The 72,089-nt window shown below is 45.7% G+C and overlaps 3 non-coding genes across 3 annotated transcripts; all 3 read left to right on the top strand.

The window, feature by feature from the left end:
• Positions 1 to 38,811: 38,811 nt before the first annotated feature.
• trnar-ucu (transfer RNA arginine (anticodon UCU)) lies at positions 38,812 to 38,902 on the top strand. The gene is given in 2 exon segments: positions 38,812 to 38,848; positions 38,867 to 38,902. It is a non-coding gene; the product is annotated as a tRNA-Arg (tRNA).
• A 23,679-nt stretch (positions 38,903 to 62,581) lies between these two features.
• On the top strand, positions 62,582 to 62,664 carry trnav-uac (transfer RNA valine (anticodon UAC)). The gene has a single exon. It is a non-coding gene; the product is annotated as a tRNA-Val (tRNA).
• Positions 62,665 to 66,757: 4,093 nt separating this feature from the next.
• On the top strand, positions 66,758 to 66,840 carry trnal-cag (transfer RNA leucine (anticodon CAG)). The gene has a single exon. It is a non-coding gene; the product is annotated as a tRNA-Leu (tRNA).
• Positions 66,841 to 72,089: the final 5,249 nt, after the last annotated feature.

Genomic DNA, 72,089 nt, shown 5'->3' with positions numbered 1-72,089 from the left:
AAACCTTCTAATTTTGTGAGTTAATTTCGATGGAATAAACAACATTAACACAAACAAAAGACAAAACCACACACAAGGAGACAAACAGGCGCAGTTAATGTTAAATTCTCAAGGTCAGCTAACCGGCTCATCCCTGTCTCTTCAGGTCAACGGTATTTTCGTTCTCCAACTCTTGTCACCCGCATCTTTCTCTAGGGCCAGATCAGCGGGTGTACTCAGGAGCCCCGAAAACGTGCCTGTTGGGTCAATTTGGTAATTTAGTTACAGCCCCAGTCATCTCTGTCCCATATCTTGTCACCGTATTTTACTCACTTCCCATGTCTGAGAGTTAACTTCGTATACTCAATGGGATCAGGTATTCGGCCCAGCCGACTATGCCAGATTCCTAAATTTACTGGATTTTCCACTTATCTACTTTTCAACTTCCCTTCGCAGAATTACTCACTTCCCATGTGTGAGCTTAACTTACTCAATTTTAGACCTTTTCTGATCAGGTTTCAGCCAATTCTTCCTTGACCCCTTTGTTCCCTTCGCCCATTTAAATCCTGGCCTTCACGTGGCACCCAATTGTCCTCTTAATTCCGGCTCAGGCTGGGTGATTGGGATATCAGGGTCGCAGAAAAGTTGACTTACCCCTGATCCTGTTGATTATTTTTTCACTAGGTTCTTTTGGATCCCGTGAACTCAGGGATCCTGCCAACTATGCCAAACTGTTGGAGAAAATCCAGATTGTGCCCAATTGTTTAACAAATTCTCCGGACTCAGACGTTGAGAACAAACACTTTATTGCATGATATCATGGGGGAACACACCTTACCTAAAGGCGGTCCAGTGCTACACCCAAAAAGCTACAGATCGCCGTGGACTAATATAGCATAAAAGAGGCAGAGCTAACAGTTTCACAATTCGATAAGCACCCACAAGACTGCCTACGTAACGGTGCACCATGCAGGGTCCGAGGTCAGCAAAACATCAGTTTCAACAATAACAAGCTAGTTCCTTAATTCAATGCCCACTCCAGACACCATATCTGGCCTTAACGTCTGATTGTGGTTAGCTGCTCTGTCTACATTTTATGACTGTTGGTTGTGGTTAGATTAGCTGCAAGCTGTCTCCTGCTTTTCTGCTTCTACGAAGTTAAGTAATAATTAGCAAAGCTAAGAAAATTTCTCCAACATGTTACAAACACAAAAAAAACCTCTTGGGCTGTTTACTAGCTCATTTTTGAAGAAAACATCAGATGATATACGTTGCTCCAAAATTGGAATACAGTCTAACTTCTGAGTATACGTAGACAGGTCACTAGGGTATTTTAGAACAGTTCTTTTCAGAAGGCATTGAGAATTAATTTTAGCAGGCCTTCTTCAAAGACATGCGACAAGATGAATTAACTCAGTGGACTTCGCAGGGTCTTTTAAAGATTTTCTGGAAAACAAGCTGGGTTGCGGTCTTTTCTCCTTCCTTGACACTTCTTCAGGCTAACTTTATCAGCTGCTCACTCCAGCAGGTAAAACACACTGACTCTACAACCAAAAGCTTGTGAGTTTTCTGCTGTCTTAGGTGTACGCTGCTGCTGCCGAGCTTGTCCAATCAAGGGGCGCGAATGACTTCCCTAACCACATCTCCATGTTACGATGGTTTCTGTTCTATATTTAACTTGAATTATGTGACAAACAGTACACATAGTTGCCAAATTGGCTCTTGTGGTGCTCTCTTGAAAAAGAACTGGTCCCACATTTATTCAGTTTGATTATGACTTCTTCAAAAAATATTTTAACAGAAGAAACAGAATCACTTCCATAACATCATGTAGTTTCCCTGAGCTACAGGTTATTGCAAGTCTCTCTGGCTGTGTTTATTTTAGGTGATTTTGCACTCAGGTTCTTTTGGAATCCATGTGTTTGCAGATCTTTGTGAGTGATAAATGTGGTAATATGTTTAAAAGATTTCCCTATAAATTATTCATATTTCCGTCTTTCCCCGAACTTTGTGCAAACATATTAATGAGGGAATCACACACATCAAGCCGTCAAACCTGTCCGCTAAACATTGAAAGGTAACAGTGTTTATTGTAACGGGGTTCCATTTATTCAGACACATCTTGATGATTCACACATGTAATGTATTTGTATATTATATTCATGACATAATGACGTAAATAAACACTTCCTTGCACTTGCCACGCTTGGTAAACATTTTCTCTGCTGATGCCCCCTGAATATATTAGAGAACATGGTGTCGAGGTTGAGATAAAAGTCTGTAAATGTAGGCAGCAAACAGCAGCAGGGACTGCAGTGAACAAGATTTACGTGACATATTTGTGCTTCTATTGGTGGGTGAAATAAGATATTAAACACACAAAATCCTACATTTGAGCTCGCGTAAAAGATTGCTCTGTCTATGGAGATAGCATCAAAGAATGCTCAGGAATTTTGTCCTATACCAGTGATAGTAACACACTTCAGGGGAACTTAAAAAAAAATAGTAAAATGGGCTTTCACATAACAGATGAAATTTTACACAGAGAAGTGTGAGGTGATACAATTTGGAAGGAAGAATGCCATATAAATGAAAGGTTACAATTCTAAACTGGGTGCAGGAGCAGAGAGACAATGTACACCAATGTTGAAAAGGTAGCTAAGAGCAAACAGGACACTTGGCTTTATTAATAGAGGCACAGAGTAAAAACATATAAGTTATGCTAAACCTTTATAAAATACTGGGAATGAATAGCCTCCACCTGTACCTCCACAGAAAGCTTCCATTCCAGGTTTACACACACTCGTCAGGATCACTCTCCACAGATTCTGCCCTCCAGGCTCAGACACCCACTTCAGGATCACTCTCCACAGATCCCGCCATTCCAGGTTCGGACACCCACTTCATGATCACTCTCCATAGATCCCAGCACTATGGGCTTGGTGACCCTCTTCAGAGATCCTAAATCTCCAGACACGGACATCCTTTGAGGACCACTCTCCACAGATTCTGCCCTCCAGGCTCAGACATCCTCTTCAGAATCACTCTCCATACATCCCGCCACTCCACGCACGGATATCTCCCTCAGGATCAGATCAAAGAATGTTGCTTGTCACTTATCAGCTCAAGCCTGAATGTTGTTCAGGTCTTGCTGCTTGCAGGCACAGACTGCTTCAGTATCTGAGGAGTTGTGAATCATCAGCGAACATTCCCACTTCTGACTTATGTTGAAGAGAAAGCCATCAATGAAAGAGCTGAGGATGGTTGGGCCTTGGACACTGCCCTGAGAAACTAGGTATCCAGTCATGAAAGGTGGAGGATAATTAAATAACGAACCAGATGAGGAGGCTCCAAAAACATCCCTATCCTCAATGTTGGTGGAGCCGAGCACGTCAGTGCAAAAGATAAAGCTGAAGCATTTGAAACCATCTTCAGTCAGAAATTGCTCAGTGGATGATTCATCTTGGCCTCTTGAGGTCCCCAGCATCACAGCTTCCAGTTTTCAGCCAATTTGCTTCACTCCGCATAATGGCAAGAAACAGCTGAAGGCACTCGAAACAGCAAAGACTATGGGCCCTAACAACATTCCGGCTCTAGTGTAAACCTGAGTTCTTTTTGCCTTCAGTCTGGTTCAGTAAATATGCTGAGTCGGATGTATAGGTAAAATCAATTACTTTATTTGCGCATTTAGCCGGCTGACTTACTCTAATGCAACGACACTGACTCCACCCAGAGTCTGTCTGGTCCACTAGAGTAAGTGAAGTTTTTTGATACAGGTACTACTGTTTATACATTAAGATTCATGCTATACCCCCTTGTTTAACCAATCAGTGCGATACAATTCGACTTCACCCACGTGGTGACATGCAGTACATCTGTTACTGAGGTGACAATACACTCCATTTTCAATACATACTTGTTACTAATAAAATATTGTTTTGTACCAGCAAGATAAAACAAAGCAGACAAGCAAGCTAATTAGCAAGAGCATAGGAATCATCAATAATCATTCTAGTCTCACTCCCTGCATGGATCATGAGTCTGTCTCTACCTTGTGACAAGTAATTGCGGCGCATCCTGCTATCTCTGTTAGGTGTACATTCCTGAGTGTTTCATGCAGTCTGCAGCGACATCAAGTAGTGGCAGTTCACGAAGATAAGAGGGGCCGAGCACTCCTTATCACTCACACAGGGATGGACATCATTTGATTCACAGGAGTCCATTTGTTCCAAACCACAGGGAGTCACACAATCAGGCCATAAAGAACAGATGTCTTTGCAATTACCAGTGTCGGCTAGTCTTTACAGTCTCACACGCTCTGCCTTTACTTTTAACTATTTCATTGTGGTTTCTGCCACTTAAAATCAAAGCTCAGCAAAGCTACTATTCCTAACTTGGCTATATTTCCCATTAAGCATAGTGCCATGCCTTTCTGCTCACTTCCACACTAGTACTGAAGACTTGTGCTCCAGAACTAGCTGCGCCCTCAGCCAAGCTGTTCCAGTAGAGCTACAACACGGGCATCGACTTGACAATGTGGAAAGTTGCCCAAGTGTGCCCTCTCCACAAAAAAAATGCAGGACAAATCCAATCTGACCAATTGCCGCCCCATCAGTCTACTATCAATCATCAGCAAAGTGATGGAAGATGTCATCAACAGTGCTATCAAGCACCACACACTTAGCAATAATCTGATCATCGATGCTCAATTTAGGTTCTGCCAGGGTCTCTCAACTCCAGGAAATAATTTGGCAGATAGAGTATAATGTGGGAAAATGTGAGGTTATCCACTTTGGTAGGAAGAATAAAAAAGGAAAATATTATTTAAATTGTGAGAGATTACAGAATGCTGCGGTGTAGAAGGATCTGGGTGTCCTCGTACATGAATCACAAAAAGTTACCATGCAAGTGCAGCAAATAATTAGGAAGGCAAATGGAATGTTACCCTTTATTGCAAGGGGGATGGAGTATAAAAGTAGAGAAGTCTTGCTACAAATGTACATGGTGCTGGTGAAACCACACCCAGAGTACTGTGTACAGTTTTGGTCTCCTTATTTAAGGAGGGATATACTTGCATTGGAGGCAGTTCAGAGAAGGTTCATTGGATTAATTCCTGTGATGAAGGTGTTGTCTTATGAGGAAAGTTGAGCAGGTTGGACCGATACTCATTGGAGTTGAGAAAAATGAAAGGAGAACGTATTGAGACATATAAGATTCTGAGGGGGCTTGACAGGGTAGATGCTGAGAGGATGGTTCCTCTCGTGGTGGGATCTAGAACTAGGAGACACAGTTTCAGATTTAGGGCTTTTTCATTTAAGAAGGTATTTCTTCTCTCAGAGGGTCATTAATCTTTGGAATTCTTTACCGCAGAGAGCAGTGGAGGCTGGGTCATTGAATGTCTTCAAGATTTTTATCTACAAGAGAGCCAAGGGGTATGTGGGGAGGCAAGAAAGTGGGGTTGAGGTCATGATCAGGTCAGCCATGATCCTATTGAATGGCGGAGCAAGCTCGAGTGGCCTAATGGCCTACTCCTGCTATGAGTTCTTCCGATCTTCTGTTCTTATGATCTCATTGCAGCTTGGTCCAAACAGAGACGAAAGACTGGAATTCCAGAGGAGAGGTGAGAGTGATTGCCCTTGAGTGAGTGTGGCATCAAGGATCCCTCGCAAAATTGAAGTCAATGGGAATCAGGGGGAAAACCCTCCACTTGTTGAAGTCATACCTAGCACAAAACAAGATGTTGTGGTTAGTGGAGGCCAATCATCTCAGCCCAGGACATTGCCTCAGGAGTTTCTCAGGGTAGTGTCGTAGACCCTAACATCCCAGCTGTTTCATTGACGACTTTCTCTTCAACATAAGTCAGAAGTGGGAATGTTAGATGATGATTCACAACTCTTCAGATACTGAAGCAGTCTGTGCCTGCAAGCAGCAAGACCTGAGCAACATTCAGGCTTGAGCTGATAAGTGACAAGCAACCTTCTGGCCACACAAGTGCCAAGCAGTGAACATCTCCAATTAGAGAGAAAAAAAATCTACCTTTTGATATTCAGAAGCATTATCATCGTTAAATCCCCCACCATCAACATCTTGACCAGAAACGTAACTGGACCAGTCACATCTATGCTGTGGCTATAAGCGCAGGTCAGAGATTACGAATTCTGCAGCAAGTATCTCACCTCCTGACACCCCAAATCCTGTCCACCATCTACAAGGCACAAGTCAGGAGTGTGATGGAATACATCCCACTCAACAACACTCAAGAAGCTCAACACCATCCAGGACAAAGCAGCGCACTTGATCGGCACCTCACCCGCCACCTTAAACATTCAATCCCTCCACAACCAGTAAACAGTGGCTGCAGTGTGTACCATCTCCATATGCACTGCAGCAACACGCCAAGTATTCTTCAACAGCACCTTCCAAACTCGTAACCACTACCACCTCGAAGGACAAGGGCAGCAGATGCATGGGAACTCACTACCTTAAGGTTCCCCTCCAAGTCACTCACCATCCTGACTTGGAACGATATCGCCATTTCTTCACTGTTGTTGGGTCACAATCCTGGAACTCCCTCCCCAATAGCACTGTGGGTGTTCCTGCACCATATGGACTGCATAAGTTCAAGAAGGCAGCTCTCCACCACCTTCTCAACGGCAATAGGAATGGGTAATTAATGCTAGCCTGAACAGCGATACTCACACCCAAGAATGAATAAAAACCAAATCACTCTCCACAGATTCCCCACAATCTGGGCTTGGACATTTACTTCAGGAGCACAGAGCTTTATATCACTGCAACATGAGTTCCAATCTTCAGATTCTGTTCACTTTTCACATTATTTTCTACCAGTCCACTAGCTTTTATTAATTCAGTATTCGGGTCTCTGCTCCTCCGCCGTTTCTAACATCTCACCTCTTACAAAAAAACACTCTGATCTATCGTAGGTAGTAGATGACCCCTCATTTTAAACTCCATCTGCCAAAGCATTGCTCACTCACTTAATCTATCAAGAAGATTTGAAAATAAATTTCTTGCCAAAGGATAATTTTCGGCATCTGCTCCCTCGCCATTTGCTTTTCCCATTTGTCTTTCACTTGGTGCAAATCCAGAGAAAGTAAAGATGGAAGGAAGGAGGGGAGGAAAAATCCTGCTCCGTTTCGTGATCCCTATTTGATCTTCATTCCAGTGCAGTTTGGGTGAAGAATTCCAATTGTCTGTCTCAATTTTAATAAAGTATAACCAATTCTGGAATCACTGTCTGGACATTGACAAGAACAGGTTTCGAGGCTGACTTTGCACATAAACTCCACCAACACAAACAATACACTGAACAGTTCATAAACTAACAACAAGGATGGGATTCGAACCCACGTGTGCAAAGTACAATGGATTAGCAGTCCATGGTCTTAACCTCTCTGCCACCTTGTCAGTTGCAGAGGTATAGTTGTCACCTTCAGCACAGTTTCTGGCTGTGCAGCCAGCTGTGTAATGATGGAAATATATCTTCTGTCAGTTAATGAAGTTGGGAATGGAGCGGTGTGAAACATTTCCAGACCATGTCCAACCCGTTTCTACTCAGTGTGAAAACCCACCACGGAAAGACTGGAACATACAATCATTTCATCACATCATGATTAACATCACTCAGACACCTGAACCATTAGGTCACTGACGAAGTCATGATGACCGAATTTCTCATGAAATGACAACTGAACCAACTGACTGGAAGAATTGCTTTAACTCCACATGAACGGCGAGGCACAGCCTCAGGCCGACTTGTCGGGTGGTGTAAACAGATATCACTGCTTCTGATCTTCACCAGAACAGAGAGTGAGATGTAACATTGATCATCAAACAGACTGTGAGAGAATACAACAGAATAAAACACATGGAGAGACACTGTGGAATAACGAATAGATTTGATTGGAATGTTGCAATTTTGATTGGAATGGATAAAACACCAGAAACAGCAGATTAAATTGGGATTCTCATCATTTTATTGATCTGGGACAGAAAAGAGAAACTGATGGAAAGAAGAGAAGAAGGAAGAAAAGAAAGGATGGAACTGTTCAATTTTTTCTGTCTTTTCACTCGCCCAACAAAGCTGATAAAAAAGTTGCAAATAACAGAGAATTTCACCAAAAATGGAGATTAAATGTTGCTGAAACCTTGGATCGAAGGATGCCCCAACAGATAACCTGTTTAACTGTCTCTTCACTGGGAGATTTCAATCAGTGAGCAATATTATTCTCTACTTTTTTTGTTAATTGGTCCCAGAACTGTCACTTGGAATTAATATCTGTGTTCCGACTCCTGAATAATAAAATTGTGAGTTTCTCGATATTTTCTGGACACAGTTCCTGCTGAAAGAACTAAGAACTCTTTTCTAATTTACACAATGTCCTTGGTGCTGCTCTCTCTTCTCCCAAACTTCATCTCATGTGACTGTTACATCATCACTCTGACAGTGGGAGGGGTTGATCACACTATCTTCAGCATTAACCCTTTACATCCTTATACCACACTGTCTGTCCAAAAAAAATGGGTGGAGGGAACTTCCTTCATTAATCAAAACACCAACAGCAGCACAGTGACGCAATGGTTAGCACCGCAGCCTCACAGCTCCAGCGACCAGGATTCAGTTCTCGGTACTGCCTGTGTGGACTTTGCAAGTTCTCCCTGTGTCTGTGTGGGTTTCCGCCGGGTGCTCTGGTTTCTTTCCACCTCCAAAAGACTTGCACGTTGATAGATAAATTGGCCATTGGAAATTGTCCCTTGTGTAGGTACGTGGTAGGAGAATGGTGGGGATGTGGCAGAGAATATGGGATTAATGTAGGATTAGTATAAATGGGTGGTTGCTGGTTGGCACAGACTCGGTGGGCCGAAGGGCCTGTTTCAGTGCTGTATCTCTAAATAAGAAAAGTAAAATAAAAGCTACCAGTCGGAAATCAACTCAAACCCATTAGAGAGATAGAGGGAGACTGTCAGAGAACTTCCTGCATCCAGTCCTGACCCTGTCACGCTCAGCAGCTTCTCACCCAGACCCCACTCTCATCAACACTGAACATTGTTACCAAGACCCTTCAAATGCTGTTTATAAAAGGTAGAAAAATTCAAACTTCATCACAGCTGGATTGAATAGAACAAAGTTTAATATCTTCTCGTCGTCACTCGGTAACCACATGAGACAGTCCTTAAATCAGTAGCATAAATTATCAGCTGCAAGAATGTTTGTCATTGGGTTGAATCATTTCTGTGTGAGGAATGTTCCAGCATCATAAACCAGGGGAACGTGTTGACTGAGCCGTGTCTTCATCTCTTCTGGGCAGTTGGACTGTTCACCCTTCATTCTGCTCTGATTCACTTTCCCAAAGCGGATCTACAGATTCTCAAATCTGGAGACTGGGTTTTCTTATTTGGTTCCTGTTGATTTTTCTTCCTCCTGAATGATCATATATTCCAAACTCGGATGAACCTTTCCCTGTGTCCCGGTCTCGGTTAAAAGCGACAAATAACGGCACCAACATTCTGAAACATACAACACGGTCACATTCTGCTTCAGTGAGATTAATGCTGAGGCAGTTTCCGTGTCGAATGCGATTGTGAACAAATTTCTCTCAAGGAAATTGTGAGTGATCAAGTATTTGCACTGAATTTCTGTGCAAGAAGGGACAGTTTCAAACAGCCATTCCCAAATCAATTCCTTCACAAAGACAAAGACTGTGCTGTCTTAACGTGTGACTCAACTTCACAAACAAATTTGAACTCGAAGTTCAGGAGAAGACAGAGATGTGAATGATTGACAGTGTAATCTTTAAATCATAACTTTCCGTTTCTTCTTTGAAGTGAGGCTCAACCCTAAGCCACCAGAGATCGCGGAAAGCTACAAACTTGGATCCAGAAATCAGAAAAGTAGTGAAACAGTTGGTGAGTACATTGTGACACTGACGAATTTATCACCACATTGCAACATTGGCACATTCTTAGACCGCACATTATGAGACAGATTTGTGCTTATATTGGTGGATGAGGAAAGATACCAAACACACAAAATACCACATTTGAGCTAGTGTGCAAGATTGCTCTTTCCACGGAGAAAGCATCAAAGAATGCTCGTGAATTTCGTCCTATGCCAGTGACAGTAACACACTTCAGAGGAACTTAAACACACTGGTAAAATGGGCTTTCACACAACAGATAAAATTTTACACAGAGAATTGTGAAGTGATACAGTTTGGGAGGAAGAATGAGACAATGTACACCAATCTTTTTTGATCAAGGTTGGAAAAGATTGCTCAGAGCAAACAGGACACTTGGCTTTATTGATAGAGGCATAGAGTAAAAGCAAATAAGTTATGCTAAACCTTTATAAAACAGTGGGGCTGAATGGCCTCCTCCTGTACCTCCACAGAAAGCTTCCACTCCAGGCTCGGACACCCTCTTCAGGATCACTCTCCATACATCCCGCCACTCCACGCACGGATATCTCCCTCAGGATCAGATCACAGCTCCACAGTCCTGCCACATCCAGTCGTGAACGGTGGTGGATAATTAAATAACTAACAAGATGAGGAGGCTCCAAAAACATTCACATCCTCAATGATGGTGGTGGTGAGCACGTCAGTGCAAAAGATGAAGCTGAAGCATTTGCAACCATCTTCAGTCAGAAATATTAAGTGGATTTGATCTGTGCTAATTTCAGCTCCTCATGCTCGCTGGTGCCTTGGTTCTCTGGTGCTAATTTCAGAGTAAATCATGCAGCTTGACAATTGGAGCCAAAGAAAAAGACACAGCAGAGGTTGAAAGTGCCAAAACCTTGGATTGAACCAAGAACTGTTTAACTGTTAGGACAACACGAACTCATAAAAGCTATTTCAACAACACACTAAAGCCACCATTCTGTCACTGCTTTGGAAGACAATATATACATTAAAGAGTTTGTAAAAAGTTACAGAACACAACATGTGAGTAATATTCCCCATTGTTTTCTCAGTACTGATGGATTGTGAAGTGGGAGACAACCAGAAGTCCCACTGTGCCACACTGACCCTGAGCTGTGAGTGAAATGAGATAAAATTCAATCTTTAGCAGAGAGATTCTGGAGAGAGGTCAGAGTACTGAATCAAGGAAAGACTTTCTGACACAATAAAAGCAAAATACTGCAGATGCTGGAAATTTGAAATGAAAACAAAAAGTGCGGGAAATACTCAATAGCTCTGGCAGCATCTGTGGTGAGAGAAACAGAGTTAATGTTTCTGGTCTGTGACCTTTCATCAGAACTGACACAGGTTAGAAAAGAATTCGGTTTTAAACAAGTGAAAGGGAGGGGCATGTGGGAGAGATCAAAGGGGAAGGTGTTTGATAGGGCAGAGGGCAGGAGAGATTAAATAACAAAGCTGTCCTGGGACAAAGGCAAAGAGTGTGTTAATGCTTGTGGTTGCCTGACACCAGTCATGCTCTGATGTTATTGAACACAATGTTCAATCCAAAAGGCTGTCGAGTGCCGAATCAAAAGGTCAGGTGCTGCTCCTCGAGCTTGGGTTGATTTTCACTGGAACACTGGAACAGGCCAAAGACAGAAATGTTGACATGAGAGCAGGGGGGAGTGTTGAAATGGCAAGCAACCAGAAGCTCAGGATCATGCTTTCGGCCTGAGCAGAGGTGTTCCATCTAATCAGCGTTTGGTCTCCCCAGTTTAGAGGAGACCGCATTGTGAGCAGTGAATACAGTATACATAATTGAAAGAAGTACAAGGAAATCGCTGCTTCACCTAAAAGGAGTGTTTGGGGCTTTAGATAATGAGCAGAGAGGAGGGAAAAGGGCAGGTATTATATCTCCTGCGATTGCATGGGAATGTGCCTTGGGAAGTGGACGAGGTATTGGGGGTAATGGAGGAGTGGACCAGGGTGTCGCGGAGGGAACAAGCCCTTCGGAATGCTGACAGGGGAGGGGAGGATGCGTTTGGTGGTGGCATTACGCTGGTGGTGGCGAAAATGGTGGAGGATGATCCTTTGGATGTGGAGGCAGGTGGGGTGGAAAATGAGGACAAGGGGAACCCTGTCGCAGTTCTGGGAGGGAGGGGAAGGGGGAAGGCGGAGGTTGAGAGTCCTGTCAATTACACTGGGAGGGGGCGGGGTGGGAGTAGTTGAAATCTGGTGATGTTGTTGAATTTAATTTCAAACACTCCTTGAACTCTCTGCTGATGAAGACTGAAAAAGGGAAGAACAACCACACAACAAGGCTCTCAAATCCAAGACCCTGAGATTAAAAGTCTCATGCTGTACCAACTGAGTTAACAAGGCCTGATACAGTACTTCGACTCTGTCTGTTATTGGACGGATGCAGCTGTTGTCTCCACCCCAAGGGCGGGAATTTGTTCCACCAACTATGAAGCAGTTTCCTATCAATTCCCCAGATTATCAGTAAATCCACTTCCAGAAGCCCCAAAGTGTGATATATTCCTCTCACTCATCAATAATAAAACTGAAATCTTTTTACCTTCCAAATGCTGCCATCTATTTTGTCAGTATTTATTTCTCTCTCCTTTTTATTTAGTTCATGCATTTCTTCAGAATTTTTTTTTTCAATTATATCTGAGGGAAGAAATGAACAGATCTGGCAGCTCATAACTGGGCATCCATGAGGCACTGTGGGCCATCAGCAGCAGCAGAATTGTATTTAAACACAATATGTTACCTCATGGCCTGACATATCCCTCACTCTACCATTACCATCAAGCCAAGGGAGCAATAGTGGTTCAATGAAGTGTGCAGGAGGGCATGTCAGGAGCAGCACCAAGCAGACCTAAAAATGAGTGAAGCTACAACATAGGATTACTTGCATGTCAAATAGCGGAAGCAGCATGCAATAGACAAAGCTGAGTGATCTCACAACCAACAGATCAGATCAAAGCTCTGCAGTCCTGCCAGATCCAGTCCTGAATGGTGGTGGATAATTAAACAATTAACAGGAGGACGAGGCTCCACAAATATCCCCATCCTTAATGATAAGGGAGACCAGTATATCAGTGCAAAATACATGGTTGAATCATTTGCAACCATCTTCAGCCAGAACTGCCAAGTAGATGATCAATCTCGGCCTCCTCCTGAGGTCCCCAGCATCACAGGTGCCAATCTTCAGCTAAATCCACTTCACTCCACATGATATCAAGAAATGGCTGAAGGCTCTGGATACTGACAACATCCTGGCTGCAGTGCTGAAGACTTGTGCTCCAGAACTAGCCACACCGCCCGCCAAGCTACAACACTGGCATCTACCCAGCAATGTGGAAAATTGCCCAGGTATGTTCTGTATACAAAAGGCAGGACAAATCCAACCCGGTCAATTCCTGCCCGATCAGCCTCCTCTTGATCATCAGTAAAGTGATGGAAGGTGTCGCTGACAGTGCTATCAAGCAGCACTTACACAGCAATAACCTACTCACCAATGCTCATTTTGGGTTCCACCAGGGCCACTTAGTTCCTGACCTCTTTATGGCCTTGGCCCAAATATGGACAGAAGAGCTGAATTCAGGAGGTGAGGTGAGGTGACAGTGACTGCTCTTGCCAAGGGCATCAAGGAGCCCTTGCAAAATTGAAGTCAATGGCAATCAAGGAGAAAAATCTCCACTGGTTGGAGTCATACCTTGCGCAAAGGAATATGGTGCTGGTTGTTGGTGGCCAATCATCTCAGTACCAGACATCGCTCAGGAGTTCCTCAGGGTAGTGTCCTAGGCCCCAACCGTCTTCAGTTGCTTCATCAATAAACTTCCTTCCATCATAAGGTCAGAAGTGGAAATGTTCACTGATGATTGCAAAATGTTCAGTTGCATTAGTAACTCCTCAGATACTGAAGCAGTCCGTGTCCACATGTAGAGAGACCTGGGCAAGATTGGGCTTGGACTGATAAGTGGCAAGTAACATGCACGCCACAAAAATGCCAGGCAATGACCATTTCCAACAAGAGTGAATCTAACCATCTCCCCTTGACAGTCAATGACATTACCATTGCTGCATCCTTCACAATCAACATCCGGGGGGTTACCAATGAGCAGAAACTGAATTGGATCAGTCATAAAAATACCGTAGCTACAAGAGCAGGTCAGAGGCTGGGAATTCTGCTGCAAGTAACTCACCTCCTGTCCACCATCGACAAGGCACAAGTCAGGAGTGTGATGTAATACTCCCCACTTGCCTGGATGAGTGGAGCTCCAACAACACCAAAGAAACTCAACACCATCCAGGACAAAGCAGATCACTTGATCAGCACTCCATCCACTACTTTAAATATTCACTTCCTGCACCACCAGTGAACAGTGGCAGCAGTGTGTACCATCTACAAGATGCACTGCAGCAACTCACCAAGCCTCCTTCGACAGCACCTTCCAAACCCCCAACCTCGACCACCTAGAAGGACATTGGATGAATGGGAACACCACCATCTGTAAGCTCCCCTCCAAGTTACACACTGTTCTTACTGGGAACTATATCACCATTCCTTCACTGTCACTGGATCAAAATCTTGGAACTCCCTTCCTAACAGCACTGTGGGCTTACTTACATCACATGGACTGCAGCAGCTCCAAAAAGGCAGCTCACCACCACCTTCTCAAGGGCAATTAAGGATGGACAATAAAGGCTGCGTTTGCTGACAACGCAACCACTAAGTGGCACAACTCGCTTTCTCCCCCTGATTTGCACCGGCCGCTTCCACCCTCCACAGTCGCTCGCTCCAGACCTCGCTGCTCCCCCCCCCCCACTTCCCTGGCCGATTGTCTCCCGATCATGTCACCCCATTCTCCAGTCGTTCGCTCACTCCCCACCCCCCCTCCCCTCCAGCCGCTTGCTCTAGGCTGCGCTGCTTCCCTTCTCTCGGCTACTTGCTCCCACGTTTGTCCAGTCTCCACGTGCCGCCCGAAGAAGCAAGGTGGGCTGCAAAGTATGACGTAGGAGTGAGTAGTGAGTGGCCTAGAGGAGGGAAGTGGCACGGCCTAGAGCTAGCGGCTGGAGCGGGGGTTGGGGGGCAGAGAGCAAGCGGCCATAGAGCAGGATGACGCGAGTGGGGAACAATTGTCCAGGGGAGCATCGAGGTGTAGAGCGAGCGACTGAGGGGAGGAAACGTCGAGGCCTGGAGCGAGTTGCCGAGGGGGGAGAGCTCCAGCCTCAAAGTCTCCTATTCAGCCGCTTCCTCCAGCTGAGTGAGGGGCTGGATACCCGATGACTCTTTAGCGCACATGTGCGAAGATGGACCAGGCGCAGATATGCGATGATGTTGGCGCTGCGCAATGACATCATCCTACGCATGTGCCACTTAATCCTGGCAAGATGTAGCTGTGCCTATGCACAGCTTGGCACAGTTCGATGATGTCAGCGGGCCGCTGCGTTGACAGGAATCACATTGTGTCAGCAGTGCCCACAGCCCACGAAAGAATAAAAAAGAGATTTACCACAATGGTAACAGGGTGAGGGATTTCAGTTATGTGAAGAGATTGAAGAAGCTGGGGTTGTTCTCCTTGCAGCAGAGAAAATCCAGAAGAGATTTGACACATTTGTTCAAAATCATGGACGTTTTCAATAGTTTAAATCAGGAGAAACTGTTTCCTGTGGTAAAAGGGTCAATAAGCAGAGGACACAGACATCAGGTGATTGGCAGAAGAACCAGAGGTGACATGAAGAACCATTTTTTACACAGCAATGTGTTGTGATAAAGAAAGAAAATACTTGCATTTCTATAGCACCTTTCAAGACCACTGGATATATCAAAGCACTTTGTAGACAATGAAATACTTTTGAAGTGTAATCACTGTTGTAATGTCAGAAATGCAGCAGCTGATATTCACAAACAGCAATGTGATAATGACCAACTGATCTGATTGAGGGGCAAATATTGATCACAACACCAGGGAGAATTGCTCTTCACTTGTTTGAAATTGCAGCATGGGATCTTTTACATTCACCCAAACATGCAGACCAGGTCTTGGTTTAACATCACACCTGAAAGGCAGCACCTTCAGCACCCTCAGTGCTGTACTGGAGTGTCAGCTGTGAAATCTGAACCCAGAAGCTTGTGATTTCGAGGTGAGTGTGATCAACTGAGCCACAGCTTTTACCTGAGTCTCAATCCTTCTACCAACAGTTTCTCTCTATAGGGTCTGTCACGACCCCTCATGATTGTGAACACCTCTATCAAATCTCCTCTCTAAAGAGAACAACCCCAGCTTCTCCAATCTATCCACGTAACTGAAATCCTAACCACATGTCGCAGAAAGGAATTTTTCCTCAAGTTCCTTCTGGTTTTGTGAGTCACCTTAAATCAATAACCTTCGGTTATTGACCTTTCAGCAGTTAGAAACTGTTCCTCAGTATTTACTCTACCTCAAACCTTCAAGGAAGCTCTGCAAAATAACTGAAAATCAAGTTGTCAGAAGTGGGATTTAAACACATGCCTCCAGTGAAAGCTGCAACCTGAACAGAGAAGCTGAAACCACTCAGTCACCTCAACTGTTCAGACCTTTTTGACCTCGTCCTCACTTCTGTACTTTGAAAGGTTCACTCAGTTCAGGAACTTGTTCAATGTTACTGGAATGCTCAGTGACTGGGATATTAACTCCCCCGGGTTTTCCTGAGCTTGTTCTCGGTGTATGGGGATGTTTGTCCTGGGCCGTGGAATCTTGCATCCCTGTAATGGACATTAACCCACTGATTGAATCTGTATTCGCTGCTTTCCGCTGGTGCTGGGTAATTGCAGAATGTGGGGCCGGAATGTTGCTGCTTGTCCCGGCCTCGCTCACTCTGGGAAAGAGTGAATAATTGATGCGTCTGTTTCTGTACCTGAAATGTGACTTCGATCTGCTGTTATTAACCGAGGCAGCGCTGCAGAAGGATACGTTAATAAGCTCTCACTAATCAACTACAAACAGTCAGAATGTGTAACTTTGAGCAGCGCTTTCTGCACCGTCAGGGCTGGAAAATGGAGGGAGGGAGAGACAGTGTCAGTATCTGAGTATGTACAGCACTGTACAGAGAAAGAGTCAATATACCGGGGCTGAGACACAGTGCATCTTTTCACATTTAATCACAATAATATCCACAGTCAGGAGCTGAAAATGATGAAAATCCGAATAGCAAGAGCAAAAGTAAGAAAAGTAAGTAATTATAGATTAGCTGATCAGCTTTCACTGTGTTACCTGGTAGTCTACTGTTTTATATTCAATGCTCTCTCAACTGTGGCCAGGGAATGATTTCTTCTCAAAGGCTGAACATTAACAAAACTGCTTGTAATTTAAAATCTTTTAAAAGTAATTCCATGGAGCGAATGGGGCAAAAGTCAAATAACTGCATCAATCATAGGAGAGCTGGTTGGTGATGACGTGGATGTGTCTGCAGTGTGCAGGACCAGACTGTTTCTATAGATTCACAATGAATGTTCCATCTTTATTTATAACAGTAAAACTGATAGTGGACAATGGCTATTCTGGTTGCAGCAACCTGAAGATTTAACTCATTAACACCCGACTGTAGGGTAATTTTGAAAGAACAACATGCAGCTCTGTCAGTTAGTGTGTTTGTTTGTTCACCTACAATTTGATGGTTCAAGCACATAATTGGATGAGGCTTTATTAAATTAAACTCTTCCACATCTGCTATATTACTCTTGCTGTTGATTTTTCAAAGATAAGGTTAATCAAGTCTTTCTTTGTGAAATCCATGCTGACTGTGTTTTATTATTTTTCATTTCCATCTGTATTTTCTACTTTGGAGGATTACAGGATATTATCATTTTTTTTATTCAGTCATGGGAGGTGGGTGTCGCTGGCTGGGCCAGCATTTATTATCCATCCCTAATTGCCTTGAGAAGGTGGTGCTGAGCTGCCTTCTTGAACCACTGCAGTCCATGTGCTGCTGTTATGAAGAGAGTTCCAGGATTTTGACCCAGCAACAGTGAAGGAACGGTGATACAGTTACAATTCAGGATGGTGTGTGGCTTGGAGGGGAACTTGCAGGTTGTGGTGTTCCCATGCATCTGCTGCCCTTGTCCTTCTAGGTGATAAAGGTCGCGGGTTTGGAAGGTGCTGTCTCAGGAGCCTTGGCGCATTGCTGCAGTGCATCTTGTGGATGGTACACACTGTTGCCACTGTGTGCCAGTGATGGAGGGCATGAATGTTGTAAATGGGGTGCCAATCAAGCGGGCTGCTTTGTCCTGTTGAGTTTATTGAGTATTGTTGGAGCTGCATCCAGCCAGACAACTGGAGAGTATTCCATCATACCCCTGACTAATGTACAGGCTTTGGGGAGTCAGGAGGTGAGTTACTTGCCGCAGGATTCATAGTCTCTTGACCTGCTCTTGTAGCCATAATATTTATATGGCTACTGCAGTTCAGTTTCTGCTCAATGGTAACCCCCAGGTTGTTGAGAGTGGGGGATTCAGCGATGGTAATGCCATTGAATGTCAAAGGGAGATGGTTAGATTCTCTCTTGTTTGGGATGGTCATTGTCTGGCAGTTGTGTGGTGAGAATCTTATACATCTTTATTGTAGGGTACTCTATTGTACTGTTGAGTGACTACACTTGAAAAGTCCTTCCTTCATTGGTTGTAAAAGGCTTTGCAATGTCCTGTGGTCGTGAAATGCAAGTCTTGCTTTTTCCATTGTTATCAGTGACATTGTGATCAAAAGATCGGATTCATGAGCACAAAGTTTAAATCAATTTTGATTAAAATAATGTAAAAGCATCTATATTTTTGCACTATACTTAATAATCTCCATCTTCCTATCCTTACCAAGTACAATGTCTTTGACCCTGAAATTGATTCCACAATCGCAGTCCCTCAGACAATTTCAGCTCAGTTCTGATGAAAGGTCACAGATCTGAAACGTGAACTCTGTTTCTCTCTCCACAGATGCTGCCAGACCTGCTGAGTATTTCCAGCATTTTTTGTTTTTATTTCAGATTTCCAGCATCTGCAGTATTTTGCTTCTGTGTTACTTTGAAAGTTAAAACTGACCCACCTGTCTACAATTCACACTGGGGTCTCCCATGAAATGATTCTGTATAATGTTGATGTAATGAATACAGACTCCGAGCACAAAGCTTCCTGTGGGGAATTGAGGATATGAAAACCAGCAGACTCTGCAGGAATTTCCACTGGGAGCACAAATTCACAAAATCTGCCTTTTATATTTGGATTCATTTTGATTGTCCTTCTGGAAAATTATTTTGAAAAAATTTAAACATCAACCCACAGCTCCATGACTGGGTCAATTATGAGGTCATCCTCTGACAGGTCATGTGACAGCTGGAGCCACAAGACGTCAGAACCAGATTTGTGACTGGATTAAAACCCGGAATCCTGTCCCAATGGCTTTTCAAATAAAGCTGTTGCTGTTTGAAAACACAGCAGTTAAACTTTCTGCCTGACCATGAGGGGAGCTAGGGAGAAATTTACAAAACTAAATCCTTTTACAAAATAGTTCAAAAACCATTCACTGAGAAATCATGTGAGGACTCATATGCAGTAGAGAATCAAGCAGAATACAGAAAGTGCAGAGGAGAGCTGAAAAAGGAAAAGAGATCAGCAAGCTGTATGAGAAAAGATTAGCAGGTCACATACCTGGGAACACTGAAGTCTTTTCCCAACATATGGACAGTCAATGAAAGGGTGGGTCAATTAGGAGATCCTGTGGAGGCAGAGGGTGTGGCTGAGGCACTAATTAAGTACATTTCATCTGTCACAAAACAAACGGGTGCTGCAAATGTCACAGTAAAGGAGGAGGAAGTGGAGAATTTGGAGGGGATGAAAATAGATAAAGAGGAGACAATTACAAGGTTAGCAGTGCTCACAGTAGACAAGTCACCCGGTCTGGATGGGCTGCATCCTGGGTTGCTGAGGGAAGTAAGGGTGGAAATAGCGGAGACTCGAACCACAATCTTTCAATCCTCCTTGAATATGGGAATGATGCCAGAGGACTGGAGGACGGAGGTAAGCTTGGGTAGGTCGATCTTAGTTTAACTTGACCATTTTTATAATGTATCCATTGTCATAACTAACAACGTTACGAAAGCCATTTTATAATTAACACATGACCAAAGGAACCATTTTGTGTTCAGTACTAATGTTTATATCCTGTATAATTAATGAGTAGCTACCCATCCTGAAACAGATGATTGTAAAAGTAATGAACCTTGATTGAGTTATAATTAATGAATCAATAAACATTTTAGAGAGAATGGGTTTTCATTTAAAGTTTGTTCAATCTAATTACTGTGTGTTTCTGTGTCTTTGTGGGAAAGGGCAGTTTCAGCTAAATTTATTCAAACAATGGACCTTTCTAGGACCCCTGATAAAACCCATGGTATGCTACATCGTGACCTTCAAGAGTCTTGATTTAATGAACAGGAAACTTGTTTCAGATCAGATTGGGAGACAGTGTGAAACCACTCCATTGTACTCATATCTGAGATTCTGAGGACAGGTGACTGTTGGTGGAAGACATTATTAAGAACTAATTAAATGTACCTAGCAACAGCTAGGACCAATTATTATTTTACATGGTGGTGTGATGGCCATCCAGGGGTTAAAAGTAGGGATCTTGTAAGGTTTCAGTGTGCAGGAACACTAGAAGATCTCAGGGGTAAAGGCTCAGATCATCGACCAAGTTCTCCACCTGATGAGGGATCTAGACTGGACAAAGAGGACCGTGACACTCTGAGACCAAGCTCGACCAGTCCCCAGAGCTGTAAAGTTATATTCCCCAAATTTGTTCAGTATAATTTTACTTTCAATTATTAAGTACTATTTTACTCTCAATAAAAGTTCTGGACTTATTAATCAAGTATCCTGTTGCTTTAATTGGTTAAAGTCATTCCCAAAGTGATTGTCCACAATAGACTTTCCAGAATTAAAAGATAAGTCTGCAAGGGTTGTGAATATTACAGCCCTGTTTAAAAAGAGAGATAAACCCAGGAACTACAGACCAATTAGTCTAATGTCGGTGGTGGGGAAACTTTTAGAGACAATTATCCAGGAGGAAATTAACTGTCACTTGGTAGAACATGGGCTAATAAATGACAGCCAGTACAGTTTGGTTAACAGAAGATTGTGTCTGAAATAATTAATGAATTAATTTCTTTGATGAAGTTTCAGAGAGAGTTGACGAGGGTGGTGAGGTTAATGGTACGTGTCTGGACATCAAAATTGTGTTTGAAAAGATACCATAAACTAGACTTGGGGCAGCACAATGGCACAGTGGTTGGCACTGCAACCTCACAGCTCTCGCAACCCAGGTTCAGTTCTGGGTACTGCCTGTGCAGAGTTTGCAAGTTCTCCCTGTGACTGTGTGTGTTTCTGCTGGGTGCTCTGGTTTCCTCCCACAAGCGAAGACTGCAGGTTGATAGGTAAATTGGCTGTTGTAAATTGCTCCTAGTGTAGGTAAGAGAATGGTGGGGATGTGGTAGGGAATATGGGATTATGGTGTAGGATTACTATAAATGGGTGGTGGTTGGTCAGCACAGACTCAGTGGGCCGGATGGCCTGTTTCAGTTTTGCATCTCTCTATGACTTGCTAACAAAATTCAAGCAGATGGGATTAAAGAGGCAGTGGCAGTGTGGATCCAATATTGGCTGCAGGGTAAAAAGTAGGGTGAATGCTTGTTTTTCAAAATGGAGGCAGTTATACAGTGATGTCCTTGTTGCAATATGTTCAATGTCAGACCACGAGCTGTCCGAGGGATGGGGCAATTTGTGACATTCCTGTGGTTGCAATATTTGCAGTGTCTGACCTTGATCTGTCACAGGGACGTGGCATTTATGAGGTCCCTGTGGGGTGCTGTTTGTTTGGTGTATCACACTGACCTGTCCCAGAGAGCGGGAAGGTTGTGATGTCCTTGTGGGTTGCAATCTGTTCAGTGTCTGACTCTGATCTGTACCAGAGATGGGGCAGTGTGTGATATCCTTGTGCATGTCATACAGGCCCACTGGTATGTGGTTCCATCCTGATGCCAAGAAACAGAGCCCCATCTCTGGGCAAAAAGTCTCACTTCTCAAGGGGTGTCTCGAGAAGACACAGTGGCGCAGTGGTTACCACCGCAGCCTCACACCTCGAGTGACCCGCGTTCGATTCTAGGTACTGCCTGTGCAGAGTTTACAAGTTCTCCCTGTGACTGCGTGGGTTTCTGCCGGGTGCTCTGGTTTCCTCCCACAGCCAAAGACTTGCAGTTTTATAGGTAAATTGGCCATTGTAAATTGCCCCTAGTGTAGGTAGGTGGCAGGGGAATTGAGGGGATGTGGTAGGAATATGGGATTAATGTAGGATTAGTATAAATGGGTGGTTGATGGTCGGTACAGACTCGGTGGGCTGGAAGGACCTGTTTCAGTACTGTATCTCTAAATAAATAAATAAGAAGGCTGAGGCAGTAAACCTGGACTGTAAATCCGGAGAGGAGTCCTGGAGGCTTATCAGGCAGTTTTCCAGCAACTCCGACAGCAGTGCTGGTAACAAACAGTACTGGTTTTTCCTTTCCTTTGGACAATACCAGCAATGCTGAGAGGGGGTCCTGATGCTCAGGGTCTCCATACTGTTTGCCCAGGCCTGTGCCCCAGAGAGGACACTCCGGCTTCTTGGTTAAACATGAGCACAACCCGGGAATAAACAGTTACTGATTATAAGCTCTCATTCAATTGGTGTAGAGTATGAGCGCCAGGGGTTACTTCGGACAGTGGGAGAGCTCTTAGTGTCTCATTGGATAGCTACCATTCACTCCAAGCTGGGCAGCCCCCAGTCAGTTAGGTGCTGTCCTGCCACGACCTGCTTGCTTCAATAGGTGCTTGGAGCTTAGAGAGTCATCTCTGAACAGACGGATTGATAATCTGTGCACCAAGAAAAACAAACTCAACAAAGAAGACACCAGTCCTTCGCATCACAAGCTGGAATGTAAGGACCATGTGTCCTGGCCTTACCGACAACCTTCTGCAGGTTGATGACACACACAAGACAGCTGTGATGGACAAGGAACTCACAAGGCTCAATGTGGACATTGCTGTGCTGCAAGAAACTAGACTCGTTCAAAGTGGATCCCTCAAAGAGAAACACTACACCTTCTTCTGGCAGGGGAAAGCCCAAGAGGCAACTCGTGAGCATGGAGTGGGTTTCACAGTAAAATACACGCCACTTCAGATGAGTGAACCACCCACAGTAGGCTCAGAGAGACTTCTTACTCTTCACTGGTCAACAAGTGTGGGCCCAGTTAATCTCATGTGCATCTATGTCGCGACACTCACCTCCACCCCAGATGTCAAGGATCAATTCTATGTGACACTTGACACTGCCATCAGTAGAATTCCCAGCACTGAGGGACTGTACCTTCTAGGAGACTTCAACACAAGCTTGGGTACTGACTACACAGCTTTGCCAATGTGCATAGGGCACCAGGGGATTGTCAAGATGAACGAAAATGGACAGAGGTTGCTGGAGCTATGCTGTCACCATGGATTCTGTGTGATGAACAGCTACTTCCAGGTCAAGCTGTGCTACAAGGTGTCCTGGAGACATCCGAAATCATGCCATTGGCACCAGCTAGACCTTATCTTCACCAGACATACCACCCTCAGCAGTGTCCTCATCACTCGCAGCTATCACAGCGCTGACTGTGACACTGACCACTCCCCAGCGTGTAACAAGGTCAGGCTTCATCCAAGGAAGCTTCATCCATCCATGATGAAAGCTCGTCTCCTGATCAACACTTGCCGAACCACTGATCCAGAAAGGACCCAGGAGTTCCTCAACATCCTTGATCAGGCTCTTTCAGACAACAATGCTCAAGGCCTCAGTGCAGTGTCAAAGTGGAATCATCTGCACACCACCATCTATAACTCTGCACTCACTGTGTATAGGAAAAGAGATGGGAGGAATGCTGACTGGTTTCAGGCTTATTGGACTGAAATGGAGTCAGTTACTGTAACTAAGAGGAGAGCCCTCATGAACTACAAACAAGTCCCCAGCAAACAACATCTAAATGCTCTCAGAGCTGCCAGAAACAAGTCTCTGCAGACTGCTCGGCACTGCACCAATCAATACTGGTTAAAACTCTGCTGATGAATCCGGGGATGCTGGAGGGATGTATGAAGGAATTAAGAAAGCAATGGGCCCAGTAGTAACTAAATCAGCACCTTTTGAAGACAAAGAGAGGGGTGATCATCACTGAACCTAACAAGCAGATGGAAAGGTGAGTGGAGCATTACCTTGAACTCTACATAACGGAGAACATTGTCATTGAAGTAGCTCTCAGTGCCATTCCAGACTTCCCTGTCATGGAGGAACTGGACAGTGAGCCCTCCACAGTCGAGCTCAACAAGGGCTCAAAACATGCGTGATGCAAACATTGTCATCTTGTACAAAATTAAGGGGGATCGCAGTGACTGCAGCAATTATCGGAGCCAGCTGCTCAGTTCCACTCACCTGCTCGATCCCTTTCCTCCTGCAAGTTCCTTTGCTTCAGGTATCCATCCAATTTCCTTTTCAAATCATTGATTGTCTCTACTTCCACCACACTCGTGGGTCAGGACATTACCACTCACAGCATAAAAAATTTCCACCTCACCCAAGGATGGGAAATATTTATATCTTCTATATTTAGCTTATTCTCTATCTCGACGAGAATAGAATGGCAGTCAACATGAAAGGGAACCCAAAAATCTTTGAGCAGTATATAAATAATAAGCAGGTAGTCAGCGGTGAAGTGGGCCCCATTAGGGACCAAGATGGTAATATATACTTAGAGCTGCAGGGCAATGTTAATCTAGTTAATAAGTACCTTGTATCAATGATCACTAAGGAAGTGGAATTTGACAAAATATCAGTAGAAGTGGAGAGTGTAGAGGCAATGGAGAGGGTACAAATTGAGAGAGGGAGGTACTAAAAAGGCTGGTTATGCTTCAGGAAGATAGATTACCTGGTCCGGATGGCTTTCATCCCAGATTGCGAAAGGAAATGTGGATGCAGATAACAGAAAGGCTTTCTATAATCTTCCAATCTTCCCTGAATACGGGGGAGGTGTCAGAGGATTAAACAGTTGCAAATGTGACACCCTTATTCAAGAAAGGGTGTAAGGACAGTCCGGCTAACTACAGGCCAGTTAGATTAACAGCAGTGGTGGGTAAGGTTTCAAAAAGAACAATCAGGGAAAAAATCAACAGTCACTTGTAGAGGTTTGAGTTAATTAAGGAGAGTGAGCATGGATTTATAAATGGGAGTTCATGCTTGACTAATCTAACTGCATTTTTTGATGAACTAACAGAGAAGGTTTATGAAGGGCATGCAGTGGATGTTGTTTATATTGATTTTAAGAAACGACACATAAAAGGGTGATTAACAACATTGAGGTTCATGGAATAGGAGGGTCAGTGTCCAATTGGATAGAAAATTGGCTTAAGGACAGAAAACAGCAAGTCGTAATAAATTATTCATTCTCAGACTGGAAGGTTGTCGACAGTGCTGTTCCCCAAGGGTCACTGCTGGAACCACTGCTTTTTACTTGCGACAGATAAATGACTTGTATCTTGGAATATAGAGTAGAATCTCAAAATATGCCGATAACACCAAACTTGGAGAAGTGGCAAACAGTGAGGATGAAATGAACCACCTGCAACAAGACAGTGATAGGCTAGCAGAATGGGCAGACAGGTGCAGATGGATTTTAATAGTGACTAGTGTGAGGTGATGCATTTTAGCAGAAGGAATAGGGAGAGGCAATATATACTTAATGGCACAGTTCTAAAGAGTTTGCAGGAATAGAGGGACCTGTTCACTGAACAATGAACAACGTGAACAATTGCTTCTTGTTGTGTGCTCTCAGATTTGTCACCTTCACTGCACTGGAGTGAGGTGACGTCTACTGGCAGGAAGCAAGAACTGCAATCAAGCAGCAGAAATTCCATCGTCTGTCAGGGTGAAAGAAACATTGCAATGTGAGGAAATAGTGAATGGGTTTGATTGAGTTGATGGAGGCATGATTCCACTTGTGGTGGAGTCCAAAGCAAAGGCCAGAAATATAAAATTGTCATTATTAAAAGATATGAGGAATTCATGATAAATGTATTGAGGTAGTGAGTGGGTGGAATCTAGATAAAATAGAAAGTGAGATTGGGTGGACAGAAGCAGTGTGAAAGGATGGCTCAAACAAAAGGTAAACGCCCTGAAAGGTGAACTCTGTTTCTCTCTCCACAGATGCTGCCAGAGTTTCTGAACATTTCCAACACTTTCTGTTTTTATTTCAGAATTTGCAAGATGTTGCTTTGCTCTGAAAAAAAAATGGATGGTCGGCTTTGGCTGCCAGTGAAATACCACAGGAGCTAAAAGGAAGTGGCATGTTGATCTAGGGGTATGATTCTTGCTTAGGGTGAGTGATGAATTAATGTGTGAGAGATCCTGGGTTCCAATCCTGGACAAGTTCTTCTTCTTTGGCATTTTTAGTTTAAGGTCATTGCTTGGTTTCAGCCTTGCAGAAGGCGGAATTGATTTCCAAATGGAGCCTGCTTGTGGACCAGAGAGCTGGATTCAAAGAGCTTGATTAACTAAATGTACAGATAGCCAAGTGGGAATATAAAGTTGTTGCAGTAATTGTGACCTGACTCCAAAAACAACAGGACTGGGTTCTGGACTGGAATGGAATGGAATTCTTCAGTGTTTCTGCTGTTTGGCTTGCATTGACTCATCGATTTTCTTGTTTTTCACTTTGTCGATGCCTTTGAATAATTGTGGATCCTTCTTCAGATTGTCTTCTTTCACCAGGTAGTTCTGACCTCTGATGATGATGATCGTAATGAGCTTCAACTCACTGATAGTTTTGGAACTGAACAGATTTCCTTTGCTTGAGTCTATAACATGGAACTCAGTCTGACATGTGGACCCATGGGAGGATTTGAATGCCACCCCTGCGTTGGAGAATACAGTTGCATCCATCCAATAAGAGAGCGAGTAGAAGTGACAGTTCAGTCAGTCAAACATTAAACTTTTAATTTCAGGGTGGTGAGTTTGAGTGCCATTTTGTCTTTCCCATTTTTAAGGCTTCATTAGCAGAGAGTACAAGGAGTGTTTGAAATGAAATTCAGCAAAAGTATGAGAAAGTCTCACTTTGATTCGAGACTCTTATCTCTCTGCAGCATCTCGCTGTGAAAGATTGAACTTCATCTCATTTCATTCCCAGCTCGGGGTCAGTGCGGCTCTGTGGGACTTCTGGCTGTCTCCTACTTCACAATCCATCAGTGCTGAGAAAGCAATGGGGAATATTATTCACTGAGGACACTGTAACCTGAGGACACCGATTTAAGGTGAATGGCAAAAGAACCAAAGGCAACATGAGGAAAAACTTCTTTTGCACAGCGAGTGGTTAAGATCTGATATGCACTGCTTGAGAGTGTGATGGAGGCTGATTCAACCATGGCTTTCAAAATGGTATAAGATAATTATCTGAAGTGGAAAAATTGCATGTTTTCATGGAATACATGAGTCTGTGGCATGAGCTGAGTTGCTCGTGCATAGAAGCAGCACAAGCACAATGAGCTGAATGGCTTCCTTTTGTTCTGTAACTATTCTATGATCTGTGATTCTTTTCAGAGTGAAATCAACACTCACATACAAGAAACTGACAGGTACACTGTAAACTTCGCATTACCAGACAAGAAATTGACAGATACAGTGTGAAACCCACAGTCACGTTGCAGCAGTTGGCAGGTAACGTGTAAAAATCTTTCTTTCATATCCCAACTGCAAGGTGCAAAGGAAATCAGGTACAAACCCAGGCTCACACTTCAAAGACTGAGAGATACAAAGCAAAACACATATTCACCGACAAGTGCAGAGACGAAGACACACTCAGAGGAGGTGCAGATTAAAGACACATGCATGTAACAGAAACTGATAGGGATAGAATCAAACCCTTTCTCACTTCTCAGAAACTGATAGATATAGACAAAAGCTGATGCTCACATACAAGTTGTTGAAAGATATGTGGTGAAACTCACAGAGCAATAGCAGAAACAAACAAGTACTGAATAATACCCACAGTCACGGACAAAAAACTGAAATATACTGAGTTAAACACCACTTTCTCACACCAGAAACTCATGGCTACAAAGTGAAGCTGACTCTATCCTCCCAGGCACTGACAGGTGCAAAAGAAAACACTCCCGACGATTCCAGGACATGAAATGAACGTAATAAAACCTTTCAGCTGAAAGAATAGCATTAATGACAGGTGTGATACCCAGAATGCTCAGCGGCCTAGAATCCGCCCTATCTGTGACAGGAGCGGGGCGCGCAGGCGCGGTAGAGAGCTTTGTCAGCAGCAAGAGCTGCGGGTTCGGAGTTGGAGCGGGATATTCACAAAGTGCGAGAAGACTTTGCGGGCTCACACAGCTGGAGCAGGGCCTCAGGGCCACAATAAGATGGAACAATCCCATCTGTATCCCTGCGGATGGCGGTGGTGAAGCTTTTCCCGGTGAGGCTTCCCGAAACGGCGTCCACAAATGGATAAGAATTGGGGACTGGGCAGGGAGCGTCTCTAAATGAATAAAATTTGGGTACTGGTCAGGGAGCGTCTGCAAATGGAAAAGAATTGGGGACTGGGCAGGGAGCGCCTGCAAATGGAAAAGAATTGGGGGACTGGGCAGGGAGCGTCTCTAAATGAATAAGATTTGGGTACTGGTCAGGAAGCGTCTGTAAATGGATAAGAATTGGGGACTGGGCAGGGAGTGTCTATAATTGAATTAGAGTTGGAGACTGGGCAGGGAGCGTTTCTAAATGAATAAGATTTGGGGACTGGGCAGGGAGCGTCGATAAATGCTTAAGAATTGGGGACTGGTTCGGGAGCGTTTTTTTATTCGTTCGTGGGATGTGGGCGTCACTGGCTCGATCTCAGCTCGAGTAATGTGTCCAGTTCTGGGCACCAGGCTTTTGAAAGGACATCAAAGCTTCTGAGACAGTTCAGAGGAGATTTACTAGAATGATACCAGAGATGAGGGGTGTCAGTTCTCTGGACAGGCTGGTGAAGCTGGGATTGTTCTCCTCAGAGTAGAGAAGGTTAAGGGAAGATTTAATAGAGGTGTTCAGAATCATGAAGGATGTTCATAGGGTAGAGAGGGAGAAACTGTTTCCACTGTCCTGGGGGTCAGTAACCAGAGGACACAGATTTAAAATAATTGGCCAAAAATGTCAAGGGGAGGTGAGGAGAGATCTTTTTACCCAGTAACTGATTCGGATTTGGAATGAATTGTCTGACAGGGTGGTGGAAACAGATTCAATTATAACTTTCATAAAGGAATTGGACAAATATTTCAAAGTGAAATTCTCCAGGATTATGGGGAAATAGGCAGGGGGTTGGACTAATTGCATCTTTTTGTCAGAGAGTCAGCAGAGGCACAATGGGGCCGAATGGCCTCTTTCTGTGCTGTATGATTCTATGAACATAAGAACGAGGAGCCGGAGTCGGCAAGTCAGCCACTCGAGCCTGCTCTGCCATTCAATACAAACATGGCTGATCTCATCACGGCAGTTCTTGTTTCTTGCCAGTAGATGTCACTTCACTCCAATACAGTGAAGTTTACAAATCTGAGAGAGACACAACAGGAAAGAATTGTTCACATTATAGTGAATGTGTGGGAATTGGAAATACTAGGAGTGGAGACGAGTTATTACTTGTCTGCTCGATCCCCATAGCCCTGTAAAATTATTTCCTTCAAGTGCCCATTCAAATTCCTTTTGTAATCCTCGATTGTCTCCATTTCCACCGCCCTCATCACCAATCAGTGTAAGAAAGTTCTTGCGCACATTCCCCCTGTACCTCCTGTCCAAAACCTTCAATCTGTGTCCCCTAGTCCTTGTACCAATAGTTAACGGGAACAATGTTTCCTTGCCAACTTATTTAAAACTGTCATAGCCGAAAACACATCTATCAATTCTCCCCTCACTCTCCTTTGATGCAGGTAGAACAACCCTAGCTTTTCCAACCTTACCTTGTAACTAAAATCCTCCATCCCTGGATCCATTCTGGTGAATTTCCTCTGCATCCTCTCAAGGACGCTCACATTCTTTCTTAAGTGTGGTAAGCAAAACTGGAAGCAACACTCCAACTGGGGCCTAACCAGAGCTTTATAATTGTTCAGCAGAACTTCCCTGCTTTGTACTCAATACATCTTTTTTTCAAGCCCAAGATCCCATATGCTTTGCTAACCACTCTCGCAATATGTCTTGCCACCTTCAAAGATTGATGCACATGAACCCCAAGTCCCTCTATTCCAACACACACTTCTGAACTGTGCCATTAAGTAAATATTGCCTCTCCCTATTCCTTATGCCAAAATACATCACCTCACACTTGTCACTATTAAATTCCATCTGCCACCTGTCTGCCCATTCTGCTAGCCTATCATTGTCCTGTTGCAGGCAGTTCATATCATCCTCACTGTTTGCCACTCCTCCAAGTTTGTTGTCATCGGGATATTTTGAGATTTTACTCTGTATTCCAAGAGCCAAGTCATTTATCTTCAGCAAAAAAAGCAGTGGTTCTAGCACTGACCCTTGGGGAACACCACTGTCGACTATCCTCCAGTCTGACAAAGAATCATTTAATAAGACTCCCTGTTTTCTGTCCTTAAACCAATTTTCTATCCAATTGGACACTGACCCTCCTATACCACGAACCTCAATTTTGTAAACCCCACTTTTATGTGGTACCTTGTCAAACGCTTCCTTAAAATCCATATAAACAACATCCACTGCATTCCCTTTAGCAAGCTGCTCTGTTAGCTCATCAAAAAATGCAGTTCGATTAGTCAAGCATGAACTCCCATTTATAAATCCATGCTCACTCTACTTAATTAACTCAAACCTCTCCAAGTGACTGTTGATTTTTTACCCTGATTATTCTTTCTAAAACCTTACCCACCGCTGCTGTTAATCTAACTAGCCTGTAGTTAGCCGGACTGTCCTTACACCCTTTCTTGAATAAGGGCGTCGCATTAGCCACTGTTTACTCCTGGCACCTCCCCCGTATCCAGGGAAGATTGGAAGATTATGGCAAACTCTTCCATTATCTGCATCCGCATTTCCTTCCGCAACCTGGGATGCCAGCCATCCAGACCAGGTGATTTATCTACCCTAAGCACAGCCAGCCTTTTTAGTACCTCCCTCTCTCAATTTGTACCCTCTCCATTGACTCTACTCTCTTCACTTCGACTGATATTTTGTCAAATTCCACTTCCTTAGTGATCACTGATACAAAGTACTCATTAAGTAGATTAACATTGCCCTGCACCTCTAAGCTTATATTATCCTTTATGTCCCTGATAGGCCCGACTCAACCTCTTACTACCCACTTATCATTTACATGCTGCTCGAAGATTTTTGGGTTTCCTTTCATGTTGACTGCCAGACTATTCTCATAGAAATAGAGAATAAGCAAATATAGAAGATGTAAGTATTTCCCATCCTTGATGAGGTGGAACTTTCTTTTGTTGTGGGTGGTAATGACTTGGCCCACGAGTGTGGTGGAAGCAAAGACAATCAATGATTTGAAAAGGAAATTGGATGGATACTTGAAGGAAAGAAACTTGCAGGAGGAAAGGGATCGAGCTGGTGAGTGGAACTGACCAGATTGCTCCGGGGAGAGCCAGCATGGACGTGATAGGCCAAACGACCACCTTCTGTGCTGTAAATGACTCTGTGTTGTTTCTCAAATTCAATCCACTGGTGCTTGGTAAATAATTTCAAAGTAAATTGTGCAACCGGAAAATCAAAACCAAGGCAAGGGACGCATAAGGAAGCAAAATTGCTAAAACCCGGGATTGAACCAGGGACTTTTAGATTTTCAGTCTGACGCTTTCCCAACTGAGCTATTTCAGCCCTACATTAGCAGTGGCTTGGTGTCCTTGTTTTGGAAGAAAATACATACATTCAAGTTTTCCAAAAAATTAAAGAACACAACATGTGAGTAATATTCCCCATTGCTTTCTCAGTACTGATGGATTGTGAAGCGGGAGACAGCCAGAAGTGCCACTGAGCCGCACAGATCCCGAGCTGAGAATGAAATGAGATCAAATTCAATCTTTCATGGTGAGATGCTGCTGAGAGGTAAGAGTCCTGAATCAAAGCAAGACTTGCTCATTTCAAACACTCCCTGTGCTCTCTGCTCATGAAGCCTTACAAAAGGGAAAAACAGAATGGCACTCAAACTCACAACCCTGCCATTAAAAGTCTCATATTCGACTGACAGAACTGTCACTTCTACTCGGTCTCTTCTTGGATGGATGCAACTCCAACGCAGGGATGGCATTCAAATCCTCCCATGGGTCCACATGTCAGACTGAGTTCCATGTTGTAGACTCAAGCAAAGGAAATCTGCTCACTTCCAGAACTATCAGCGAGTTGAAGCTGATTACAATCAACATCATCAGAGGTCAGAACTACCTGGTGAAAGAAGACACCCTGAAGAAGGATCCACAATTATTCAAAGGCATCGACAAAGTAAAAAACAAGAAAATCGATGAGTCAATGCAAGCCAAACAACAGAAACACTGAAGAATTCCATTCCATTCCAGTCCAGAACCCAGTCCTGTTGTTTTTGGAGTCAGGTCACAATTACAGCAACAACTTTATATTCCCACTTGGCTATCTGTGCATTTAGTTAATTGCAATTTTGTCGACAAGCTCTTTGAATCCAGTTGTCTGGTCCTCAAGCCAGGTCCGGATGGAAGTCAATTCCACCTTCTGCAAGGCTGAAACCAATGGATAACCTTAATCTAAAAATGCCAGCAGACCAGGGTTCGTCCGGGACTTGAACCCGGGAGTTCTGGCATGTTAATTAACCATACTCCCTAAGCGAGAATCAAACCCCTAGACCAACGAGCCACTGACAGGTCAGGCTTTATTAGCTGCTGTGGAATTTCACTGGAACCCCCCAGCCAATCATCCATTTTTTTCAGATCAAAGCAACATCCTGCAAATGCTGAAATAAAAGCAGAAAGTGCTGGAAATGTTCAGCAGCTCTGGCAGCATCTGTGCTGTAAGAAACACAGTTAACGTTTCAGGGCACTCACCTTTTGTTTCAGCCATCCTTTCAGACTGCTTCTGTCCATCCAATCTCACTTTCTATTCTATCCACATTCTAACCATTCACTCCGTTACTACATTTTTCATGAATTCCTCATTTCTTTTATTAATGACAATTTTGTATTTCTGGCCTTTGCTTCAGACACCACTACATGTGGTATCATGTCTCCATCTACCCAATCAAACCACTTCGCTGGATCCGCGCATTGCAATGTTTCTTTAACCCTGACAGACTGTGGAGTTTCTGCTGCTTGATTGCAGTTCTTGCTTCCCGCCAGTAGATGTCACCTCACTCCAATACAGTGAAGTTGACAAATCTGAGAGAGACACAACAGGAAATAATTGTTCACATTATAGTGAATGTGTGGGATTCAGAAATACTCGGAGTGGAGACGAGTTATTATTGCACTCTGCTATAACATCTTTTATAATGGACTCCAGCATTTTCCCCACGACTGATGTCAGGCTTCTTTTGGGCCTCCTTATCTCGAGAGACAATGGATACGCGCCTGGAGGTGGTCAGTGGTTTGTGAAGCAGCGCCTGGAGTGGCTATAAAGGCCAATTCTGGAGTGACAGGCTCTTCCACAGGTGCTGCAGAGAAATTTGTTTGTCGGGGCTGTTGCACAGTTGGCTCTCTCCTTGCGCCTCTGTCTTTTTTCCTTCTTCGACTCGCCACAATTTAGCCCTGTCTTTATGGCTGCCCGCCAGCTCTGGCGAATGCTGGCAACTGACTCCCACGACTTGTGATCAATGTCACACGATTTCATGTCGCGTTTGCAGACGTCTTTATAGCGGAGACATGGACGGCCAGTGGGTCTGATACCAGTGGCGAGCTTGCTGTACAATGTGACTTTGGGGATCCTGCCATCTTCCATGTGGCTCACATGGCCAAGCCATCTCAAGCGCCGCTGACTCAGTAGTGTGTATAAGCTGGGGGTGTTGGCCGCTTCAAGGAATTCTGTGTTGGAGATATAGTCCTGCCACCTGATGCCAAGTATTCTCAGAAGGCAGCGAAGATGGAATGAATTGAGACGTCGCTCTTGGCTGGCATACGTTGTCCAGGCCTCGCTAACCGGTATATAATTCGCTGTTTTCTTTCTGCCTCTTTTTTTAAATAGTGGAGTTACATTAACTACCGTCCAATCCATTGGAACTGTTCCAGAGTCGATAGAATTTTGAAAAAAGACCAGAAATGCATCTGCTATTTCAAGGGCCACTTCCTTAAGTACTCTGGGATGTAGATTATCAGGCCCTGGGGATTTATCGGCCTTCAATCCCATCAATTTCCCAAACATTCCCTACTAATACTGATTTCATACAGTTCCTCCTTCTCACTAGACCCTATGTTCCCCAACATTTCTGGGAGATAATTTGTATCCTCCTTTGTGAAGACAGATCCAAAGTATGTATTTAATTGGTCTGCCATTTCTTTGTTCCCCATTATAAATTCCCCCGTTTCTGGCTGTAAGGGGCCCACATTTGTCTTCATTAATCTTTTTCTCTACACATATCTATAGAAGCATTTACAGTCAGTTTTTATGTTCTCTGCTAGCTTACTCTCATACTCTATTTCCCCCTTCTTAATCAATCCTTTTGTCCTCCTCTGCTAAATTCCAAACTGCTCACAATCTTCAGGTTTGCTGCTTGTTCTGGCCATTTTATATTTCTCCTCCTTGGATCTAATACTTTCCTTAATTTCTTTTGTAAGCCACAGTTGAGCCACCCTTCCTGGTTTACTTTTGCACAGACAGGAATGAACAATTGTTGTAATTCATCCATGCGCTCTTTAAATGCTAGCCATTGCCTATCCACTGTCAACCCTTTAAGTAACGTTCCCCAATCTATCATCGCCAACTCCCGCCTCATACCTTCATAGTTTCCTTTGTTTAGATTCAGGACCCGAGTCTCGGAATCAACTCTCTCACTCTCCATCTTAATGAAGAATTTTATCATATTATGGGCACACTTCCCCAAGGGACCCCACACAACAAGATTGTTAACTAATCCTTTCTCATTACACAATACCCAGTCGTGGATGGCCTGTTCTCTAGAGGTGTTATACACCTCTATCAATTCTCCACTCAATCTCCTTTGAGAAAGGCAGAATAATCCTAGCTTTTCCAATCTAACCTTGTAACTGAAATCTCCCATCCCTGGATCCATTCTGGTAAATCGCCTCTGCATCCTCTCAAGGACCCTCACATTCTTTCTAAAGTCTGCTGTGCAGAACTGGAAGCAACACTCCAATTGGGGCCTAACCAGAGTTTTATAATGGTTCAGCATAACTTCCCTGCTTTTGTACTCAATGCCTCTATTTATAAAGCCCAAGATCCCATATGCTTTGCTAACCACTCTCGCAATATGTTTTGCCACCTTCAAAGATCGGTGCACATGAACCCCAAGTCCCTCTATTCCAGCACACTCTTTCGAACTGTGCCATGAAGTATATATTGCCTCTCCCTATTCCTTATGACAAAATACATCACCTCACACTTGTCACTATTAAATTCCATCTGCCACCTGTCTGCCCATTCTGCTAGCCTATCACTGTCCTGTTGCAGGCAGTTCATATCATCCTCACTGTTTGTCACTCCTCCAAGTTTGGTGTCATCGGCATATTTTGAGATTCTACTCTGTATTCCAAGATCCAAGTCACTTACCTTTCGCAAAAAAAGCAGTGGTTCAAGCACTGACCCTTGGGGAACACCACTGTCGACTATCCTCCGGTCTGACCAAGAACCAATTAATATGACTCGCTGTTTTCAGTCTTTAAAACAATTTACTATCCAAATGGACACTGACCCTCCAAATATATGAACCCCAATTTTGTTAACCACCCTTTTATGTGGTACTTTATATAATGCTTTCGTAACATCCATATAAACAACATCCACTGCATTCCCTTCATCAGCATTCTCAGATAGTTTATCAACAAATGCAGTTAGATTTGTCAAGCATGAACTCCCATTTATAAATCCATGCCCACTCTCCTGAATTAACTCAAACCTCTCCAAAGGACTTGATTTTTTTCCCTGACCTGTTGATCTCGTGCTGATAGCAAGCTCACCGTAGAGCATGTATTTGGCAATGTGACCGTCATCCATTTGGCCCAGTCAACAGAGTCACGGCTGACTCAAGAGGGCAAACATACTGCGGATCCCTGCACGCTGGTGTACTTCCGCATTCGGCACTCTGTCCTGCCAGGAGATGCCCAGTATCCATCTGAGGCAGTGGAGGTGGAAGCTGTTCAGCCGCTTTTTTTGGCTTGTATAAGTTGTTGATGCTTCTCTACTATAAAGGAGGGTGCTGAGAACACAAGCCTGGTACACGTGGAGCTTTGTATTTTCGGTCAGTTTGCTGTCGGTTCACACTTGTCTTCTCAACTTTGACATGACAGCTGCAGCATTGGCAATCCTGGTGCTGATTTCAGCATCAAGGGCCAGATTGCTGGTGATTGTTGATGGAAGGTATGTGAAGCTGTTGACAACCTCCAAAGTGAGGTTGTCGATGTTGATGGAAAGTGGAGTCTCTACGTCCTGGCCCGTAACTTTCATCTTCCTGATGCTGATTGTCAGTCCAAATTCTTTGCAGGCCAGGGAGAACCGATTTACAAGCTGCTGTGACTGAACTTCATTATGGGACGTCAGCACAGCATCATCAGCAAATAGCAACTCACAGACTAGGAATTTACCCACTTTGGTCTTGGCGCACAGTCTTGCCAAGTTGAACAGCTTGTCGTCAGCTCTGATGTGCAGGTGAACACCCCCATCTGAGTCATTGAAAGTGTACAATAGCAGCATGGAGAAGAATATGCCAATTATAAAGGATGTGATAACTAGACAGTTCGAAAATGATGACATGATTGGGCAGAGTCAACATAGATTTATGAAAAGGAAAACAGGTTTGAAAAACCTGTTGAGATTTTTGAGGATGTTACCTATAGAACAGATAAAGGAGAACCAGTGGATGTGTGGTATTTGTATTTTCCTTTGGTAAGGTCCCACACAGGAGGTGAGTAAACAAATTTAGAGCACATAGGCTTGGGGATAATATACTGATATGGATTGAGAACTGGTTAACAGACCGAAAACAGAGAGCAGGAATAACGGGTCCTTCTCAGGATGGCAGGCTGTTACTATTGGGGTACTGCAAGGATCAGTGTTGGAGCCAGAGCTGTTAACAACCTATATAAATGATTTGGATGTGGGAATTAAATGTAATATTTCTAAGTTTGCAGATGACACAAAGCTCGGTGAAGTATGAGTTGTGAGGAGGATGCAGAGAGGCTTCCAGGGGACCTGGAGAGGCTAAGTGAATGGGCAAGAACATGGAATATTTTGTGAATAAGTGTGAAGCTATTCACTTTGGTAGAATAAACAGAAAGACAGAGTATTTCTTAAATGGTGAGAGGTTGGGAAGTGTCGATGACCAACCAAGGGTGTCCTTGTTCCTGAGACACTAAAAGCTCTTGTGCAGGTGCAGCAATCAATTAGGAAGGCAAATGGTATGTTGTACCCACACGAGGGGTCATGAGTACAGGAGTAAAGATGTCTTGCTGCAATTGTATAGAGCCTTGGTGAATCCGCACTGGAGTATTGTGTACAGTTTAGTCTCCTCATCTTATGAAGGATACACTTGCCATAGAGGGGGTGAAACAGAGGGTCAACAGACTAATCTTTTTTTTGCATTTATTTCATTTCATCTCAGTTTGTTCAGTTTGCTTACCTACTGTTTTTTTTCAGGTTTGTACTTCCTGCTGTTCAATATTCAGTCCATTAATACCTAATCTGTACTAATGCTTTGTCTTTCAACACACCATTAACATATTGTTTGCCTTTGCTGCATGACCTTTTGGTCAGCTATGTGGCCTTGTCCAATCTACACCTTCTCCTTTGTTATCTCTTGCCCCACCCCCACCTCACTTGCTTATAACCTGTGACTTTTCTAATATATGTCAGTTCCGAAGATGGGACACTGACCTGAAACGTTAACTCTGCTTCTCTTTTCACAGATGCTGCCAGACCTGCTGAGTGGTTCCAGCATTTCTTGTTTTTATGTCACCAGACTAATCCCTGGGATGGTGGGGTTGTCTTATGAGGAAACTGGGCCTGTATTCCTTAAAGTTTCGAAGAATGAGAGGTGATCTGATTGAAACTGACAAAATTCATACAGGGTGCGACAGTGTGGATGTAGACAGGATGTTTGCCCTGGTTGGTGAGTCTAAAACTAAAGGAGATCCTCTCAGAATAAGGAGTAGGCCATTTAAAACTGAGATGGGTGGAATTTCTTCACTCAGACGGTGGTGAATCATTGGAATACTGTGCCCCAGAGGGCTGTGGCAGCTCAATCATGTTGAAGACAGAAATTGATAGAAATCTTGATACTCATGACATCAAGGGATATGGGGATAGCATGGGAAAGGGGCTTTGAGGTAGGTGATCAGCCATGATCGAATTGAATGACAGAGCAGGCTCGACGGGCTGAATAGCTTACTCCTATGTTCCTCTGTTCCTAAGAGAGTTGGCGCCAGCGCGCAGCCCTGCTTTACCCCACTGCTGATCTTGAAAGCGTCTGATGTTGCTGCATTGTAACTGATGGAACTATGCATGTTCTCGTGGAAAGAAGAGATGATGCCCAAGAGGTCAGGAGGGCAGCGTATGTTCCATTGCAGTTTGAAGAGGCCGTCTCTGCTGACAAGATCAAAGGCCTTAGTGAGGTCAATAAAAATGTGTGAGGCTCTGTGGCGCAATGGATAGCGTGTTGGACTTCTAAATAATGATGAAGACGATATTCAAAGGTTGTGGTTTCAAGTCCCACCAGAGTCAGATTTTGGACCAGAAACAGAGGAGCACAACGGAACAACAAATGAAGAAATGCGCCAAAAGCACAGACTCGGAGACAGAGCGAGAGAGAGAGGAGCAGAGCAGGGGAAAAAAATCGAGGAGTGACGGCACAATGGAGAGTGAGAGCAGGGAAACAGAGAGCCGCTGGGGTGAGGATACAGGGTTTGGTTCTTTCTTCGGTGCAGTGGAAGGAGCTGTTTGGTGAGGATCTGGTAAGCTGTGACATCACAGGCAAGCAGGTAGTTGATTGGTTTGGAAGAACCGACCTGCTTGATGCGCATCTGGTAAGTGATTAAGATCCATTTTAGTCCTAACGTTTAAAATAGTAAACAAACTAGTGGTAAGTTTAATAAAATATGCAATAAAATGAATAATTGAATAAAATATTTAAGTAGTTAATTGAAACACGTTCAGGATGACAGGACAGGTGATGTGTCACAGCTGCAGCATGTGGGAGTTCCTGGATGCCAGTGTGATCCAGGGCAAACACGTCTGCAGTAAGTGTTTGCGGCTCAAAGAGGGAGAAAAAAGGAATGTAGTGGTTGTAGGGGACAGTATAGTAAGGTGGATTGACTCTGTTCTCTGCAGCAAAAGCAAGAGTCCAGACGGCTGTGTTGCCTGCCGGTGCCAGGATTCAGGACATCTGCTCAGGGCTGGAGCGAAACATACAATGGGAGGGGGAGGATCCAGTCGTCGTGGTCCATGTCGGTACCAACGACATAGGCAGGACAAGGATAGAGGTTCTGCAAAGTCAGTATGAGGAACTCGGCACCAAATTAAGAAGCAGAACCTCAAAGTTAATCATCTCTGGATTATTACCTGAGCCATGTGCAAATTGGCATAGGACAAATAAGATTAGAGAAAGTAATGTGCGGCTGAAAGACTGGTGTGGTAGTAGTGGGTTCTGGTTCGTGGGGCATTGGCACCAGTACTGGGGAAAGAGGTGGCTGTACTGTTGGGACGGTCTACACCTGAACCGTGCTGGTGCCGGTGTTCTAGCGAGCCACATAACGAGGGAAGTAGAGACGGTTTTAAACTGAATAGTGGGGGCAATGGATCAAATTTGGGAAGATATGGTGAATCAAGGAGGAGAGACAAGGCAAGAGAGAAAGGTATAAATATGGGAAATGATAAACAGACTGTGACAGGAAGGGACAGAATGTACAAATCTAAGAGTAAATCGACAGATAAGGCTAGAGGTGACAAAAATAATAAAAGGACAAAACTAAATGCTCTGTGTCTGAATGCATGGAGCATTTGAAACAAAACAGATGAACTGGGAGCACAAATAGAATAAATAAGTACGATCTGATAGTCATTACAGAGACATGGCTGCAGGGCGACATAGATTGGGATGTGAATATTGGAGGTGACATGGCGTTTCGGAAGGACAGGAAGCTAGGAAAAGGTGGCGGGGTAGCTCTGTTAATTAATGATGGTATTAGCGTAATAGAGAGGGATGACCTGATTTCTGGAGATCAGGATGCAGAAGCAGTTTGGGTACAAATGAGAAATCATAAAGGCAAGAAGTCACTTGTGGGAGTGGTGTGCAGGCCACCTAACATTAACCACACTGTCGGATGGAATATAAAGGAAGAAATAATGGCAGCTTGTCAGAAAGGTACTGTGATAATTATGGGGGATTTTAATCTACATATAGATTGGAAAATTCAGATGGGCAGAGGTAGCCTAGATGAGGAGTACATAGAATGTTTTGGGGATAATTTCTTGGAACAATACATTCTGGAGCCAACCAGAGAGCAGGCTATACTAGACCTGGCATTGTGCAACGAGATAGGATTAATTAAAGACCTCATAGTTAAGGTGCCCCTAGGTAGTAGCGATTATAATATGATTGAATTTTACATTCAGTTTGAGGGAGAGGAGAGTGGGTCCCAGACTAGTATTTTAAATGTAAATAAGGGCAATTATAAGGTCATGAAAGCAGAGCTAGCTAAAGTGAACTGGCAAATTAGGTTAAGGGATAAGTCAATAGAGATGCAGTGGCAGACATTTAAGGGGATATTTCAGAATACACAGAATAGATACATTTCAACGAGAAAGAAAAGTTCCAAAGGTGGGACTCACCATCCATGGTTCACGAAAACAGTTAAAGATACTATCAAACTTAAAGAAAAAGCCTATAATTGTGCAAAGGTGGGAGGCAGGTCAGAAGATTGGACAGAATATAAAAAACAGCAAAGAATGACTAAAAGATTGATAAGGAAGGTAAAATTAGAGTATGAGAGAAAGCTCGCAAGGAATTTCAAGACAACTAGTAAGAGTTTCGATAGATATTTTAAAAAGAAAAGAGTTAACAAAGCGACTGTTGGTCCTATAGAAAGTGTGTCTGGGGAATTACTAATGGATAATTAAGAGATGGCAGATGAATTGAACAGATACTTTGCATCGGTCTTCACTATTGAGTATACAAATAACATCCCAGTATTAGCCGTATATCAGCAAATTGAAGGGATGGAGGAACTCAAGAAAATTACAATCACCAGGGAAGTGGTACTAAACAAATTGTTGGAGCTGTGGGTTGACAAGTCGCCAGGTCCTGAATTGGCTAGTGAAATAGTTGATGCGCTGGTTTTAATATTCCAAAATTCCCTAGATTCGAGAAGGTTCCGTTAGATTGGAAAAGAGTGAATGTAACTCATTTATTCAAAAAGGGAGGGAGACAGAAAGCAGGACACGACAGGCCAGTTAGCTTAACATTTGTCTTAGGGAAAATGTTTGGAGCTATTACAGAGGATGTTATAGCAGGGCATTTAGAAAAAATTAAGGTAATCAGGCAGAGTCAACATGGTTTTTTGAAAGGGAAATCATGTTTAACCAATTTATTGGAGTTCTTTGAGGGAGTTACATGTGCTGTGGATAAAGGGGAACCAGTGGATGTATTGTATTGCGATTTACAGAAGGATAAGGTGCCATATCAAAGGTTATTGCAGAAAATAAAAGCTCATGGTGTCGGGGGTAACATATTGGCATGGGTAGAAGATTGGCAAGCTGACAGGAAACAGAGAGTCAGCATAAATGGGTCATTTTCTGGTTGGCAAGAAGTAACGAGTGGTGTGCCACAGGGATCTGTGCTGGGGCCTCAACTTTTTACAATTTATATAAATGACTTAGATGAAGGGACCGAAGGTATTGTTGCTAAATTTGCTGATCACAAAGATAGGTAGGAAAGTAGGTCGTGAAGAGGACATAAGGGGGCTACAAAGGGATATAGATAAGTTAAGTAATTGGGCAAAGACCTGGCAAATGGAGTATAATGTGGGAAAGTCGGAAATTGTCCACTATGGCAGGAAGAATAAAAAAGCATATTATCTAAATGGTGAGAGATTGCAGAGCTCTGAGATGCAGAGGGATCTGGGTGTCCGAGGGCATGAATTGCAAAAGGTTAGTATGCAGGTCCAGCACGTAATTAGGAAAGCTAATAGAATGTTATCATTTATCACCATGGGAATTGAATACAATAGTAGGGAGGTTATGCTTCAGCTATACAGGACATTGGTGAGACCTCTTCTGCAGTACTGAGTACTGTACTGGTCTCCTTATTTGCGGAAGGATGTAAATGCATTGGAGGTAGTACAGAGAAAGTTTACGAGACTAATACATGGAATGGGTGGACTGTCTTACGAGGAAAGATTGGACAAGCTAGGCTTGTCTCCGCCAGAGTTTAGAAGAGAAAGAGGCGACATTGTTTGTTATTTAATTTATTAATTAACAAATTAGCTATCCTCCAGTCTTCCGGTACCTCACCCGTGGCTAACGATGATACAAAAATCTCTGCCAGCGCCCCAGCAATCTCCTCCCTTGCTTCCCATAGCATCCTTGGATACATCTGATCAGGCCCTGGGGATTTATCCACCTTAATGCGCTTCAAAACCTCCAACACATCCTCCTTTGTAATGTTGATATGCTGCAGGATATCGCTGTTCCCTCCCTTGAACTCACTAGCTTCCATGACCTTCTCCACGGTAAATACAGACGAGAAATATTCATTTAAGACCTCGCCCATTTCGCGTGGCTTCACACATAGATTGCCACACTGATCCTTAAGGGGACCTACTCTCTCCCGAGCTACCCTTTTACTCTTAATACACTTATAGAATCTTTTAGGATTCTCCTTTATCTTATCTGCCAGGGAAATCTCATGGCCCCTTTTCGCCCTCCTAATTTCCTTCTTAAGTATACTCCTATATCCCCTATACTTCTCGAGGGACTCGCACGATCCCAGCTGCCTGTATCTGACGTATGCCTCCTTCTTTGTCCTAACCAGACCCTCAATATCCCTTGTCAACCAAGGTTCCCTAAACTTGCCAGCCTTGCCCTTCCATCGAACAGGAACATGCTGGCCCTGAACTCTTCCTATTTCACTTTTAAAAGCCTCCCACTTGCCAGACGTCCCTTTACCTGTAAACAGCCTCTCCCATTCAACTTTTGAGAGTTCCTGTCTGATGCCATGGAAATTAGCCTTCCCCCAATTTAGGACTTCAACCTGAGGACCAGTCCTATTCTTTTTCATAACTATCTTGAAGCTAATAGAGTTATGGTCTCTGGTCCCAAAGTGCTACCCAACTGCCATATCAACCACCTGCCCATCCTCATTTCCTAAGAGGAGATCGAGTGTAGCCCCTTCTCTAGTCGGGCCATCCACGTACTGCTTCAGAAAACTATCCTGGATTCACTTAACAAATTCTTCCCCATCTGATCCCTTTGCACTAAGGCAGTCCCAGTCAATATTAGGGAAGTTAAAATCACCTACTATTACAACCCTAGAATTCCTATACCTATCTGTGATTTCCCTACATATATGCTCCTCCACTTCCCCCTGACTATTGGGGGGCCTATAGTATAATCCCATCAAAGGGATCACCCTTTTATTATTTCTAAGTTCTACCAGTATGGCCTCACTGGACATTCACCCCGGGATATCCTCTCTAAGTACTGCCATGATGTCCTCTCTAATCAATAGTGCAACTCCCCCTCCTCTCTTACCTCCACCTCTGTCACGCCGGAAGGATCGGTACCGCGGAACATTGAGCTGCCAGTCCTGCCCATCCCTCAACCACGTTTCCGTAATAGCTACAATGCCACAATCCCATGTACCGATCCATGCTCTGAGTTCATCTGCCTTACCTGTACTTGCATTAATGTAAATGCAGTTTAGCCCACCAGACCTTCCAGGCTCCCTGTCCTGCCCCTGCCTGGCCTGCCTACTGGACTTGCTTGCTTTAACCTCTCCATTTGCCTCAACTATCTCATCGGAGAGACTACTACTTTGGGTCCCACCCCCGCTGCAAGACTAGTTTAAACCCTCCAGTGTATTACTATAAAATCTCCCTACAAGGATATTGGTCCCCTTCCAGTTCAGATGCAACCCGTCCCTCTTGTACAGGTCACCTCTGCACCAGAAGAGATCCCAATGATCCAAGTACCTGAAGCCCTCCCGCCTTCGCCAGTCTTCAGCAACGCATTCATTTTCCTAATCCTCCTATTCCTACCCGCACTAGCACGTGTCACAGGGAGTAATCCTGAGATTACAACCCTAGAGGTCCTGCTCTTTAACCTTCTGCCTAACTCCCTATATTCACTTTGCAGAACCTCATCTCTCTTCCTGCCTATGTCGTTCGTACCAATATGGACCACGATCTCTGGCTGCACACCCTCCCCTTTCAGAATTTCCGGCAGCTGCTCCGAAACATCCTTGACCCTAGTAATAGGGAGGCAACATACCATCCTGGAGTCTCGTTTGCGGCCACAGAAACGCCTATCTGCACCCCTTATGATAGAATCCCCTATCACAATAGCTCTTCCTCCCCTTTTCCTCCCCTGCTGTGCGGCAGAGCCCTCTGTGGTGCCACGGACCGCGCTGTTGCTCTTTTCCCCTGGGAGGTCATCCCCCCAACAGTAACCAAAGTGGTGTATCTGTTTGAGAGGGGGATGGCCACAGGGGACTCCTGCACTACCTGCCTGCTCCAAATATTCCATCTGGTGGTCACCCATCCCTTTTCTGCCTGTGCATCCATTACCAGCGGTGCGACCACCTCACTAAACATGCTATCCATGACGTCCTCAGCTTCGCGGACGCTCCACAGTGAAACCACCCGCAGGTCCAGCTCCATAATGCAAGTAGCCAGTAGCTGCAGCTGGATACACTTCCTGCACACATGGTCGTCATGGAGACTGGGAGTGTTCCTGAATCCCCACATAGCGCAGGAGGAGCATATCACGGGACTGAGTTCTCCTGCCATGACTTACCCTTAGATTAATTAGTTACTCCCTTAATTTAAAAATGCTAATGACACTCGGGGCCTTGTTCTACCCACTACAATCTAAAGTCCTTCATAAGTTACACTGAATAAAAAAAACACTTTAGTAGTACTCATCTTATCAGCAGAGGTTTTTTTTTCACCTAAAAAACTTTGCCCTTTTCTTTATGATATTTAAATACACTAACAGCAGTGACTCACCAACCAATCACCTTGCAGCTCTCCTCTGACGTCACAGTTGGCTTCTTTTTTTTCAAAACTCCAGCACACTGGTAGAGCTCCATTCCACTCCTGGAAGGTAAGAGACTGGGCCTCGATCCTCGGATTGGATTTATAGGCTCCGCTCTCGGCGTTCTCCTCATATCGGTCCATATAGGTCTGCTCCGCTCCGCTCCTCTCCGCTCCCGGAAGGTAATTCACCAGCTTTTGCAGAAAAGTAGGTCTTAAGCTGTTGCAGTACCTGTTAGAAAGATAGTCGAAGCTATTCTGAAGTCATCTTCCAATGTCATCTACATGGAAGCAGGATTTTAAAGGATAAGATGTAGTTTTCAAAAGTCACTTCAATCTTGCTCAAGAGTCTTCACAAAGAAGCCAAGTAAATCTTGATAAAAAGTCATATATATTTAGAGATCTTTTAAAAACCCTTCAATCTTGTTAATAAAAAGTCAGATGTAAATTTAAGAACTCTGATCAGGCCATGCTAAAAACTTACAGACAATTAAGAAATAAAATACAACATTTAAAATGTCTGAGCTCCCTCTGAAAGTTGACCCCTGCTGCTGCCGGTGTCTTCCTGGAATAGTGGAGCTGTTGTGTCAACAGAAAAGTCCTTCCCGAGCGGCCCAGAGCCTGTTGGTACCGGCTTTAATCCAACCCAGGTAAAAATCAGGGTACATTGTGGGCAATGAGCCCAAATTGCTGAACTACAGGTCCCTGTCACTTTAAAGAGTGGGCTGGTGCGATTATGATCAGAGGCTCCTTCTAAGCACATTTCTCACCACCACAACTTCCAGATGCTGGTGTTAGTGTGTGCATGTACCGGCAGTTGCAGTGCTGTTCAGACCCTCAACAGCAGTGAGAGTCTCAGAGTTCACCGCTATTGGGGCTGTAAAATCCAGGCCAATATCTCACAGTCCTGTTAGATTTGCTCTCCCTCTGTACAAAATCAAACTCCACACATTGTCTTTCACTCACTCCTGTTTCCAGCCCTGACGGTGCAGAAATCCCCTCTCAACGGTTCACAATCCAGTTGATTTCTGATCAAATACCTCCTTCCTCATTCAATAGAGGAAACAGAGACATGAACAGGAGTCAGGTGCAAGAAAGTTTCACCAACAGAGCAAAGAAAGGCACCAACAAAAGTTACACCTACTTTCCAAATCATTTCACTGGAATATTCTTTCACTTGTTTTGTCGGATGACTGCAATAAATCTGAAAATGAGCACCATGAGGTTTGTGTTCACTAGTCACTTGTTCTCCTGTGTTTGTCTGTCAGGTTTGTAATTCAGTTTGTATTGGATATTGAAGAGAATCTCTTTTCAAGATGATTGCACATCGTACTGTGTTTAAAGCAACCAACTTGGAAAATGGCAGAAAATGAATGTTTCAATCCCTGTGTGACCAGATTCTTCCAATGCTTTTCAACAGCTAGATTGATGATGCTTGCAATCTGTATCCTGTGGAGAATGGGAGAGGAGAATAAAAACATGGTGCGTGAACAGGACAGACTGTGTAAAATGGGAGCACAGAAATACTGCCACCTCATTGAAAGTTAATGAGATTTATTCCAAGTCAGACACCTGTCCACAATGAACAAGTGAATAAATTAATGGTCCACTTTCAATCTAAATGGGACTGAGGTTCCAACAGAGAAGTTTTCTGGAAAATACCTGCTGCAGTTTTAAAATTGATGAACTGGAATATCTTATACTAACTTTCAAATAACTGTAGTGATTGTATAGTTCTCATAGTGGAGAGAAGGAGTTGTTTATAAATATAAGCAGAAAGACACATTTGTGGATTGGTGAATGAGCTTTATCTTTCTGAAATGTATTTGTCCATTGGTTGCAGGTCACTGGAAATTCTTTTTTACATTTCAATTGTAGCAGCAGCAGTTAGCAGCAAAATGTCTGATTAATCAGAGTAGTGGGTCTGGGAAACACTTAAACAGCCGAGACCCTGGAAAACAGAACTCCAAGTAATAGTTTAAATAAGGCACTGAACTGACAGAGCGGTGAAGGCCTGCTCAGGTCAGGAAAAAAAACCCGACCCGAACCTGACAGAACCACATTGGACTCGAGCCCGACCCGGCCCGAGTATCTCCATTTATTCCCACGCCCAAACCGACCCGAGCCTTACCCAACCACCGGAATGTTCACTTTACCTACCTCCCGATTCCGAATCTACAGGAAGCTGCAGCATGAGCGCAATGACATCATTGAGATGCTCACTTGCTCACTGAGCAGACTCAGAGTTTCCCTCCTTGATGTCCCGGACTCCCAGCTCAGGTTGGCTTTTCAACTTTTGACACTTACTAAACTCAACTTCCCAGCAGAGCAAAATGTAATACTTCCTGTGTGTTTCCGACCCGGACACAGCCCGAACTGGACCCAGCCCGACCCGAACCTGGCCCGACCTGACCTGAGCCCGAAAGCCAGACCCGGAAGAGCGACCCGACATGACCCGGACCCGACACAGGTCGCGGGTCTCGGGTTCAGGTCGGGTAGCAGGCCTTCACAGAGTGGAGGTCAGATGATGATTGAATTAATTTCAATCACTGAATCTAAACAAGAAGTAAATCTGTCAGGAATGAAACACTTTATTTTATTTGTGAGCTAGTGGCATAATGGTAGCGCGTCTGACTGCAGATCAAAAGATTGTGTGTTCAGATCACGTCAGGCTCAGTTATGTTTTACAGCAGCTCAAGTTCCTGGATTTTATATCAGAAGAGCGTTCGATCGATTGGAATGTTCTGTGAATGGTTGAATTTCAAGATAAACTTCAATAGATTAAAGTCCTGATTTCTGGTTCCATTTCCATGCTCAGTTCTTATTTCACACTGTTTTATATCAGAACAATGTTTCAGGGATGTGATGTGTCCATTGTTTGTACAATCGCTCTGTCACCCAGTGTGAGAAATAAAACACAAACCGCCCAGCGTGCGGCTCAAACCCATACCTGGCTCTGTCTATAGGCCGCTTAGTTCAGTTGGTTAGGACGCAGTGTTGATAACAACAAGGCTGTGGATTTGATCCCCATGTGCGCTGTCACATGGTCAGTCATTAATTTGACACATTTTTGTAACACTTAAAATCCAACTTTTAGATGCAAACAAGATTACATAAAATGTCAGAGGGAATTTATTTTGAATAACATCCATTGCATCTTTGTCACTGGTCTGGAGTAACACAGAATTCTTTCCAGTTATCTTCCGTTTGCTGATAAACATTGAACTCGTGGCCTGTTCTCGTTAATGGTCACGAGCAGCAAAAACAGACAGAATGAGTCTGACCGCCCAGAGATGTGGAAAAGGCTTCAGTTTGGGACAAATGCAGCAAATCAAATGTTCACCCGACCCCGAAAGATTCAAAAACTGGGGAAAAGGACACAAGGAGATAGAGAATAAGCTAAAGCAGACAATGTAAATATTTCCCATACTTGATATCTCTCTATTCCAATCCAACCTTCAGAGTTGGGGAAATAATTTCAGTGTAAATTGTGCAGCTCAAGAGTCAAAACCAAAGGGCGATGCAGAATAAAGGAGAACTGCCAAAACCCCAGATTGAACCAGGGATCTTCAGTCTAACACACTCCCAGCTGAGCTATTGCAGTCTCACAGCCTTGGGATGATAAGTGGCAAGTAACATTCGCACCACACAAGTGCCAGGCAATGACCATCTGCAACAAGAGAGAATCTAACTATCTCCCCTTGACATTCAATAGCATTACAATCACTGAATCCCCCACTATCAACATCATGGAGGTTACCATGGGTAGCCATACAAATAACGTGACTACAAGAGCAGGTCAGAGGCTTGGAATCCTGAGGCGAGTAATTACAGTGCAGCTGTTGGCTCCACCCCAGGGGCTGAATTTGTTCTGTAAACCATGAAGCAGCTTCCTCTCAAATCCCAGATTTATCAATAAATCCTCTTACAAAAGCCCCAAAGTGTGATATATTCCTCTCACTCAACCATGACTCCTGACTCCCCAAAGTCTGTCCACCATCCACAAGGCACAAGTCAAGAGTGTGATGGAACACTCTCCACTTGCCTGGATGGGTGCAATTCCAACTCAAGAATCTCAACACCGTCCATGACAAAAGCAGCCCACATGATTGGCACCCCATCTACAAACATTCACTCCCTCCACCATCGGCACACAGTGGCAGCAGTGTGTACCGTCTACAAGATGCACTGCAGCAATGCACCAAGACTCCTTAGACAGCACCTTCCAAACCCAGCGACCTTTACCACCGAGAAGGGCAAGGGCAGCAAATGCAGGGGATACCACCATCTGCAAGTTCCCCTCAAAGCCACACACCATCCTGACTTGGAACTATATCGACGTTCCTTCACTGTCGCTGGGTCAAAATCCTGGAACTCCCTTCCTCACAGCTTGTGGGTGTACCTACCCCACATGGATTGCAGCGGTTCAAGAAGGCAGTTCACCACCACCTTCTCATGGGCAACTAGGGATGGGCAATAAATGCTGGCCTCGCCAGCGATGCCCACATCGCATGAATGAATGAATAAAAAAGTGAAGTATCCCTTGTGTCATTGTTTTGGTAGAAAATATAACCCTGGTGGAATTGCCCCTCCCAATCACACCTCACTTCATAGAACATAGAAAATGGAGAAAATTTATGGCACAGAACGAGACCATTTAGCAATCGTGTCTGTGCCAGCTGAAAAAGAGTGATCCAGCCCAATCCCACTTTCCATGTCTTGGGAAAGGGATCTGAACAGATCTCAGAGCTCACATTATGTGAATGTTCTGTTGAAGTGTTGGTGAGCTGATATACCAGGGGAGATTCACACTGTTAGACACAGTGTGAAATACATTCAAGTATTTATAAAACATTACAACATGTGAGTAATATTCCCCATTGATTTCTCAGCACTGATGGATTGTGAAGTGGGAGACAGCCAGAAGTCCCAGTGAACCACACTGACCCTGAGCTGAGAATGAAATGAGATAAAGTTCAGTCTTCAGCAGTGAGATCCTGCAGAGAGGTAAGAGTCCTGAATCAAGGAGAGACTTTCTCATACTGCTGTTGAATCTCATTTCAAACACTCCTTGAACTCTCTGCCGAGGAATTCAGAGCTGGATAACGGCTGTAAAATCAGCCGAAAAGGGAAATAGAAAACACCCACCGTGGGCTCAAACTCAAAAACTTGAGATTCAGAGTTTCATGCTTTCATCGACTGAGCTCACTAGGCCTGAGACAGAGTCCCCGGCCTGTCTGTTATTGGACGGTGCAGCTGTTGGCTCCACCCCAGGGGCTGAATTTGTTCTGTAAACCATGAACCAGCTTCCTTTCAAATCCCAGGTTTATCAGTAAATCCTCTTACAAAATCCCCAAAGTGTGATATATTCCTCTCATTCATCCAGAATAAAAGTTACATCTTTTGCTCTTTTTACCTTTCAAACATTGACTTCTATTTTACTCAGCATTTATTTCTCTCTCCTTTTTATGTTGTGCATTTCCTAATAAACATTTCATTTCAATTATTTATGAGGGATGAAATGAACAGAAAAGATTTTCTGCAATGGTACCAGGGGTGTGGGACAGAGTGAGTGGTTCGGATCTGGAATACACTGCCTGAGAGTGTGCTGGAGGCAGATTCAATCGTGGCTTTCAAAAGGGAATTGGATAAACACCTGAATAGAGAAAATTTGCAGGGCTACAATGAAAGGGCAGAGGAGTGGAATTAGCTGATTTGCTCTTGCAAAGAGCTATCATGGACATGATGGACTGAATGGTCTCCTTCTGTACTGTAACCATTTGATTCCTTGATTCTAACTGTCAAAGTTGTTCTGAACTTGCTCTGCTCCAAGGAGAACAACCCCAGCTTTTCCAGTCTCTGCACATAACTGAAGTTATGAGGAACCATGGGGAACCCACTGTAAACCTTCCTCCAGACAGAAATACAACTGTTCACCACCACACTGTGACCCAGCTGTTCACATGATTTGGATGTGGGGACCAAATGTAGTATTTCAAAGTTTGCAGATGACACAAAACTAGGTGGGAATGTGTGTTGTGAGGAAAATGCAAAGCGGCTTCAAGGGAATTTGGACAGACTTAGTGAGTGGACAAGAAAGTGGCACATGAAATATAATGTGTAAAAATGTGAGGTTATCCACTTTGGCAGGAGAAACAGATGTGCAGATTATTTGTTAAATGGTAAGAGTGTGAATGTACAAAGGGGCCTGGGTATCCTTGTCAATAAGTGACTGAAAACTAACATGCCGGTGCAGCAAGCAATTCAGAAGACGAATGATATGTTAGCCTCTCTCACAAGACGATTTGAGTATAGGAGTAGTGAAGTCTTGCTTCAATTGTATATAACCTTGGTTGGACTGCACTTTGGAATACTGTGTGAAGTTTTGTTCGCCTTACATTAGGAAGGATATCATTGCCATCGAGGGAGTGCAACGAAGGTTCACCAGACTTGTTCCCGGGATGGCGGGACTGTCAAATGAAGAGAGATTGGGGAAACTGGGCCTGTATTCTCTAGAGTTTTGAAGAATGAGAGGTGATCTCATTGAAACTTACAAAATATTTAAAGGGATAGACAGGTAGATGAAGCTAAGATGTCTCCCCCGGTTGAGGAGTCTAGAACCAGGGGACACAATTTCAACGTAAGGGGAAAGCCACTTAGGACAGCGATGAGGAGAAATTTCTTTACTCAGTGGGTTGTGAATCTTTGGAATTCTCTACCTCAGAGGGCTGTGGAAGTTCAGTCATTGAGTATGTTTAAAGCAGAGATTGAGAGATTTCTAAATACAAATGACATAGGGGAGATGGAGATAGTGTGGGAAAAAGGCATTGAAGTGGACGAGCAGTCATCATCATATTGAATGGCAGGGTGGGCTCGATGGGCTGAATGGCCTACTCCTGCTCCTATGTTCCTATCAGTCTGCAAACGTCATATGCATGCTGTCATTCTCCCTTTTATTCCATGGGCTTCAGTTTTACTGGCAGTCTAGTATGTGACATCATCAAGAAGCTTTTCAATAAGTTAAATAAGGAGAAATTGTTTCCAGTGGCAAAAGGGTCAGTAACCAGAGGATGTATTTATCAGGTGATTGAGAAAGGACCAGAGGCGAAATGAGGAATGATTTTTTATACAGTGATGTGTTGTGATCTGGAATGCACTGTTTGATCAGGACTTGAAAGCAGATTCAGTAGTAACTTTGAAAAGCGATAGGGATAAATACTGGAAGGAAAAATGTACAGATTACAGGAGACAGCACTGACACAATGGACCAAATGGTCTCCTTCTTTGGGTATCGTTCTATGGTTTTATGAACATAATGTTGATACAATTCGCTGAGTTGGAAGGGAAGTGAACCCAGATTCCGGGTATTCTAAACACCAGACCCAAACCAAATGAACAAGCCTGTTGTTTAATCTCTGTTTTTCACACCAGCTTCTCCTCGCTCTTTCTGTGTTTCCTGCCTGGTCTGTTCCTCTGACCTTCATTCCTGACACTCTATTGAGAATGGCCAACTCACTGCGCCTCTCACGCACACCGTCACTCCACCCCTTCACCCACTTCCAAACCTCTCTGTTCAACAGTACCTCACATCTGCTCCTCTGCTCCATTAATATAACAGGAAAACATTTTCAAACAGACATCTCCAGACAGTGAACGTTCCAGTAAGACAAGGTAAAGAGCAGATTCATTCACTTTAAACAGAGAGAGAGCAGCTCTCCCTGTTCAGTCTAAGGAGCAGATCTGGTTTCACTCCCATTAGTCTTAGAGGCATGCGCCAGCATTTTAAGGGACCGTTGGAGACGGGAATGGAGGCCGGGGAGGGGGAGGGGGGTGTGTAAAATAGGGATGGAAGACGTTGGACCGGATTTTTCTGTCGGCGGCTGACATGGAGGGCAGACTTCGCACATCCACATGGCAAGAAGGCATTTAAAGTATTTATGAGTCCAATTGTCAGCAATTTTATTCACTGGATCCAATTGAACTAATAGCACACGGGAACCACGGGGCTTCAGAGCCTCGCCTGGTTAAAGGAGGTGACTGGGAGGTGGGAGCTGAGTGTTGTCTTCACTGGGAAGCTATCGGGTGAGGCAGCAAAACTTGGCAGCAAGGGTGGAGGGGGAAAGGGCATCGGAAAACACTGTCAGGAGTGGGGGCCAATGTGCCAGCTCTGCAGAGGGAACAACACAAGGGTGCCATTGGGGCAGTGCCACTTCATTGAGGGTGACAAGTGAGGTAAAGGTGGCTGGGTGTTGTTTACTGTGAAGGCCTTGCACTCAGGGAGGGGCAACCTGTCATGGGCTTCATTCGAGGCTCTCATTGGATTCGAGGCTCCCATTGAGGAGGAGGAGGAGGAGTAGAGAGGAAGGGAGGGAGGCGCAGGCACCAGCAGGGGCACCACAGCAGCTTGGGGGCCCACAGGAAGGCCAGCCTCGAACAGGAGGCTGGAGAAGGAGGCAGAGGAACACGTCAGCCGAGGTTCAACTACCTGCAGATGTCCGAGTGACAGTGTCTCCGCAGACTGCACCTCTCCACGGAGGTCGTCACTGATCTCTCTCCCATGATGCAGCTGTGCCCCATGCGACTTGGTGGGCACCTGATGCCAGTGTCACTGAAGGTCACCGTGCCACTGAACTTCTTCACCACCAGATCATTGCGGGGATCCACTGGAGATATGTGTGGAATCTCACAGTCTGTAGTGAATCAGTGCATCAAGGAGGTCACCAATGTCCTCTTCAGGAGGGCCGGTGACTATGTGCACATTGATCCAAACAGTCAAGCTGAGAGAGCTATAGGACTCGGGGCCATCGCTGGATTCCACCAGGTGTAGGGTGTCATTGACTGCACCCATGTGACCATCAAGGCTCCTGCAGACCAGCCAGCAGCCTTCAACAGGAAGGGCTTCCACTTGTTCAGTGTGCAATTGGTCTGCGACCACTGCAAATGGATCCCACAGGTGTGTGCACAAATCCCGGGAAGCAGCCACAACGCCTGCATACCAAGGCACTCCCAGGTGCCAGAACCTTTTCGCGGCCCCATCCGCTTTCAGAGATGGACCCTTGGAGACAAGGGCTACCCACTGAGGACATGACTACTGACGTCTGTGAGGAACCCACGCACGGATGCAGAGGAGAGGTACAACACCTGCTGCGGGTCAACCCGAGCGACCGTCAAGGAGGCCATTGGTCTCCTGAAGATGAGATTCAGGTGCCTAGATCGATCCAGTGGAGCCCTTCAGTATGTCCCGGCGAGGGTCTCGCATATCGTGGTGGTTTGCTGTGCACAGCACAATCTGGCATTACAGAGGGGTGAGGTGTTGACTAGTGAGGATATCGTGGAGTGTGATGTCTCCTCTGATGATGAGGATGTGGAGGAGGATGCTGCCCAAGCAGTGCCAGATGAAGAACCTCAGGCACAGTAGGAAAGGGGCCATGAGATACACACAAGGGAGACATGAGACACCCTTATACATTCAAGTTTCCTTTGAGCCTTACCACCTTCTGGAACCACAGCAATAAAGTCTTAGCTTTAAGCAGCCCTGTTGTCACCTCCTTCCTTCTGTTCTGCAGCGTCCAGGTACACATCGCACAGTGACAAGGCCGAAGCTTTGTAAACTCAGGACTTGGTCCCTCACTTCCAGCCCCTTGGGAGGAAGGGTTTAAATGAAGTCCCAAAGGGTATCAACAATAAGAAGGAGACATAGTGAGAGAACATCATTTCTTTATTCCGTGTGACACCAAACACAACCCTATCCATCTGGAATGTACATTTACCCGTGAACCCCTCAGTGAATCTAGGTGCTCTTCTTAAATCTTTTCCGGGTGCTCCTACGTGGTGCTCCCCCTGCTCTGTCAGCTGAGATGGAGACAGGCTGCTGACCTTGCTGCCCCATGGCTTGGGATGACATTGGTGGCCGTCCTCTTGCTGCCTGAGGCCTGGAGGGCCCCGGCACACTGAGGGCCTCCTGCACAGGTACAGGGACCCCCCACTGTCATCGAGGATGATGGAGGCAGGCTCTTGCATCACTTGTGTCACTGGCAGAGGGGCTTTGGAGCTACTGTCCACACCAGGAGCACCCTGAGAGGAGACCCCAGATGTAGCAGCCAGCTGCTCCTCCCCCTTATAAGACACACTTGTACCTCGCTGCTGACCTGAGAGGGATGTGGACCTGGTGAAGAGTTCAGGTGCCTCGTCCCCCCTCTCACCTTGTCACCGCTGGATGGATCTCATGGACAAAGCGATGGAGTGCAAGTCTGCGCGCATCTCCGGCAGCCACTGATTGGTCGGCTGGATCTGGCTCTCCATCAGAGTCACGAATCTCTCAAGGAAGGAAGCCAGACACACCCCCATCAGAGACAGTGCAGCATGCAAGGCCTGGATGGACTCCTCCATCATCCGAACTTGGGTACACATAACCTCTGGCAACTCTGCCAGATGTTGCCTGACCTCTTGCTGCAGCTGCAGTATTTCCCGTGTTGCTGGTGACACCAGAGGCACGTCATCAGCCTGGGACTCAGCATGGGCCTGGCCTCCCACAGACTTCCAACTGCCAGTGGCCTCGGCTGTCACAGCCTCCGTCAGCTGCCCGGGCCTGTCTGTGACGTGCTCACCAGCTTGTGTGCCCAAATCTAACAGCAAGTGGATACCCACCGAGTGAGGGTTTCTGTGCTGCTGGAGGGTGCAGGGGAATGAGGTGATGGTGCACCATCTGAGGCTCCCTCCTCCTCCTCAGAGGTGTCTGGCTGTCCCACAGTCTCTCCAGCTCTTCGCTCTTGTCGTTCATCCTAGCCTGCATGTGAAAAGAGGGACATTGAAGGGTTAGGGTCTGCCCATCGTGACATTCCAACCACCCCTACTGTGCAGCTCCATTGATGCAGTGGTGAACAGATGAGCAGTATGGCTCCTTTGCAGCGGATGCTCCCTTGTGCCCCAGGAGATGTTCACTCACTCTCTTAGGTAGGTGTCCCTGCCTCTCCATCAGCTATGGAGCAGCTGCTTTGCTGCCCGGCCTGTTCCATGGCCTCCTCCTCCATCGGGATGAGGACATGGAGATTAGGCATCCACTGCCAGTCTTGACATGCTCTTTCCGATTGTGGGCTGTCTTCTCCTGCAGCCACTATGATCAACAAAGTTAGTCTCCCAGCGGGGACAAGCCCAATATCTCTGATGGTGATAGTCCAGCAGTCCATGATGTGGACACACATATTCCTCCTGCATGTGGCCCCTCTCGAGGGACTGTGTGAGTTTATACAATGACTGATGTGCACCTCCCACCGAGATGCAGCCAAGCCTCAGGCAGCATGTCCTGCTGCCCTTCCCCAATACACATGACTGGGTGGTCACTCCCTTTCCACCAAACACTCCCTCTCACTCTGCCATGCACAATGTCCAAAGGGTCCAAAGTGTTTTGAGTTTGCGCCTGAGCAGCCCGGATCCGGTCATTGACCCACTTCGTGCACTGGATCCATGTCTTGGGGGTGACCCCACGGCTGCTGACTTCACCTACTATCTCAAAGCAGCTTTGCTTGGTCAGGTGGACAGGTGTCCACCTCCCATCCCTGGGGAAGAGGATCTTCCACCTATCTGTTGTCACCTGGAGGCAAACCTGCAGGATGGCATCGCCAAACCATTGGACCATGGTCACTGCAGGCTCGCATTCAGCTCCTTACCTATCAGGCAGCAGAGACAGCAGAACGGGTCCTGGGGCATCAGTGACAGCAGAACGGGTCCTGGGGCATCAGTGACAGCAAAACGGGTCCTGGGCAGCAGAGGCAGCAGAACAGGTCCTGGGGCAGCAGAGGCAGCAGAACAGGTCCTGGGGCAACGGAGGCAGCAGAACAGGTCCTGGGGCAGCAGATGCAGCAGAACAGGTCCTGGGGCAGCAGAGGCAGCAGAACAGGTCCTGGGGCAGTAGATGCAGCAGAACTGGTCCTGGGGCAGCAGAGGCAGCAGAACAGGTCCTGGGGCAACGGAGGCAGCAGAACGGGTCCTGGGGCAGCAGAGGCAGCAGAACAGGTCCTGGGGCAACGGAGGCAGCAGAACAGGTCCTGGGGCAGCAGATGCAGCAGAACAGGTCCTGGGGCAGCAGATGCAGCAGAACAGGTCCTGGGGCAGCAGAGGCAGCAGAACAGGTCCTGGGGCAGCAGATGCAGCAGAACAGGTCCTGGGGCAACGGAGGCAGCTGAACAGGTCCTGGGGCAGCAGATGCAGCAGAACTGGTCTGGGGCAGCAGAGGCAGCAGAACAGGTCCTGGGGCAGCAGATGCAGCAGAACTGGTCCTGGGGCAGCAGATGCAGCAGAACGGGTCCTGGGGCAGCAGAGGCAGCAGAACAGGTCCTGGGGCAGCAGATGCAGCAGAACAGGTCCTGGGGCAGCGGAGGCAGCAGAACAGGTCCTGGGGCAGCAGATGCAGCAGAATGGGTCCTGGAGCAGCAGAGGCAGCAGAACGGGTCCTGGGGCGGCAGAGGCAGCAGAACGGGTCCTGGGGCAGCAGAACGGGTCCTGGAGCAGCAGAGGCAGCAGAACGGGTCCTGGGGCAGCAGAACGGGTCCTGGGGCATCAGAGGCAGCAGAACAGGTCCTGGGGCAGCAGAGGCAGCAGAACGGGTCCTGGAGCAGCAGAGGCAGCAGAACGGGTCCTGGGGCGGCAGAACGGGTCCTGGGGCATCAGAGGCAGCAGAACGGGTCCTGGGGCAGCAGAATGAGTCCTGGAGCAGCAGAGGCAGCAGAACGGGTCCTGGGGCATCAGAGGCAGCAGAACGGGTCTTGGGGCAGCAGAACGGATCCTGGGGCAGCAGATGCAGCAGAACGGGTCCTGGAGCAGCAGAGGCAGCAGAACGGGTCCTGGGGCATCAGAGGCAGCACAACGGGTCTTGGGGCAGCAGAACGGGTCCTGGGGCAGCAGAGGCAGCAGAACGGGTTCTGGGACAGCAGAGGCAGCAGAACGGGTTCTGGGACAGCAGAGGCAGCAGAATGGGTCCTGGGGCAGCAGAGGCAGCAGAACGGGACCTGGGGCAGCAGAGGGCTCTCAGGAAGACACTCCTTTAAACCAGGCAGCAGTGAATGCAGGTCTGGCAGCCCTTTCAATATGGTGCCAGCACCAGCCGTTGTGTCAGATGTCGGTGCCATTGGTGCCTCGTTCCCTACCTCTGGTCCTTGTTTACATGGGCCCCACCCCTCCCTTCATTAATTGGTTGGCTGCTCCGTGATCGGGGTCGGTCGGCCTCATTTCACTCGTGTGGTGACGACACCCACTTCCGGTGCCTCTGCCGAGAGCCGCACCGTTAGTTTAAAATTCAGCCCATGGGGTCAAGAGTGGAAAATCTCCCCTCTGATTCTCTCTACTTAAAATGAAGGAGACACCAAATTAAAACTGATGAAACCAGGGATTGTATCTTGGTTCTTCAATCTAGTGTTCTCCCAACTGAGCTATTCCAGCCTCACTGTGAACTCATCTTCATTGGAGACAAATATAACTCCAGGCGGAATTTCCCCACCCGTTCATTCCTCACTTCAGGGGAATGGGACCCGACCAGATCGCGGAACTCAGATTATGTTAATGTTCTGCTCTTGATATCTTAATATTATCTTGCGTTTGAGCCACTTTTAATCAGGTTCACGGACAAATTCTTCCATCATCCCTTCTCCCACATTCCCTCTCTCTCATTCATTCTTTATTCCTCACAATCCAGAAAGGGTTAGGAATCAGAGCTCACCCCCAAACCCTCTGCACACAGACCTCTGTCTGTTACCCTGTTTGATCCAAGAGACCAGTCAATAAATTACACTCTTTATAAACACAGAAAGCTGCCTCAGAGTGTTGGACAGAGATAAATACACTGATGTCTGTTGAAAAAAGTTCATCTTACGTGTTGTTACTGAGCCCACAGAGCAGGGCGAGCCCAGGCTCCAGCCCCAGCCCCAGCCTGTGCTGTGTTAGCTGATGCCACCTGGTGTGATGCTGAGCCACACGGAGCAGGAAAGGGCCTCGTTGTAGTCATGGCCTGTGTTGTGTTAACTGATCCCACTCAGTGTGGTAGGAGCCAGACAGAACAGACTGGGCCCAGGCTCCTTCCTCAGCCTGAGGGATGATAGTTCTTCTCACACGTTGTTGTACAGAGCCCCACACAGAACAGGGAAATCACAGGCTCCATCCCCGGCCTGTGGTATTTTACTTCATCGCACCTGGTATGGTACGGAGTCCCCAGAGCAGGAAAGATCCAGCTTCCATCTCCGGCCTGTGCTGAATTAGCTGATCTGACCTGGTTGGCACTGAACCGCAATCAGGGAAGGATGGGCCGAGGCTCCATGGCCTGTGGTGTGTTAGTTATTCTCATTTGGTGAGGTACTGAGCACCATATAGAGCAGGATGGGCCTGTGCTCAGTGAGCTGATCTCACCTTGTGTGGTCCTGAGACCCACACACAAAGCAGGACAGGCCTAGGCCTCATCCCCGGCCTGTGTTCAATTAGCAGATCTCAGCCAAAAGATTTTGATAAGGTTCCACACAAGAGGCTTCTCGATAAGATTAAAGGCCCTGGTATCAGTGGTAATATATTGATCTGGATTGGGAACTGACTGGCAGACGTAGGCAGAAAGTAGTTCCAGATGGATCTGGATCTGTTTGGAGACCAGTTACCAGTGGTGTCCCACAGGGATCGGTGTTGGGACTGTTGCTCTTTACTATTTTTATTAATGATCTGGATGTAGGTGTAGGGGGCACCATCTGTAAATTTACAGATGATTTGAAGATCTGTGCGAGTGTTTAGACTGCAGACGATACTCGACTGTTTCAGGCTGATCTTAATGTGTTGGGAGATTGGGTTCATGACTGGTAAATGATGTTTAATTTGGGTAAGTGAAGTGTTATTCATGTGGACAGGGCGAATGCTCAACATTCATACACCCTTCAGGGAAAAACATTAAAGCAGGTGGAGAAAGAAAATAATTTTGAGCAGAGATCTGGATGTTCTAGTGCACAGATCTCTAAAGTTACAGCAGCAATGCTGTGAAGTGATAGTTGGAGCAAATAGAGGGTTGGGCTGCATTCAGAGGACAATTGAGTATAAAATGAGGCATATTCTTTCATGGGATGTGAGCGACACTGGCAAGGCCAGAATTTGTTACCCATCCCTAATTGTCCTTGACAAGGTGGCGGTGAGCTCCCTTCTTGAATTGCTGCACTCCATGTGGTGTAGGTACACCCACAGTGCTGTTAGGAAGGGAGATCCAGAATTTTGACCCAGCATCAGTGCATGAACAGCGATATATTTGCAGATCAGATGGTGTGTGACTTGGAGGGGAGCTTGCACATGGTGGTGTTTCCATGCATCTGCAGCCCTTGTCCTTCAAGGTGGTGGAGGTCTTCGGTTTGGAAGGTGCTGTCTGCGGAGCCTTGGTGAGTTGCAGCAGTGCATCTGGTAGATGGTACACACTACTGCCACTGTACGTCAGTGATGAAGGGAGTAAATGTTTAAGGTGGTGAATGGAGAGACAATCAAGGCGGCTGCTTTGTCCTGGACAGTGTCGGGTTTATAGAGTATTGTTGGTGCTGCGCTCATCCTGGTTTGTGCCTGTAGATGGTTGACAAGTTTTGGAGAGTCAAAAATCACAAAATTATTGCAGTGCAGAAGGAGGCCATTCGGCCCATTGTGTCTGCATAGAATGATAGAACATAGAAAATTTACAGCACAGGCAGGCCAAAAAACGAGCCACCCAGCTGAATCCCATTGCCCAGCATTTGGACCGTAGCCCTGCAGGTTCAGGTACTTGAGGTGCACATCCAGACACCTTTTAAATGAGTTGAGGGTTTCTGCCTCAGCGACCCTTATCGGCAGTGAGTTCCAGACTCCCACAGCCCTCTGGGTGAAAAAACCTTTCCTCATCTCCCCTCTAATTGTTCAACACATCAATTTAAATCTATGCCCCCTAGTCACTGACCTCCCTACTAAGGTAAATAGACCCTTCCCATCCATTCTATCCAGACCCCTCACAATTTTGTACATTTCAATCAAATCTCCCCTCAGCCTCCTCTATTCAACCCCAGCTGATCCAATCTTTCCTCATCGCTGCATTTTTCCAGAGCTGGCAACATCCTCGTAAATCTCCTCTGTAACCTCTCTCGTGCAATTACATCCTTTCTGGAATGAGGTGACCAGAACTGCACACAGAACTCAAGTTGTGGCCTAACTAATGATTGATACAGTTCCAGCATAACCTCCCTGCTCTGATATTCTATACATCGGCTAATAAAGGAAAGGATTCCATAAGCCTTCTCAACCAACTTATCAACCTGTCCTGCTACTTTCAGGGATTTGTGGACATTCACTTCAAGGTCCCTCACTTCCTCTACACCTCTCAGCATTCACCCATTAATTGTGTATTCCTTTGCTGTGTTTGACCTCACCAAAGGCATCACCTCACACTTCTCCAAGTTGAGTTCCATTTGCCACTTTTCTGCCCACCTGACCAGTCCATTTCTCCAGCTCTCCTAATGAGCATTTCACCACGTGCCTTGAGCTGAGTTGCTCATCACAGAATTCCCACTATCTGATTTACTTTTGTAGCCAGAGTATGTATATGAATGGTCCAGTTAAGCTTTTGTCAATGGTAACCCCCAGGATGTTGATGGTGGGGGGATTCAGCGATGGTAATGCTGTTTATCGTCAAAGGGAGATGGTTACATTCTCTCTTGTTGGAGATGGTAATTGCCTGGTACTTATGTGGTGTGAATGTTACTTGCCACTCAGCAGCCCAAGTCTGAATGTTGTCCAGGTCTTGCTGCTTCTGGACACGGACTCCTTCAGTATCTGAGATGTCCCGAATTTGTCCTTTTATGAAACCTTGGTCAGGACTCACTTGGAATATTGTATCCAGTCTTGGTCTCCTCACATGATGGGTGATATTGAGGCTTTGGAAAGGGTACAGAGGAGAGACATTCGACGAATTCCCAGTATAAGACATCTTGGTTATCAAGTTAGACTAAAAGAGTTGGGACCTTACACCTTAGAGAAACCTAGACTGAGGGGTGATCCGATTGAGGTTCATAAATAATGAAGAGTCCAATTTAGCATGGGAGAGGAGTCATAACTTTATATTGGAAAAGGCCAGATGGCACCCGGATCACATTAAATTTCATTTTCAGTGGTGGGCTAATGTACCAGGATGGCCGAGTGGTTAAGGCGTTGGTCTTACAATCCAATAGACATGTGTCTATGTGGGTTCACACCCCACTCCTGGTATCTGTGCTTACAAAATGTTACTTATTCTTTCCCTGACTTTTGCCTTGCACCATCATCTCTTCTGTCATTTAATCACTCTTGCCTTCCAACTGATCACAGCTTCCTATTATTTGATCTGCCCCAGCACCGTTCCTTGGCTCTGCGCTTGCTTATAAACTGGTAAATCTTTAACTTAATCTCCTCTGTACCCTGACAATGACCTTCTCATCCTTCCTGGATTGTGGTTCCTCACAGGATCCGCTGCCTCTCCGACTCCCCTCCAGGTAACTGAAGGCCCTGAGCCTTGGTCTCGCTTTATACGCTAGCTGGTAGTTGATTCCTTGCAGGTCTGCCACCGCTCAGGAGAAGCTCAAGACCCAGATCAAGCAAAGTATCAAGAGGAATGTGAACAAAGGCTCCCTGGTGCAGAGCAAGGGACAGGGCGCCTCCGGCTCCTTCAAAATCAGCAAGAAGGAAAACCCAGGGAAAAGTGGGAAAGAAGGTGAAGAAACCAGCAGCCAAGAAATCTTTAGTGAAGAAACCAGCAGACAAGAAATCTTCAGTGAAGAAACCAGCAGACAAGAAATCTTTAGTGAAGAAACCAGCAGACAAGAAAGTGACAACAAAGAAAGTAACAGCCAAGAAAACGAGCAGCAAGGCGGCGGCAACGCCAAATAAGGCGGTGAAGAAAGCAGCGCTTCAGAAAAAGTCTCCTGCGAAGAAGGTCAAAAAAGGCAAGAGTGCGGCGGGCGGAAAGGCGCTGAAGAAAATGCAGACATGGAAGAGCAAGGTCAAGCCGAAAGCAGCGAAGTCTCAGAAAGCAGGGTCTGGAAAGAAGTGAAAGCGCGGGAAACTTGTAAACATCTGAACACAAAGGCTCTTCTCAGAGCCACCAACATCTCTCAGGAAAGAGCTGATCCCCTGATCAAATGATCCCTGTCCAGGCTGCGCCTGCAGATTCCACACGGAAATGATTTGGAGTAAATCCAGGATCCCTGGTGACTCCCCTCCACCCAGCCCTTTCCCCACTCTCTGTCATAAAACAGAGGGATGTCCGGCCTTCACTCTAACTGGGGATGTGTTCGGTGCAGTCTCAGTTCACAAATTCAGGGGGAGAGTTTGTAAGACAGTAACACTGGCGGAGAAACCCCACCTCACAACTCAAACCCCAACACATGAGTTTCTCCAATTCAGCTGGAGTCGGGTGACAACAGGAGCTGGGATAGGCTGTGATCGGGAATGTTAGGAATGGATTTGTTCAGGGAGGAACGTACCTGGAATCTCCGAAAATAATAGTTCCTTATTTCCCCAGATGACACATTCTGCAGTGAGAGTGAAAAGTCTCTTCACTGCTTCACATTTATTAATTGTTTGGTTCGAGATGAATAATGAGTCAGAGAGTAATGACAGGATCTGAAGCTTCTCTCACACCAGCCCTTGAATGACTCAGTGTGAAGTGTCCAATGTGTGAAGCTACTGCCAGGGTTTGTCAATCTGAACAGTTTCAGCTCAGTTACTGGGGGCCTGGAATCTCCGCAGTTTGACTCTGTCTCTGATTGGTCACCCGCTTCTCAATCCAATTCTTAATCAATAGGAGAATCACATATAAGTAAATAGAAGTTCTCATTGGCTCAGATTTTCCAATTGGAAAAAGCCCGGCAATTCAAGAGCAGGAAGGAATTGAAGTGATGGAAAATTTCAATTTTCAGGCAACAATTTTAAAACCTCTCATTTTGTGTTCTGTTTTCCTGTATTTACCGTCACAAAATCCTGACGCGATTTTTTTTTTTAGATTAGAGATACAGCACTGAAACAGGCCCTTCGGCCCACCGAGTCTGTGCCGAACATCAACCACCCATTTATACTAATCCTACACTAATCCCATATTCCTAACAAACATCCCCACCTGCCCCTATATTTCCCTACCACCTACCTCTACTACCGACAATTTATAATGGCCAATTTACCTATCAACCTGCAAGTCCTTTGGCAGGAAACCGGAGCACCCGGAGAAAACCCACGCAGACACAGGGAGAACTTGCAAACTCCACACAGGCAGTACCCGGAATTGAACCCGGGTTCCTGGAGCTGCGAGGCTGCGGGGCTAACCACTGCGCCACTGTGCCGCGATTTTAGGAACCGTTTTCATTTGTCAATCTGTTAACTGTAAGGGGCGGGAGGAAGGTCCGGTTCAGCAATTTAAAACGGGACAAATATCAGCTTCCACTCTGTAAAAGGAACAAATTAGCGACGAACCGCTTCTCACAGGCTTCTCGGGGACTGACAGAAACGAGCGGTTTCTGATCTTTTCTCCTGAAAGAGGCGGATAATGCTGCAGGGAGCAATGAACTGCCCTTCACTTTCTGGCTGCTAATACATCCCTGACTTTAAACAGTTCAAACAGCGACTGATGCTTCTGCCGGAAAATTAGCAGATTCACCAGAATGATCCCGGTCCATCATGGCCAAAGACATCCAGCTGGCCCGCCGCATCCGCGGGGAACGCACCTAAAACAAAGCTTCAGTCACAAGTGTAACAAGGGCTCTTTTCAGAGCCACCAAATCAGCAAAGGAAAGAGCTGCCATCTCTGTTCATCATCAAACCCATTAGATTGAGGGGCGGCCACATGGTTTCTGTTTTGTCACATCACTTTCCCGAAAGGCCTGTCGGACTGAGAGCTGATCTGGAATTTAGAAAGCAGCATTACCGGAGACTCATTGCTGCTCAGCACAATCTCAACCCCGCTCCTGGGATCCGTTAGCTGGCATTTGGGGAAAAGAAATGGATCCCAGTTTTATTTGGAAGGCATTAATGGAGCCGGTTCCGTTCACATGAGGGTTATTTACAAACATTACCCAATGAGTTCACTAATATTTGAATCCATTGGAGATCAGTACACAGGATATGTAAGGCAGCTCGGTCCCTCTGACTGAAACCGCCAGTTCCCCGGGGCTGCAGACCCTGACACTGCGGGGAGAGAATCCCCGACTCTATCCCGCCGCCGGGGGAAACAGACAGCTCTGTGTCCGCAGAATAGGGAGGGCCGGGGGGAAGGCACACCTGAAAGCGCTGCAATGGACTCAGCTCCTGTGTGTGCACAACTCTCACTGATTCCGTCCTCTGGGAACAGTGCGGTCTAAACAGATCAGGTTAGGAGAGAAACACACAGCCCGAGAATGGCCTCTTCCTTCCTGCATTTACTCTGTTCCGGGAGCAGATTCTCATTGAGAAGCGGCGCTCAGATCACCGGAGAGAAAAAAAACACAATTCAAACTGTCCAAATGAAAAACAGAGAATTAACCCGGACACTTCCATTATTAAATTAATTCATCAGCTCCGAACCAGTTCCCGTTAATGTACCGGGATAATCTCGGGATTTATAAAATCGAAGGCAGCGGGATTTATTAAATTGTTGATTCTGACACCCTGTAGTTCACTTCTTCACTTAACGAGAGGGGGAGATGTGTGAGCAGAGAAACAGAGCGAAATCCAGAGAGGGAACTGAAAACACACCTGGACAGATGTGAAACAGGTCAATCCACTGTTACAATAACTCCATCACTGACTCCCTCCTGACAGTAACCAGTCCTTTCACAGAGACTGTGGGTGGCTCTGAAAAGAGCCTTTGGTTTATTTGATGACATTTTGGCCGCTTTACTTTTTCTGGGAGCTCTGAGCGCTGGTTTTCTTGGGCAGCAGCACGGCCTGGATATTAGGCAGCACCCTGCCCTGAGCGATAGTCACTCCTCCCAGCAGCTTGTTGAGCTCCTCGTCGTTGCGGACGGCCAGCTGCAGGTGTCTGAGGATGTTGCGGGTCTTCTTGTTGTCCCGGGCTGCGTTCCCGGCCAGCTCGAGGATTTCAGCGGTCAGATACTCGAGCACAGCAGCCAGATAGACCGGGGCTCCGGCACCCACACGCTCAGCATAGTTACCCTTTCTCAGGAGCCTGTGAACACGGCCCACCGGGAACTGCAGTCCAGCCCGGGAGGATCGAGACTTGGCCTTGGCTCGAGCTTTCCCGCTGGTCTTTCCTCTTCCAGACATTTCCACAATCTCACAAATACTTTCACAAAGAATGAATAATTTCCTTAGCATTGACAGCACGTCGCAGGTAGTCAGGATGGCCGAGCGGTCTAAGGCGTTGCGTTCAGGTTGCAGTCTCCATTGGAGGCGTGGGTTCGAATCCCACTTCTGACACCTTGCGTTTTGACTGCACTGGAGGCGTTTGGGAGCAGCGGTGAAAAGCAAAGAGAAAGCAGGAAAGAATATGGACAAACAAAGGAACAATGGACCCAAAGATGTTGCAACAAAACATGAGAGTTAGAGCCAACTGAGCAAACAGCAGGGCACATAAAAGATCAAAAATGTAACCTTTGTATCGGGGTGGAAGATGTTGCCAATATCCTTAATGAATACTTTACTGTTTTCCCGAATGAGAGGGTGATGCAGATATTGTTATGAAGGAGGAGGAGTGTGAAGTATTGGACGTGATAACTTAAGGAGAGAGGAAGTATAAATGGGATGAGCATCCTTGAATGTGGAAAAATCACCAGGACCAGATGAAATGTACCCCAGGCTGTTGAAAGAAGCCAGGGAAGAAATAGTGGAAGGTCTGACCATCATTTTCCAATCCCTCACTGGATACAGGTGTGGTGCCAGAGGATTGGAGGTCTTGTAACGTTGCAATAAAAGCAAAATACGAGGCAGATCAAGCATGGCTGATCCTTTCGAGTAGAGAAACAGGGCTGAATTCCCTGAACCAGTGCTACAGCTTTCAGAATAGAAGGAGCCTATACACACCTGATGGGTTCCACTTAAACAAAAGAGCTGGAGGTGTTGACGGTCAGAACAGATAAAATGTGGAGGAGTGTTTGAAGCAGATGCTGTGTGGTTACTGTAGTTGTACTATGGAGTTATTTCAAGGAGGTGATTCTGAATGTAATGGATCAACGTGGACCCGTCCAAGGCAAAGGTTCTAAACTTCCCTGTGGTCCAGCCTGGTTGAATGAAACTGAAGAAAACAAATCACCCAGAAGTGAAAAAGAAATATAAGGCCATGAAAGCACAGAATTCAGATGGATGCAATACCAGATGGTATGGCAAGAGTGTAAAACAGCAACAGATTGGTGAATAAAACTTTCCCATTGAATGAGACAAGAGAAAAGAAGGGTAATAATAGTGTCAGGTGAGTTGTGACACGATTCACATTCCACCTTGATCTGAATAGGACTGTTGAAGGGAGTGATTGAGAAGAATAGAGGAGAAATGAAAAGAAAGGAGAAATAAACAAAAGGTCTTTTGATTTTAGAATGCTTGTTTTTGGAAATGACAGACTGTAAAGTGTGTGTGTCAGAAGATATAGAGCGAAGTTGGGTATGACAAGATCACAGGAAAGTTGTGCCCTGAGACAAGGTGTGTGTTGACAGGAAAGCTGCTTTCTTTTGCACAATATGTATTTTATTCATATAATTTGTGCAATTACATTGCAAAGCAGTTCAAATTTAATATTACATAAGGTACAATACAGATCAGTTTCCTTCAATAATGTACATGATGTATCTCACTATCCCTGCCTGCACAGGTTATATTTACAGTATTTACATTACACATCAAACATTCTCTGGTGCAAACAGCCCGAGGGGTTTTACACGGGTTCCCGCCCCTCACTGTACTGTGGCCTACTAGGGCCTTCGACTGCAGCCTTTCCCCATTGAGTCTCCATGGTGGCTTCTCCAAGCTTTAATGCCGTCCCACAGCACATAGTCTTGGACGTTGCAATGTGCCAGTCCGCAACACTCGGTCATGGACAGCTCTTTGCACTGGAATACCTGTCCCACGGCCGGGCTCGTTCTCAATGGAGATCATTTCAAATGAACATTTCGTAAATCCGTGCTGTCTCTCACAATAAAGAGAACAGGATGTCTGGCAGATTCAGTGTGAGACAATAACACCGCCGGGTAAAGGCCGCTTTCCAACTCCAATCTTAACACAGGAGATTCCCCAAACATCTGCAGTAAGGTGCTGTAAACTGCTGGAAGCGGATGTGTGTGGAAATGGTGATGTTACTGAGGAGGTTTCTAAGTATAGAATGGACTGTGTTTAGGTGGGAATATTACTGAGCCTTAATTGCATCGGGACCATATTTAAAAGCTCCGGCTTTCTGGAAAGCCTTGACGATGAAGGCCGAGTCTGGAAGGGTTTGTGTGGAGAGCTGGGTTTCGGTTCTACTGTGAATAAAGGGTTTGAAATTGGCAGCCCGGAGGAAACTGGAGGTGGAGCTGAAAGATGAGGGGCCATTCTCTCTCTGTCTGTCACTCTGGGTGTCTCCTCCATCGAGCTCTCTGTTTAATCTTCACTCTTGTCTCTTCCCCTCCCTGCTCTCACTCTGCCTTTCTCAGCCAGGTCCAGGTGGCCTGTATAAAAAGGAGCATGACAGAATCAGTCTCTTTTATTGTGCACTGATTTGAGGAAAGAATCAACATGTCTGCCAGTAAACAAGAGTATGCTCCAGGCTGGCAGCATGTTAGAATCCATGAGGAAAGGCATCATCACCCTCATTGACAAGCAGAAGGGGGAGAGGACAGAAATCAGAAATTGGTGGCCCAATTTCTGCTCAATGCTGACTACAAGATTCTGTCAAAAGACATAGCCAGTCGATTCAAGTGCTCTGGAGTTGGTGATTCACCCTGATCAGACCTATACTATACCAGGCAGGACAATCTCTGATAGCTTTGCGCTACTCAGGGATATGATCACCTATGTAAGGGACAGGAGGGTGGACACCTGCCTCATCAGCCTGGACCAGGAGAAGGCTTTTGACAGGATATCGCACACTTACATGATGGATGTGCATTCCAAAATGGGGTTTGGGGAGAGAATCTGCAATTGGATCAAACTACTCTACACAAACATCAGTAGTGCAGTCTCAATCAATGGGTGGGAATCAGAAAGTTTCCCGATCCAATCTGGAGTCAGACAGGGCTGTCCTCTCTCCCCTGTCTTGTTTGTTTGCAGTATTGAACCCTTTGCTGAGTCTATTAGGAAGAATGCGAGCATCAGAGGGGTGACAATCCCAGGCAGCGGAGGCACTCAGGTTAAAACCTCCCTGTACATGGATGACGTCGCCGTTTTATGCTCGGATCCACTGTCTGTGCGCAAAGTGATGAGCATCTGCGACCAGCTCGAAATGGCCTTGGGAGCCAATGTTAAACACGGCAAGAGCGAGGCCATGTTCTTTGGGAAATCGGCTGACCGATCCTTTGTCCCCTTCACCGTTAGGTCAGACTACCTGAAGGTGCTGGGAATATGGTTTGGTAGGGCTGGGACGTGCACCAAAACCTGGAAGGAGCGAGTAGCCAGGGTCCAACATAAGCTGAGCATGTGGGAGCAGCGATCTCTCTCCATTATGGGTAAGAGCCTGGTCATCAGGTGCGAGGCGCTCACATTGCTGTACGTGGTGCAGGTCTGGCCCATACCGCATTCCTGCGCTGTGGCGATCACCTGAGCCATTTTCCGCTTCATCTGGGGATCCAAAATGATCCGAGTGCGGAGGGACACGATGTTCAAACCTCTGGATAAGGGCGGGAAAAATGTACCCAACGTCGCCTTCATCCTTATGGCTACCTTTGTGTGCGGCTGCATCAAGCTGTGTGTAGATCCCCAGTTTGCAAACTTCAAGTGTCACTACGTGCTGAGGTTCTATCTGTCCCCAGTGTTGCAAAGGATGGGCCTGGTCATATTGCCGCGGAATGCTCCATCAAGTTGGACTGTGCCGTACTGCCTATCCTTCATGGAAAAGTTTCTGTGGAAAAACACCTTTGACCACCAATCCATCAGGCAGTGGTCTGCACGGAATATCCTCAAGGCCCTGCGGGAAAAGAAGATGGTGGATCCTGTCGGATGGTCCCCTGAGCAGAAGTCCAAAGTCATTTGGCAGAATGCCTCATCACCAGAACTTTCAAACAAGCACCAAGATGTAGCCTGGCTGATGGTGAGAAGAGCCCTCCCTGTCAGATCCTTCCTGCACACCCGAAGTCTCACCCCATCCACACGCGGACCTCGAGGTGGCTGTGGTGGAAAAGAGACGTTGCCCACCTCTTTCTGGAATGTGTCTTTGCAAAGCAGGTGTGGAAGAGATGCAGTGGTTTTTGTCGAGGTTCATCCCAAGCAGCTCTGTAGCACAGGAGTCTGTGCTCTATGGGCTGTTCCCAGGGACGCACACCGAGATAAACATCAACTGCTGCTGGAGGACTATCAATTCGTTGAAAGACGCTCTTTGGTCTGCCCGAAACTTGCTGGTCTTCCAGCGCAAAGAGTTGTCCATGACCGAATGTTGCAGACTGGCACATTCCAAGGTCCAGGACTACGTGCTGAGGGACGCATTAAAACTTGGGGCAGCCGCAGCAAAGGCTCAATGGGGAAAGACCACAGTGTAAGCTCCCCTCACCACGCTGAACTGAGGAGCTGGATCCATGGGAAACCACTCGAACTGTAGCCAGAAAATATTTGTTTGCTGTAAAATGTACATGGCATGACAATGAAATGGAAGGGTTGTGAGGCAACTCACTCCTGTATTGAAGGAAACTGATCTCCTTTGCACTCTTTGTATTGTTTGACTTGGTGCTTTTTGGAACTGTTTTGTAATGTATTTTTTTTTACAGATTTTTATGAATAAAGTATATTTTGGAAATTAATAAAAGAAAGTCTGGCAGAGGTAAAGGAGGGAAAGGACTGGGCAAAGACGGAGCAAAGCGGCACCGCAAAGTGCTTCGTGATAATATCCAGGGCATCACCAAACCAGCAATCCGCCGCCTGGCTCGCCGTGGCGGGGTCAAGCGGATCTCGGGTTTGATCTATGAGGAGACTGGCGGGGTGTTGAAGGTTTTCCTGGAGAATGTGATCAGGGATGCGGTCACCTACACTGAACACGCCAAGCGCAAGACGGTCACTGCCATGGGTGTGGTGTACGCTCTGAAACGGCAGGGCCGCACTCTCTGCGGATTCAGCGGCTGAACAACTCGACCCTTTCCTGCAAACACAACCAAGGCTCTTCTAAGAGCCACCCACCGCCTCACAGAGAGAGCAGTGACCTAGAAACGGGAGATGGGATAGGCTGTTTAGAACTGTCTGGAATAAATCTGTGCTGTGTTCGAGATACAAAACTAGAATCCCCAAATTTGACATTTCATTTGCAGCAAGGATGTGATTTTCTAAACGGGCTGTGTAAACAGTGCCCGAGGCTCTACAGTTAGTTATTTCCCCAGTCGACACATGTCCTCAGTGAAAAGCCACATCACTCCTCCAGAATCACTCATTGTTTTCCTAGAATTTCAAAATGATTTCGCTGCAATGAGGGAATCCGGGAGTTTTGCAGCAGCCGTTAAATCGGTCACTGGAACCACACCCACTTGTGATGTTATTTCCCCCGAGACGGTGTTTCCTGCACT

This window comes from Heterodontus francisci, unplaced genomic scaffold (genome assembly GCF_036365525.1).
Source record: "Heterodontus francisci isolate sHetFra1 unplaced genomic scaffold, sHetFra1.hap1 HAP1_SCAFFOLD_59, whole genome shotgun sequence".
Lineage (NCBI taxonomy): Eukaryota > Metazoa > Chordata > Chondrichthyes > Heterodontiformes > Heterodontidae > Heterodontus > Heterodontus francisci.
The sequence above is the reverse complement of the archived record's forward strand: the minus strand, read 5'-3'. Positions and strand labels throughout refer to the sequence as shown.